Source organism: Diplotaxodon limnothrissa, linkage group LG19, assembly GCF_057381915.1.
Source record: "Diplotaxodon limnothrissa isolate DT_005_m linkage group LG19, D_limnothrissa_male_GT1.1, whole genome shotgun sequence".
Classification (NCBI taxonomy): domain Eukaryota; kingdom Metazoa; phylum Chordata; class Actinopteri; order Cichliformes; family Cichlidae; genus Diplotaxodon; species Diplotaxodon limnothrissa.
In genome coordinates, this window is record NC_140614.1 from 1,424,802 (window position 1) to 1,496,890 (window position 72,089).

The 72,089-nt window shown below is 43.8% G+C and overlaps 1 protein-coding gene across 1 annotated transcript; it reads right to left on the reverse strand.

Moving 5' to 3' along the window:
* Positions 1–24,157: 24,157 nt before the first annotated feature.
* On the reverse strand, positions 24,158–57,191 carry LOC146611516 (B-cell lymphoma/leukemia 11B-like). The gene is made up of 3 exons (XM_085342774.1): positions 57,112–57,191; positions 49,257–49,748; positions 24,158–26,157 (listed from the first exon to the last, which is right to left on the reverse strand). The coding sequence occupies exons 1-3, from the start codon at positions 57,164–57,166 to the stop codon at positions 24,158–24,160; spliced, it is 2,547 nt and encodes an 848-aa protein (XP_085198900.1). The 5' UTR covers positions 57,167–57,191.
* Between the last annotated feature and the right edge of the window lie 14,898 nt (positions 57,192–72,089).

Consider the following 72,089-nt stretch of genomic DNA (forward strand, 5'->3'; position numbering starts at 1 on the left):
TGCTCCCACTTCTCTGTGTTCCCTCTGTCTGTCCATGGTGTTATTGTGTCTACTTATGAGTCTGCTGGTCAAGTTCAGTGTCCTGTCTGGTTCTCTGTCTGTTAGTTTCCTGTTTTATTCTGAAAGTTCATGTCTCATGTCAGTGTGTTCAGTTTTACCTCTCCCCTGTCTCGTTAGCCTAATTGCTCCCAGCTGTGTCTCCCTCCTGTGGCCCATTCCCTGATTACTCCCCGTGTATTTAAGCCCTGTGTTTTCCTGTGCTCTCTGTCGCGTCGTCTGTTTAACGCCGTGTCCGTCTGCATCATTCGGTGTAACCTGGTGTTTAGTCTGCGTCTCTCCGCCATCTTTCATTGTGTATTTTGTTCCTCCCCCTGTGCGTGTTTGGTTTAAGTTGAGTTCTTTAGTTTTCCCCAGTTTAGGTTGGTTTACTCCCCGCTCTGCTCCTCCTGTTTTTGTCACCTTATCACCTCTGCAAATAAATATTCCCTCGCACCCCAGTCAGTGCCTGCATCTTGGATCCTTTTCTCAATTCACCACACGACTGCTGTGCAGCCGTGACAGTACGACGCGACCACAAGATGGATCAAGCGGCCTCGACCGGGGAGAGCGACCTCACACGCGCCCTACGCCTGGTGGACTGGGTAACCCACACCTCCAACGCACGAGCGAAGGTTGTGGGGATAAATGCCATTGAGGCTATTCTGGATGGAAATCCCTATCTCCACCAGGTCAAGGGATTTACGGATTTAATCTCTGAGCTGCATAAAGCCCGGGAGGCGGTGAAAGCTCGGGAAGTGGCGGGTTCTGCCCAGCAACAGTGGACTACGACCGTCCCGAAGCAGCTGTCTCAGCTTCACCCACCGGAGGTTTCACGGCCCGACCCGCCGGAGGTTTTGCCCTGCCCGTCGGAGCCGTCAGCGGTGGGGAAGCAACGTTCGCGCCACCGGCGCTTCACCCCACAGCCGGATTCAGGGACTCCTGTGCGACCATCTGTGGTGAGTTTTAAGGACGCTGGTGCTTCTGGGACTGTGTTTTCTGGGGCTGTTCATAGTGAAAGTAGAGACAGTACACGGCGTTTACCTACCTTCGTGGTAACTGACCTCTCACAAGTTGGCATTTTCAAAACATCCATAACAGTAACTGACTGTGTTTCATCCACTCCACCACCAACTCCAGTCTCACTTCAACCAGTATATCAGCCTTTAGCCAGTTCATTAGCCCAGCCTGCATCTATTCCATTAGCCCGGTCACCCGCTCCCTCCATACTGGAGGCTGTGTCTGTGCCACCCATTTTGAATCCTGTTCCTAGCACCCATTTTAAGCGGACAGACAAACCCATTAAAACCACTCTAGTTTCTCAGAAACTGGCTAATTTAGAGACTGTTACTTGCCCCAGGGCCTCCCCAGAGGCTGAGTTTCTGCCTTCAGCCGACTCTGGACCCCTGGAAGCCAAGGCGCCAGCTAAGAACTGCACCGTGCCAGCGCTGCCTGGGTAAAGCCAGTGCCCTGCGCAGTTTCAGTTACCGGTGTCTCTGCCAGAGGCCCGTGTGCCTGCTGGTCCTGTTCTGTCCCTGCCAGAGGTCCCCGCACCTGCTGGTTCTGTTCTGTGTGTGCCAGGGGCTCCGGTGCCCACTGGTTCTGAGACTGTCTTCGCTGGGAGGCCCGAGGAGCCCGTCCAGCTTCCTGCCTCGTCAGCTGGAGGGCCCGAGGAGCCCGTCCAGCCTCAAGACTCGTCAGCTGGAGGTTCAGGAGAACCTAGCCAGCTTCCTGCCTCGTCAGCTGGAGGGCCCGAGGAGCCCGTCCAGCCCCAAGACTCGTCAGCTGGAGGGCCCAAGGGGCCCGTCCAGCCTCAAAACTCGTCAGCTGGAGGTTCAGGAGAACCTAGCCAGCTTCCTGCCTCGTCAGCTGGAGGGCCCGAGGAGCCCGTCCAGCCCCAAGACTCGTCAGCTGGAGGGCCCAAGGGGCCCGTCCAGCCTCAAAACTCGTCAGCTGGAGGTTCAGGAGAACCTAGCCAGCTTCCTGCCTCGTCAGCTGGAGGGCCCGAGGAGCCCGTCCAGCCCCAAGACTCATCATCCTCGCCAGCTGCAGTCTCATCATCCTCGCCAGCTGCAGTCTCATCATCCTCGCCCGCTGCAGCCTCCTCATCAGCTTCGCCTGGTCCAGCCTCTACTTCAGCTTCACCCACGCCGTCGCCAGCTCCAGCTTCAGCTTCACCCACGCCGTCGCCTGGTCCAGCTTCAGCTTCACCCACGCCGTCGCCAGCTCCAGCTTCAGCATCCTCAGCGTCGCCCAGTCCAACATCTGCTTCAGCTTCATCCGCTTCGCCTGGTTCGGCCTCTGCTTCGGCCTCTGCTTCGGCTTCGCCTCCGGCTGGCCCAGCCTCCGCTTCAGCCTCGCCTGGTCCAGCCTCCTTCTCACCTGGTACTGCGGGGGTCACGCAGCCGTCTGGTCCCCAGCTGCCGCCTCAACATCGTCGGTCATCTGCCAGGCCGCATGTTGGGCATCTTCGCCACCGTGGCCGGCCTCCGGACTTGCATTGTCACCACCGCTGTCGTGAGCACGGTCGGCCCCCAGAACTGCTTTCATGCCGCTGTTGCCGTCCGCACGGTCGGCCCCCAGAATTGTTTCCATGCCACTGCCTACTGTGTGGCCGGCCTCCGGACCTGCCCCACTGCCGCTGCCTTTCACACGGTCGGCCCCCGGAACTGAACTGTTTTGGCCTCCGGCGCTGTCGGCCTCCGGGTCGGCCCACTGAACTTGTCCGTCTGGGCCTTTTTGGACTATGCCCTGTGTTTTCCTGTGCTCTCTGTCGTGTCGTCCGTTTAACTCCATGTCCGTCTGCATCATTCTGTGTAACCCGGTGTTCAGTCTGCGTCTCTCCGCCATCTTTCATTGTGCATTTTGTTCCTCCTCCCGTGCGTGTTTGGTTTAAGTTGAGTTCTTTAGTTTTCCCCAGTTTAGGTTGGTTTACTCCCCGCTCTGCTCCTCCTATTTTTGTCACCTTATCACCTCTGCAAATAAACATTCACTCGCACCCCTGTCAGTGCCTGCATCTTGGATCCTTTTCTCAATTCACCACACGACTGCTGTGCAGCCGTGACAGTTTTCTTTTGATCTTGCAACACATGCATATCACAATAGGCACTAAATCTAAACCCCAGCCCAGAGTTTACATAAAGGTAACCTCTTCTGTCAGTAAAGAAGGCAGAAGACAAATGTACTGCCAGCTTTGTGCAGTCTTTGATGTGATCCAAATTCATAGGCAAATCAGTGATTGCAAGCTCTCTGGTCTTTGTGGCATTATGTAAAATCAAATCATAGCTTTTTAAGGGAAAAAACTAATACAATCTCTGAAGTATGGTAAGAAAAGTAATGTTTTCTTTATCTCCATCAAAAACAAGGCCAACTAGTGAATATCAGGTCCTCAGGCCAAACTCATGAAGTCTAATTGTTTGGTTTGATTTGAGATATTCACACCAGTGGACTGCTGGAGAGCTGTAGGGCTTAGCAGTGCTAATCCCATTCCTCCTTTAACAAAGGAGCAGATACCAGTCATGCTGATGGGTTAAAGACCTTCTGTGGCATGATCCAGCTCTCCTGGATGAATTGCCCATTTCTTGGAGTATCTTCTATGCCGTTGAGACTATGCTGGGAAACCCAGAAACCCTTGCAACCGCTGTAGGGTCCAGATATCACATAATGCAACCAGTAGGGACACTGACCCTAGCCAAATGCAAAAAAAAGTGGTAGATCAGTCAGGAAAGATGAGAATGACAAAATATATGTGGCCTATTAAATCACCTATAAAATAATTTGTTTTGGGCATCGTCTCATTGATGCCAATCTAGTACAAAATTTCAGTTCAAATCAATTTCAGTTTTATTTAAATAGCACCAAAGCAACAACAGTCACCTCAAGGTGCTTTCTTTTATAAGGTCCCTACAATAATACATCAAACTGTTTAACTCCTCTCTGGAGGGGAGAGGGAGGGGAAACAGGAGGACAAAGGAGGGGGGAACAACTAAGCTGTAGTGCCTCTTCACCTCACTGTACAATACCTTGTGCAATACTTTTTGTAAATAGTCAACAGTGCAATAGACTCAATACTTGAAATGTGCAATTCACTTGTATTTTTATTTTTTATTCCTATTTATTCTATTTATCCCCTTTGTATATTTTATTTATATTTGTCTCTGTATTTATATATGTGTGTGTGTGTGTGTGTGTGTGTGTATATATATATATATAACAATTCTGTAACTGTAACTTCGGTCGTTGCTGTGCTTTTTGGAAGTCGAATTTCCCAGAGGAACCCACCCGAGGGATTAATAAAGTTCTATCTTATCTTCTATCTTATCTTATCTTATAATACAACAGCCAATTGAGTCTAATAACAGTTTAAATTCAGTGTTGAGGCTTTCATCTTTAGCATCTACAGGGACTTTTAAAATCACCGAAAATAATTATTTTATCTGTGCTGAGCACTAAATCAGAAAAAAAGTCTGAGAAATCAGAAACTCTGATGATAACAAATAAGACTGGTTTAGAGTCTTAATTGTTGGAGCTTTCCACCTAGGTTTGACGAGGCTAAGCATCAGGCTTTCAAATGAATTAAAAGTCTGTCTGGGTCTTTGGTTGATTGTAGCCACAGCTGCCCTGGGGCAGACTGACAGAAGCGAGGGTGCCATATCGCGCCATCGGCCCCTCTGGCCAACACCAGTAGGCGGTAGGGTAAAGTATCTTGCCCAAGGACACAACAACCAGGACAGAGAGCCCAGGGATCGAACCGGCGACCTTCCGGTTACAGATGCGATTCCCAACCCCCTGAGCCACAGTCGTCCCGAAGGCTGGTGTGAAAGATTGCTGCCACACCGCCCCCTCGGCCTGTGCTTCGAGGTTTCTGGTAGTTAGAATGACTCGGGGGTGTTGATTCATTTAAACTAACATAATCATCCTGCTGCAACCAGGTTTCTGTAAGGCAGAGTAAATTGATTTGTTGATCAATTATTAATTCTTGTGCTAACAGGGACTTGGAAGAGATGAACATATGTTTAAAAATCCACATTTCACTGTTTTACTCTTTGGTTCAGATGTGGATACTATATTGTTCTTTCTTGTGATTTTTTTTTTAATGTTCAACTTGTTTTTGCTGATTTTTGACTTTGTCTGTTTTGGACCCGAGACAGTCTTTAAAGGGATGGGGTTTTGAGGGGATAACAGGAGGAGAGAAGCTGCAGAGAGCCGTGTAAGACATTAAGACCAAAGCTGCTGAAACTGATTAACAACCCCCTCTGCTACTTAACTGACCAGATGAGTATCTTAGAAGTTTAACTGGCCTGATCTTATACTCTGATTACAGTGTTTCTTTAATGTTCTTCGTTTCTTTATTTTCTTTATTTAGAGCTCTGAAACATGGTATCTGCTTTATATAGTGATTTGAGCCACTGCCCTCCTTTTTTTAGTTTCTTAAGGTGAACATAAAACAGATATTGTTGAAGCATTGTTCTTTACTTGTACCACTCAGCAGAGTAAAGCATATCTATATTTTATATATACAATGCTGTGCCTATGTTGTTACAGGGGAGTCCAGTATACTAATATAAATTTATCCAGGCAGGAGGGCAGTCCAGTGTTTCCAGCATAATTTGTAATAGAATTTTTTGAAAAACTCATCTAGACACGGACCACACAACTCCTGAAGTGTCAGGAACCAAGATGTCCACAGTACCACAATTTTGTATCCTTAAACTGAACCACAAACGTAAGGCTTAAAACAAATTGACATAATACAAGAATCTTTTTATACAGTCTGCACATATCATGTTGATTCTATTCTTAGAAATTCAGTATTCATTTTTTAATTTAATTTCTTCTGACTGTCACAGCTTTATATCTATCTAGCTATTCATTTACTACCATTTATCCAACTGGAAGCAACCGACTGCAACTTCTGGGGCATTCCAAAAATGCGGTCAGAAGGTCAGAAGTTGAGCTGCAGCTTTAAAGCGCGCGTGTGTGTGTGTGTGTGTGTGTGTGTGTGTGTGTGTGTGTGTGTGTGTGTGTGTGTGTGTGTGTGTGTGCGCAGACTTGCTGGGTAGACAGGATGATAGAGCAGAGATGGAACATGTTTGGTGCTGCTGTGTTGTTTTGACTGCAGTGGTCTTTGTCACACCTGCAGCAATAGCAGTCATGGAGCTGGATTTTTAATGTTGCTATTCTGTCTTTCCCATAAGACATTACAAATGGAGAGACAGAGAGAATAAAATGCAGTATTTTAATCGAGGACATTTACCAGGCGCATCTGCATTTTCAACAATAAAACTCCCTCTAAACAGTGGCATACACCTTTTATGCTTCTCCCTTCCCACCTGACCTCAATTTGTGGACTTCATAAAAAGGTGGACAGATAGCTGGGCCTGTAGTCCACAAGGTAATTATTAATGTTACCACTCTTCCTTAGGGAGGGAAGATGTGATGCCTCAGCTCGTGCTCCCATTTGGAGTCGGGCCAGTTGTTTCCTGTGGAATCAGGCAGCATTAACCTCCTGGATGCAGATCCATTTGGTTGTAAATTAGTAACTAATTAGAAGGTGCCTGTCATCTTCCAGAAACACTAACATGAAAAACACATCAACAAATTACAGTGAGAACAAATACCCACATTGGTTTGTATTGTTGGCATTAGTAATATCTCTGTATTCAGTTTAACACTTTTCACCAAGAGCTCAGCAAAAGTTAAGTCATCACCTTGGATAATTAACACATTCCTTTTTCCACAGACCACTGAAAATATTTAACATTATTAAAAAGGACAATGCACCAACTGACCACAACATTAAAGGCAACTTACATGGTTCATGGTCTCCAGCTGAATTCCTTTTTTACTTCTAGGTCAAGTCAAGTGGGTTTATTGTCATTTCAACCATGTGCATTGGTACAGTACAGTGAAGCGAGACAACGTTCCTCCAAGACCATGGTGCTACATATAACGGACCATCAACACAGGACCACATAAAGTGCAAGTGGGCAAAAAAGCTCAGTCACAATATCAGATTTTCACCACACTATTATTATATTTAAAATGATATCTTGAACAAATTTGTCCCAGTGTGTTTTGTGGCTAAAGAGTTTTGATATCTGCACAGTATGAACCAGGTGTATGCTGGCTTGTTGTTTTCTCTGTTTGTAGTTTCTGCATTAAACTGTAAGCAGACGATGAATTAGTAGTTAGAGAGGGTCATCTATTAATCTGAAAGTTACTGTTTATTCTCCAGCTTCTCGAGTTATTTGAAGTGTTGCTGGGCAAGATACTGAATCTCAAATGGCACCTATGCATCATAAGAGTGTGTTTGTGAGCGCTCAGAGTAGAAAAGCACTAAAAGCTCCCGTTCGTTTAACAAAGCAAACAAAGTCAGTGCTTAAAGAGATAAGAAACCAAAGCGTTTCTCTCTGAAGACGTCATACATCTTGTAGGTCAGCGCTTCGTGTTTCTTTCCCAACTTCAATAAACATTTCGGTCCTTTAATATAAAGTATAGATTTTTCAGAGCTGGTTAATCAGTGTTAAAAAATGTGGAATACACATAAGAAAAGTTGAATTATTTCTAGGTCATTTTAAAGAATTACATTTTCCCAAATGCGGTAGACACCCTGCAGGCCAATCAGAGCGGGATACATTACCTCTTTAAGTTTCTCCAATTCTTTTGCCATAGCATTTCTGGCCTCTTAAAATTTGAAATTTTGACCTTTAATTAAAAGGCACCTCCTGCCAGGTCAATCAGTGAAATGTGGGAAATAGAGCAAATATACTATCAGTCCTAGTTTTGTCATAATAGAAGCAGCAGCCTGATATCATTTAGGTTAAAATGCTGACATTTAATCAGAGCGCCCTCATTAGGTCTCTCAGTGCAGTTTTGGTTTTTTTGGTTTTTGTTTTGTTAAGTAGCACATTTTGTCTTCTAAGAGTTTCTAAGATTAGACTCATCATTTTTCAAAATCATCTGGAACAAAATCATGAAGACACACCAGCTCTGCCCGACGGTACATTAATTCCAGTTAGTGGTTTCATAATATTGCAAAATAGAATCTGCTCCGAAGTATGACATTACTTGGAAGCTTGGAGGTACATGAGCTGATCATGTAACTTGTGTCTATGGGGAGCTGTGAGGTTGTAACAGACCAGAAGAACGCTGTGCAGTGCTCTTGTTACTCATACATCTGGAACAGGCAGTTACGTATTCTCTCATATCTTTTTTCCAAGGTTGGCCAACAGAAACGGCACCACAGGAGCGTGTGGAGGAGCAAGTATTTGCTTGTCTACCTTCATAGGCTTATTAACATGAGTGACATACCATTGTTAATCCAAAGGGGTAATGTGATGTCTGCCCAACCTGTGTAGTTATAAGAGCTTCATCTCTGGTGGGAAGGCTTTGCTGGAAAGGACCAAGACTGTGAAACAGTCTCCTGTCCCATGTTTAGCTGACTTTGTCGACTTTCTTTTTTTAGAGCAGTTAAAAATATTTCATCTAACAGGGCTTTTTGTTGATATTTTCAATAGATGGTGATCCATCTACCATATGATCCATCTACCATATGCTGAAGTTTATCCACAAATGGTGTAAGTCTAAGCATGGCTGTCAAGAAGCCATTGTTAAGGAAATGAGAAAAGACTGAGGCCTGCCAAATTACATGGGGACTGGACCGAAATCAGAGATCTAGGGATGAATCTAAATTTGAAAACTCTGGTTAAAATTGTCATCAGTATATACGGAGGAGATAAGGAGAAAAATGCAAGAGCAAATGTCCACAGCCATCTGTAAAACACACTGCAAGCCCTGTCACAGTTTGGGGCTCCATTTCACCCACTGGTGTTGGGGATCTTGTCAAAACTGATGGAATTATGAAAAAGTGCCATCTGATTTGAATGTACTGTGCAATACCATCTGGAAAGGATTGGAAATGGCTTCATTTTTCAGTGTGGCAGTGATCTGACTCACACTGTCAGTGTATCAAAGCTTGGATAGCATGTAGATGCATCCTCAATCATCCAGGTAAGAAAACCCTAGAAAGTTGATTCTGTTCATCTGGACGTAGCGTTTTCAGTTGGAGAAACATTTCGTCACTCATGCAAGTTACTTCTTCAGTATCCGCTGACTGCAGGTTTCCCCAGCTTTATAAACATTTGCATAAATAGTACATACACACAACTTGATCAAGCAGAGAAAGACATCTTTACAAAAGAATTGAACTTTACTGTCATGCTGAGATAAATTCTACTAGTGGAACTGATCACAGTCACAGAATCAGCTAAAAGAAAAAGGTTTTGGTCTGTATCAGCAATGCAAAGGCAAGGCAAGTTTATTTGTATAGCACAATTCAACAACAAGGTGATTCAAAGTGCTTTACAGAGACATTAGAAACTAGAACAAATAAAAAGCATGATTTAAAATTGAATAAAACAAGCAAATAAACTAACTAACTAATTAACAAACAAACAAACAACAGTATATAAAATCAAAACAGATAAAATCAGAACAGTAGATAAAATCAGTAGTTAAATGTAAGTTTTGAAATTTAAGCTTAAAGTGTGGATTTGGTGCTTTATTCAAATGCAGCTGAGAACAGGTGAGTCTTCAACCTGGATTTAAATAAACTGAGTGTTTCAGCTGATCTGAGGCTTTCTGGGAGTTTGTTCCAGATATAAGGAGCATAAAAGCTGAATGCAGCTTCTCCGTGTCTGGTTCTGACTCTGGGAACTGATAAAAGACCGGATCCAGATGACCTGAGGGATCTGGAAGGTTCATACTGGGTCAGGAGGTCATTGATGTATTTTGGTCCTAAACCATTCAGAGCTTTATAGGCCAGCATCAGAACTTTAAAGTCTATCCTCTGACGGACAGGCAGCCAGTGTAAGGACCTCAGAGCTGGACTGATGTGGTCCACTTTTTTGGTCTTAGTGAGGACTCGAGCAGCAGAGTTCTGAATGAGCTGTAGTTGTCTGACTGATTTTTTAGGTAGACCTGTAAAGATGCTGTTACAGTAATCAAGCCTACTAAAGATGAATGCATGGACTAGTTTTTCCAGGTCCTGTTGAGACATCAGATCTTTTATCCTTGATATATTCTTGAGGTGATAGTAAGCTGACTTTGTTATTGTCTTAATGTGTTTTTCTAAGTTTAGGTCTGCATCCATCACTACACCCAAATTTCTCGCCTGGTTTGTGGTTTTTAGATGTATAGATTGAAGTTCTCTGGTGACCTGTAATCGTTTTTCTTTGGCGCCAAAGACTATTACCTCAGTTTTGTTTTTGTTTAGCTGGAGAAAATTGTGGCACAACCAGTCATTGATTCCCTCAATGCATTTACCAAGAGCCTGTACAGGGCCTCGGTCTCCTGGTGACATTGTGATATATATTTGTGTGTCATCTGCATAGCTGTGATAGTTTATTTTGTTGTTGTTTATAATCTGTGCCAGTGGGAGCATGTAGATGTTAAACAGAAGGGGTCCCAAGATGGAACCTTGGGGAACTCCACATGTGATACTTGTCTGCTCAGATGTGAAGTTACCTATTGATACAAAGTATTTCCTGTTTTCTACGTATGTTTTGAACCAGTTTAGTACAGTTCCTGAAAGACCTGTCCAGTTCTCCAGTCGTTTGAGTAATATGTTGTGGTCAACTGTATCAAATGCTGCACTGAGATCCAGTAAAACTAGCATCCAACATAACATCGAAAAGGCACTTGTGTAATAAAGACAGTGCCATCATCGTTGCAGCAGATAAGGGTAGGTGCACAGTTTTGTTAAACCATACTGAGTATCATGAGAAACTTTTGCCACTGCGTAGTGACAACAATAGTTGAACCCCTGAAGCAAGACCAGGTGGTGGCTACAAGAAAAGGGTGATACATTGTCTGGAGCAGGTACAGGACAATGCTACTGACCAGAACTCATACCAGATTAAACCCAGGAGGCGCTATGCAAGGTCAATATGATTTACCTAAGATTCATAAACACCTGTGTACCAACTTTGTTAAAATACATACAGTATTTGTGTATTGGTGTTCTTGGTTCTGCAACTGAACACAGTTCACTTTACTTACTTAGCACTATACCATAACAACAGTTGCCTCTATGTGCTTTATATTGTATGGTCTTTACTAGAGATGGACCGATCCAATATTACATATCGGTATAGGTCCGATACTGACCTAAATGACTGGATCGGATATCAGAAAGAAATAAAAAATGTAATCCGATCCATTAAATATCAAAAAAGCACCTCACAAAACTGGCAACACGGCGTAACTCGGCTCATAACCGTAGCACATCGCAGCAGTGTGCTCACGTGATAGAGCGGCTGTGTGTATTTGGAGCCTCGCTACCAAACCAGCATTTCATCTCCGAGGAAGTTATCCCAGAGAGAAGTAAAGCAAGTGTGTAAGTTCATCTCTGAATGTTTGTAAAGCATTCCCACGTTAAGCTTAACAACCGATATATGGAGCGACTGCCTCTCTCTCCCTCTCCTGCTGCTACTTCAATCATGAAACTGATCAATGATCAGCTGATCGTCTCTCTTCTTTGTTTTTGGCCCACTTTGCATCAGAAAGAGGAAACCAGCGGCTGAACAACAGCAGCACGTTTAAGCTTGATCAGCTGTTGTTAGAATGTATTTAATATTACTTTCTACTCGAGGATCTATTTCTACGCAGCTGACGGCTGGTAACTGTGCAGGGGCGGATCTAGCAAAGTTTAGCCAGGGGGGCCGATAGGGCATGAACAGGGAAAAGGGGGCACAAAGACATACTTTTCTTTCTTATTCTCATTTAAAATGTCGAGCTTTTAATAAATAATTATCCGAATCTCACACCCAAAGTTTTAATCTGATGTAAAATGTATAGAAGTCCGTTACTGTATATAGTAACTATTAAGTCTAATATACCCTAGTAAGCTATACTACTTTTTCCTTTGGGAAGATACTATCTGTGCAGTCTGCAGTTCTGTTGAAGAAAGATGTTGAATCTATTTAATTATTCTTGAAAAATAATTTATTTCTCTGCATTTTTTTTTCTCCACTGCATCAAATTAAGGTTGATTACATCGATTAAGCATCATGAGGTGGAGTGTGGGCGGTGGTTCCCTTTTTTTTTTTTTGCTGGGAGTTTGCAACCCTGTTAGTTAGGTTGCTTAATATTTCTGCTAAGTACTCTTTAAAATACCAGAATAGGGAGGATGGAGCAGGTTTAAGTTTATTAGATTGATCAGTTTTGCTGAACTATGAAATATTTTGTTGTATTTATTACATACAGGTATAACAGAATAGCTTTAGTGTTGTTGTTTATTTAAACTTGAGTATGAACTTATACAAAAAGCAGCAAGATATTAAAAAAAACAGTTTTATTGATTAAAAAAACACTACCGTATTTCCCGGACTACAAAGCGCACCTGAATATTAGCCGCACAAGCTAAAATCAGGGGAAAATCCTGTTTTGTACATACATTAGCCGCACCTGACTAAAAGCCGCAGGTGTTTCAATGTTGACTTATCATATGTAAGAGAATATGCACAAAGCGAATTGTCAGGAAAGAGATGGCTGTTTGTACCCATAACTTGAAAAACAAGTTATAGGTACATATTTGCACATGTAGTACATAACAGTAACCTACAGCACACCAGAAAAATAGATTCGGACTACCTTTTAGGCTCAGGTGCAGTGACACGGCTTTAACAAGAAGAAAAGTCAGTCATTCACCACCATCTTTCTCTTCTTCCTGCGCACTAAAACCACCAAAGTCCTCTTCTCCAGTGTCGGATACAAACAGGCTCAGGATGGCTTCGTCATCCACTCTCCGCTTCTCTCCTTCGTTGTCACTTTCAAAACCAAAGAAATCCTCATTGTCAGTGTCAGAGTCCTCCTCTCCATCATGCAGCAGTCCAGCCCTTCAAAATCCGGTGGTGATCGTGGATGTTTTCACACTTTTCCACGCTGTCAGAATCCACCGGTGGAGTTGAGCATAACTTGCTTTTCGCAAGTTTATCGCCGCTCATCATCCACGACTCCCGCTGAACGCGTAGCGCTACTTTGAAGTTTGTTTTTCGCGCTACTTCGTACGGCACTACGTTGCCTGGCGGATGGACATGTGACTAACATACCACTCTTGAACCCCGATCCTTCCGCCAGGCAACGTAGTGCCGTACAACAGCGGAACAAACAAAACAAATCGTCTTACGATATGACAAAAATCATGGACAATCCATAGAAAAGCCGCACCTGACTAAAAGCCGCAGGGTTCAAAGCTTGTGCAAAAAGTAGCGGCTTATAGCCCGACAATTACGGTATATCGGATTCATGTCGGTATTGGCAGATATCAAAATTTATGATATCGGTATCGGTATCGGACATAAAAAATCTCTAGTCTTTACCCTACAAAGAGAAAAGGGAGACCTGAGTAAAAATCCAATCTGAGTGAGTACTACAATTTACAGAATCACACATACGCAGTGGACAAGCATCAAATAAACCACAGAGGATACAAAAGATGACAGGCTAGTTTCTCAGCCTTAGCCTTCTTAGTTTCTTTCTTTAATCTTGCCATCGTTACTGGGGAATATTAATTTCCATGTATTATATGTTGGGGAAACTAAACAACCTCTGGCTAAGGGGATGGCACGACACAGAAGAGCTTCCTCATCAGGCCAGAACTCTGCAGTTTATGTACACCAACAGGCCAGTGGACACTCTTTCAGTGGTGAAGATGTGCAATTCCTGGACAAGGAGGAACGCTGGTTTGAGCGCGGAGTCAAAAAGGCCATTTATGTGGAAAGGGAGTAAACATCTCTGAACTAAAGGTACATCTTTCATCATCTCACAATTTTGTGATTGCAGCCATTCCCCAACTCTCTGTGATTGGTACTCTAGGTTATTGATCAATGGTCGTGACAATTTAGCCCAACAGCAGTAATGAGATGAACTCATGCCACATTGTTAGTTTTGGTCATTATCCAAATGAGATATTCTAACATTGAGGAAACCTGCAGTCAGCCTGCGCTGAAGTCACTCGGATGAGTAACGAAACATTTCTCCTAATGCAAAGAAAATGTGCTTTCTGGCATCACTAAATAGAAAACACACTCAAAGCCTGGACCTCAATATTATTGAATGTGTGTGGGATTATCTTGACAAAGAATGGAACAAAAAACAGCCAACATCAAAGGAGAGTTTTAAAATGTTCTTCAAGAAGCCTGGAGAAGTATACCTGACAACTTCAAAAAATTACAAGAACACTGTCTTGTCTCAGAGAGTTCAGGTTATGTTGAAGAACAAAGGTGGTCATACCAAATACTGACTTTCAAGCTTGTTAGAATTACATACGCATGGGGCGATCGTGGCTCAAGAGTTGGGAGTTTGCCTTGTAATCGGGAGGTTGCCGGTTCGAGCCCCGGCTCCGACAGTCTCGGTCGTTGTGTCCTTGGGCGAGACACTACTTGGTGGTGGTCAGAGGCCTCTGTCAGTGCGCCCCAGGGCAGCTGTGGCTACAATGTAGCTTACCATCACCAGTGTGAATGACTGGATGTGTAAAGCGCTGTACAAATACAGGCCATTTACATAAACTGTGTTCTTGCCTTACATAGCCTGTAGCCTACTGTATTCCCATGTATGTTTACACATTTCAAGAAATTGCTGCACTTGTTTCCAAGTTTCCTAACAAAGTATAAAACCTTTTGCATTGTTCTGTAGTTGTAGTCAAGTCATTTGACATGACCCAACATCGGACACTGATTCTGTCAAGGCCAATAGGCAGGATGAACTCAAGCACAGGACTCTGGAGATCAAAGTTGAGTCCATTTGGATATATATCTAAAATAACAAGGCGCAAAAAGGGAAAATAGTGCTCCAGGCGTCCAAAGAGACTATTTTATTATTCTCTTAACATGCATGAGTGACCTGTTTAGGGTTAGGTGTCTACCTGGAGAAATTTCAGCTCCATAAACTTTATAGTATGTACAGGAAATATAAAGAAGAAATGTGAGGAGGAAGATGCGCAGGAGAGAATGTGAGACAAAAAGACATGATGGAAAAAAAAGTCGAGGTAAGAGTAACATGAAGGGAAGGTGACAAAGGAGAAAATAAAGAGGGGCATGAAAAGACTCAACCGAACAAGAGAAAAGATTCCAGAACATCAGCTCGCCTCCATTCCTCAGCTTCCTCACTCTCTCCGTTATCAGATGAGTCTCGCCTACCCTGTCATGGCTGACTGATCGAGGCAGCCCATCACAATTGCCACCAGCCCGCTTCCATGATGTAAATAACCTCCCTGCTGGTTCAAGGTGGTACGTCACTCCAGCTCCATTAGTGTATTTTATTATCACATGAAAGGGGGATAGAAGTGGGGGTCTGTAAGGAGGACATAGAGTAGAACTGGGGGTGTTGGGGTATGGGTAAGGAGAGAGGATGTCTACCACACTGAGAATGAGGCAGGAAAAATGGAGATGACCAAGAGCGATTAGGAAAGATAGAGGAAGAGTGAGAGAGAAATAATGCCGAATGACAGAGAGAAGCAATCTAAAGGAGACAGATGGGCTTGAAAACAGAAAAGGAGGGACGCGGCTGACATGGGAAGGTGTGTCCATCTGTATGTGTGTGCGTGCTGGCCTTGACTGCGTTGTCACTGTGACAGTGAATAATGGGAAAGCATGGCTTCCTCCAGACGTGATCAAATATTTTTACATCAGTCTTCACTTACCAATAAAATCAGATTTTTTTGGTTAAATCAGCTGCTGAACCACCAGGTATATATTTATGTATCTAAAACATTAAAGGCTTTTACAGCTTCCACTTCCACTAAGATAACCAAACGTGTGGATTTCATATGTTTTGCAGCTGCGTTGTTACATTGCTTGTCTAAATTATAATGTACCTCCTCCACATATATTCTTGTATTTGATATGATAATGATCATTTGTTGTCAGTGTGTATACGGTTCAGAGAACACTGGCTCACCCCCTGCTCGTATTTTTCCTGAAAAGCTTCAACAGGGCCAGTCTGTGAAATAAAGGCAATGAAACAAGGTTGGAGCACAGCGATAATGCAGCTGATAGCGTCACTCATGCTTCACCTCTCTGTCACTGTCTCACTTGCCCCATAATCTGGTCCCCATCCTTCCCCACCACCAGAACCTCCTCTGAATTTCAAAGGGAAAAAAATTGCCTTCAGTGGTCAGATCTATCTGATCCTATCGCTTTTCTCACTGGCTTTAATGTAAGCAGATTCTCAATCAGCCAGGATGAATCCAATCAAGGAGAAGGGGGGAGGCGCAACAATCTAGGCTACTTTTTTCCAGTGACTGCTGCAGGCCAGGAGATTAGAGGACAGAAGGAGCGAGGGGAGGGGGGTTAAAAGACAGAGTTCCTATGTGGAAGAAGAAGGCTTTCATTCAGGGACACAACACTAAATCACACACATTCATCACCTTCACCTCCATTTATCTAACCTCCTTTTGACCCCTTTTTAGATATGGAAATGCTAATTTCCTATTTCTATTTCTACCACATGGACACCAACTAGAATGGGAAGAGGCACAGTCTTCGCCAAATCAACATAACTACTGGTTGATTTATCCTCAAACTTTCCTCCCTCCTTCCCTCCGCCACCGACGCCCGGTGACGGCTCTCCTTCCTCTCATCTCTCATTTCTAAAGCTTAACTTCATTGTCTCAAGCCCCTCTCTGCTTTCATCTTAAGACAAAGATTTATGTAAATCTTTGGGCCAGCGTTAATGCGGAGCGCCGTGTGTGAAATAGCATCCCTAAATCGTGGCATTGTTGTTGAAAATGACAAGGCAGGCCCGTTAATCCTACAATGCGATCATCCAAATGTGTCATAATGCTGTGTGTAGGCAGGCAAATCTGAATATCAAAAAGACACAGTGCACCTCTTATACTGCGCCTTCAGGACTTGCAGCGCTAACTCCCTCTTTTTCCTTCTCTGCCATTTTTTCTTCAAGAAGTCACCCTGCCGATCACTTTCCTAGCATTCAGAACAGAACAAGGACTCAAATATATAAGATGTTACAGAGCATAAATCCTCATCACATTTAGCTGGTTTTCCCACATATGGAGATTTGATTCAGTCAGATAATGACACACTATCTGGGTAATCACCTAAGTGGCTGTGATTGTGAGCTGAAATAAATCGATAGCTTCTCCTTTGTCACTAAGATTTATTTATTTCAGAGACAGCGATGTAAGGCTTTGTGTCGGAACAATGCACAGATACAATAAGAAACAAATGACTGCAGCAACACGCTGAGTCAAGTCACTGCACGTATAAAGCACGTAGCTAACAATTAGCTAACTTCTCTTCCTAGGTTTGCAACGTGAAGATGAGGCAGCGGTGCTTCTTCCTCTTATTTGTGAATCTGGGAAAAGTCTCGAGGGCAGAAACTGACAGTGAAAGTGTGGCACAGATAGCCGTGTTTTTGGAAAGAGCCGTGAAATAGGCACGACAACCGATTGGACAAGGGATGAGGCCGCTGAATGATAATGTTAATAATTAGCAGACACATTGAGAGAATCCTCCTCGATTGGCTATTAAACCTCTGCCATAATTAAGCAGATGGCCCCAGGTTCTCTGCCCCTTTCCTCGCACCTTCTCATCTGACCCTTCTTTTTCAGTCTCCGCCACACCTCTCTACTTCCATGCTTCATTCCTCTGCCATCCAATCAGGGAGGAGCCCTCGGGGGGATTTTGTCAGGGAGAATAGCACCGTTGATCTTAAAGGCTTAAGACCCTACTGTACCTGTCAACAGTGTGGCTTTGGTGCTGACGACCAGCAGCTTAAGTCATTTGAAGTTGCTTTTTTATAACGAGAAGGGAGGAGGCGCTGCGTGTGCTGACAGCCAGTCAGGGTCTTGAAATAATTCCATCCCTCGGAATAACCAGAGGTGTCTGTCTGCCTTAATCCCCCCCCCACTGCTCACACACTTTTAGGTAGTTCTAAAAGCAGGTTAAGGGGTTGATAATAGCAGAGAGGGGAGCAGCCTGGTCTGTAGTTTTGTAGTCCAGCAGAACACTCGTTAACTCAAATTAAAACAATAGTGTATCCCAGTTGTTAGGATTTGTGATAACATAATATCCTCTTAACATTCACCAGACCCATCTAGGGCTAGAGGTAAGGCTTGGTTAAGATCCTCCACATTTATTTATTGTATTTTCATTGTAAATGGAAAAAACTGTCAAATTAGAATAAATGTAACATTTTCTACTTTGTGTTCCTATGTGGCTACATCAAAGCCAAATGTAACCATGCCAATGACCTGCTAGATGTTAAGAGAGCCGATATACTACGATGCAAGGAACAATTGAAAAACAGTAAATATGTGTGTGTGTGTGTGTGTGTGCGTGCGCGCGCGTGTGTGTGTGTGTGTGTGTGTGTGTGTGCGTGCGCGCGCGCGTGTGTGTGTGTGTTAGTCACATTTTGTCAAAAAAGTTTCTGCTTTTCTTTCCGACCAGATGTTCCAGAGACAAACTATTCACATCAAACACAGATATCTCCGTAATCTCCACTCGATCATCTTCGATTAATTTTATGTCAATTAAACCATTAATTAAATCACGATTGTTCAATGTTTGCTTGGGAGGCCTTGGAATTTAGGCATTATTTTGCCTGCAATGCATGCCTGTGTTAAAATGAATGATTAGATTTTTAATCTCTTTCCTCAGCAAGCCTTCACTCCTTCCTTTTCTCCGTTTCTTCCCCTCTTATTGGGTCTCATTACTTTGCTTTCACTGTCTTTCTCTTGGCTGGGATAATCCCCCCTGTAGGGGACTTCAAAGTGCAGGCCGGCCAGGGAAAAGCCTTAATTACCCATTTGCCTTGAAACTCAAGCCAAATCACAACTCGCTTGGGTCTGTCCAACGCCGCATTCCTACCTCCCTCGGTCTAATTGTGGGTCTGGATTTCTTTTTCACCCTCTTCTCTGCTGTGGAATTGGAAAGAAGAAATTAAATCAAAATAAGAGGGAAAATGTAAAAATTTTGAAGCAGGTGATGAGAGAATTAATGACCTCATTTTAGGGACTGATTTTCCCCGTGTGTTGCCTTTCTAAGAAGACGGAGAGGCTGATGCACACATGTATTATCTTAACAGCTATCGTGTAGATTTTTGTATTTTCATTGTAAACGCTGCCACTCACAGTCGCAGGAGTGCAGGGCTTTGAGAGACGGAAACAACAAAACGATCTCCTCTTGTCTGGTTTGAAAAACAACACTTCCTCTGTGTCTTTGAATGCAATTTAATTACTCTGACTTGTCATTTGTTCACTGTCATATCTGAAACATATTGAGCCTCTGTGATTGATTACAGGGTTCAACATTTTAAGAGGTAGCAGTGCCACCTCTTGTGTGGCAGCAAGAGAAAATATGGTTATTGTCAAATTCGATGAATAAACTGGATGTTATATTTTCACTGAAGGTGTACTTGTAGTAATTAAAATGGGGATTGAAGTATGCTCCCACGTTCAGTGATTCTGTTTATATTATCATATTATCAATAAGGTATATGTTTTGTCCACTTTCTTGATAAATAAATGTAGTGCTTAAAATGTTGTATGTATGTATAGTTTATCTGTGAAGGCCTGTGTGTACTGTTTCCACTGTAGTTTTAACTACAGATGCAAAAAATTACACTTGACAACAAAACTAGACAAAATCACAATATACGATTTTTACTTATTGATTATCTTGGTCCAAAAAAATAAATCAGAGCGCCTCTGCTTTCAGTTGGTGTGTGTGTGTGTGTGTGTGTGTGTGTGTGTGTGTGTGTGTGTGTGTGTGTGTGTGTTTTGTCAAATTAAACTGAAAAGAGACTGAAATGAGATGAGAGTCTATAACTGTACAGTTATTTATGATATCATCATTTTTCATTATTTACATAATTTTCAGTTCATTTTTAAATACGTTATTATTCATTTAAAATACTATTTTATATGCTGTGTTCGTCCAGTGTAATCATGTCGACAGAGTAATAAAGTACATTGTTTAACACTTGATTAAATTAGGTAAAATATTAAAGTTATTTATGAGTTGCACTGACATTATTTTTTATCATGTTGTATAATTACATTTTAAATATTCAATAATGACTCCATGTGGAAAATAGCAAACAAACAAACTTTGATGAGTTGACTGGTTTCAGTGGTCTTGATTAAAAAAGCAGAAGCAGACAGAGGAAGTCTGAAAGTCACGTTTACTGTAATCAGCCAATGGCATCCACAGGCCGGACCTCAGCGATGTAACAGCAGCCTTTGAGTTTGTGTATTTAAATAAAGGAACTTTGAAAACAGCATTACAACCCTACTCCAAATAAGCCCCTCCCCTCTGCTTTCAAACATTATTACATACCAACAGTGACAGCGTCTCACTTCATTCTGCGTTGTATTTTCAGAACTATATTTATCAGTGTGTTTCAGCACAAACATGTGGAAAGCTGCCAGTATGGCATTTTTGATTGATTGTGAATACAGGAAATGTGTGCTATCACATCCAAGCGTTTGCTTTAGCGCTGTGCTCGCTGGCTGTGTTCCTGGGATTGTGGTTTCTGTGGTCCACTGCTGCAGTGCTAATTGTGCGTAGTTGTAATTTACACTCAATGTTTTCAGAGCTTTAGTAAATTAGTTAAGAATGCATGAGAGGCTGATGACTTCATTGTGTTGTTCTGTTGGTGTTTTTGTTATTTGTTTGACTTTTTCCTGTGGTCACTTTGTGTTTAACCAGCTCAAAGAACAAACTGAGACAAACAACCAAAGGATAAAGAAACGTAACAGCTTGTATTTGTGCTCTGTTCTCATGCCGAGAAATATCAACGTGGGAGGCGTGTGCCTGAAAACTGACATGGAGGTCACAAAGGTCAAACAGAACAGCCACGTCCACCCTCTTCCCCAAAACACAGGGAATTCACTGCCAGTGCCAGTTAGAAATCACAAAAAGTCAAAGAAAATGAAAAACAGCGTCATCATAAAAAACTATGTACAACCAATGGAGCAGTAAACAAAACATCAGTGTGTGTTTTTGTCGCAAAAAGGCTGCTTAACAACCTTTATTTGATCCCATTCTGTACAACATGATTCATTACAACAGTACAAATTCATCAGGTTCTGTTTGTCCCACACAGCGAGAGGAGAAACAGGCTGTGACAGCCCGTCGTTGGATTGGGATGTGTCATTAAACGAACCGGCCCCTCTGCATCCCCATATAAGATCAACACATCTTGAGGTACTCACAGTACCCTATTCACAAAGGATGCACATAGTCTACAAGGTTTTTTTTTTCAGTTTGTTTTTTTAAAAGACAAGCTCCGTAGGAATGACAGCAAGTGCCTACACATGTATTTCAAACCATCCATGAAGAATACTCCGTTCCAGAAGAAGAAAAATAGATACAAGTCAGGATTCTCAGTGTGTTTTTTCCTGAAAAAAATGGGACCCACCCTCCACCCTCACCACCCTACTGTCAAATCCAAGTGTGTTACAGCTCAGTATTTTTTTAATTCATTTATTTTATAATTTTTTAATTTAATTACACCCAAGGCAGAATAAAAGTTACTAAAATTGAAGACTTTTACAATTACAGTGACAAAAACAGTTTAAGAGACCCACAATTTAAACTGGACTGTAACGTAAAAAGAATAAAAAAAACAACCTTTTTATAGTCTTGTAAAATGCCCAGGCATTCTCCAATATTACAAATACTGGTATACTTTTACAGTAAACAACAAAAATGTAATATATATTCATATATATTTATATACTAAAACCCCATCACCAAAAGAAAAAAGAACACAAGAAAGGAAAAACAATGTACACGTTGCCACTTTGGCATTCAGAGAAAGTTTCAAAGCAAACCTGAAAGAAATGTTTCAAACTCACATACACACACATATTATTTTTACCCTTGTATCAATACTGTAAACTTATTTTAAGACAGAGTGCACTAAATTCTGATCTTCTTAGTTACTGCTTTTCCTGATTTTTGTCCAGTCTCTTCCCTAACTCTTTGTGTGGCTTTTTGTCCTCTTCTTGACTTTTCTGTTGAGGGACAGACTCGTTTCATATAACTCTCTATATAGGTTTGTGCCTTTATATGTACATATGAATACATATATACACACACAGACACATTGATGTTGTGCTGGGTACTCGTCATTGTAAACTCAGCATTGTTACGTTTGTATTAATTTAGATTTTTCTGTTTAACGGTCACATTACACAGTAAAGTTGATACGTTTTAGCTTTCGTTTAATTTGTTACTTCATAACAAATGTTGCATTTGTCAAAGATAATAAATAGGAAGGTCATTGGTCAAGGCACACTCATGTCAATTTGAACGGCAGTACAAAAACTGTCCCAAATAAATTATTATTATTCTTAATTTACAGTGCCAACATTGGGAAAGACAAGCCTAGCAACCTTGGGCACTTTAGTACCAGGTGATCCCAAGCTCCAGGCCCTTTAGTACATTTCTGTACGTGTGCGTCTGTTGTTCAGAGCTGCGAGTTCGTACACTGACAAAAGTGCCATTATGAAGGTGAAAAGGGCTTAAAGAAAACTGATTCATGGTTTTTAAAATAACAACAGGACATGAGGCAAACTGATAAATTAATTTTATTATTTCAGCACTCAACTAACAATCAATAATTTAAATTTCTAGAGAGGTGGCTTCATCAATCAAACTGTACAAGCACTAGAATGCAATAAGTCCAAATTTACTACTAATGCAAGTTCAACAAATTGTCATGTATTTTAGCACAAAATGCATAGGGACCTGGCTATTATTATTATTTTTATTATTTTAGAAATAAAACTTTGAGGTCTTAACATCCACTAGGTTGCCAGTGACCTGTTTAGGCTTCACGTGCACTGTCTCTATGTAATTTTTGCTTATGCAAATCTAAATGTAAATTTCTTAATGACCCTTCCATCACAAGATTGCCATCCATGTGTGCCAAATACATACAGATTCCATACAACGTGGAAGAATTGAACCTAATCATAAGATTAAAGAGGACACTTGTGAGCTGGTGGATGTTAAGGCTAAAACTTTAGCCACGTGAGGGGTAAAACTGTCTCTAACGATTACAACCTATGATGAAATAAATGCTTTGCAAGTTGTTTGCCACGGGGCAACACAGGAGTGAACAGGTAAATAAAGGAAAGTAGTACAGTTTACCCTGAGATGTCCCTGTGTTCTCTCGGTCTCATTGTTCTATTTCTTGCTACGCATACTCGTCATGGCTTCGTGCTCTCTCCTAATAAATAACACAGATCATATGGCTTCATGCAAAAGAGTGCATGGGTGTATGAATGTAGATGAGATGGTGTTAACACAAAACAAAGGGAAAGATGTTGTAGCGTTGTCGGAGCTCGGCACTATGTACCAGTCAGCAGCTGCCTTACCTATCATCAGCTTCTTGCGGCTGGTTAGGGTGTTTTCATGAGGAGACGGGTTTACGAACCTTGGGATCCTCTTTCATTTTACATTTATCGTCAAATATGACACTCGGTGCTATATATCCAATTATATTGACATGTTTTACAGTCAGTTCATGCTACAATGCCAAAGGATTGTTGTTCGCGTATCACATAAAATAGACTAATTCTAGCATTCTCAGTTAACACCACTTTCAAATTGAAGATTGATTCAGCTTTTCAAGAAATTACACATTTAGTTTAATATACAATTTCCTACAAGAAGTGGCCAAAAAAAAAAGAGAGAAAATGGATTTGTGTCCTCTAAGGAACTCTCAGGATATCACGTGGGTTTAAAAAAAACAGTAATGAAAAGAAAACAATAAAAAAAATTCTAATAAAAATGTACCTGCACATGCCAAAATACAAAATCCAATAAATACAGAAATTATTGCACAGTTAAAGGCTCCATATATTTTATAACTCAACTGACGGATTGTTTAAAAACGAATGCCACATAAGGCAGTTTAGACAGCTTCAGTTGATCTCTGTTTTCACGCTTTTTTTTTCTCAGTTGGCAGTTTATTTAATCAAAGACACAATTAAAATTAACCCAAAATTAATATCTTATAAAAAAAGTATCCAGCTACCCCTTTTTGTTATTTTGAAGTCAAAGAGTACGGAAACAGAGAATTAGCTTTAGGCCCTCTCTGTTTGTTCAAGTTTGACCTCACTGGTCATCAAATGTTCTCCATGCCACTTTTTCATATGTTTCTCCAGGGTGCTGTACACGCTGAAGGGCATTTGGCAAATGTCACAGCGATAGACCTCCTTACCAAGCTGGCCATGTGTCTTCATGTGGCGCGTGAGCTTGGAGCTCTGGGCACAGGCATAGTTGCACAGCTCACACTTGTAGGGCCTTTCACCAGTGTGACTACGCCGATGCACCGTCAGGTTGCTACAGTTCTTGAACACCTTACCACAGTACTCGCAGGTGTCGCACCTCCTGCTGTCCTTGGAACTAGGTCGACCTGGACCAGGGCCACCACCTAGATGAGGTGTGCTGCCCCCACTGGCGGTGCCGCTGCGGCCAGACAAACCCCCATCTAGCAAGTCACCTGGAGGGGTTGAGAAGCGCAGGCTGCCATTCTCTGAAGAGTGCTCAGAGGAGGTGGCAAAGGGCGATTGTCTGGAGTCGCTGAAGCCTAGAAAAGGGTCTTTGATGAAGTGGCGTGAGGCAGCATAGCCAACCAACCACTGGGAGTACACATTCTCAGAAGGAATGTGGGGTACAGGGGGAATGTCCAAGTCCTTTTCTATCTTGATCCTCTTATTTGATGAGTTGGACAGGGTTGGGCTGGTAATGGGGGTGGGCTTACGGGGGAACAGACCTGAGAAAGAATCACCGGAGCCACAGTTCCGGCCATTAATGGTTGTCCTCTCCTGTTGGTGGTCATCTATTTCCCCAGCCACTGAATCCTCATCTCCAGTATCCCGTTGGCCATCCAGGGCTCTCTTAGAGAAGGGCATCCGTTTACGATTGTCAACTATCAAATTATTGTACTGCTGTATAGAATTGAGCCCCCCACCTTCCACTATCTTCTCAAGGCCAAGGGACGACTTCTCCTCTGACAGAGGTTTAGAACCATTCTCCCTGTTCCGGTAGAACTCAGACTCCATGCTGAAATTTGATTCTGGTCGACTCTCATTCTCAAGCTCCTCTTCCTCTTCCTCCTCTTCTTCCTCCTCGTTGCCTTCCCCCTGGAAATCAGCATCACGGTTTTTCATGCCCTCACCTGGCACGTCACTGGTGCCTGGTTCTGGGGAGCTCGTGGTGGATAAGCCATCATCTGAACGCCCCGTCAGGGATCCAGCCTTGTGCATGTGGGTCTTCATGTGGCGCTTCAGCTTGCTTGCCTGAGAGCAAGCGTGGTCACACAACTGGCACTTGTATGGTTTTTCTCCAGTATGGCTGCGCCGATGTACCACCAAGTTGCTCTGAAACTTGAAGGTTTTACCACAGAACTCACAGGACTTGATCTTGTTCTGCGTCTGGGGAGGGGTGGTGCTGTTTGGGGGCATTGGTGGCAATGGAGGAGTGCTCAGAAATGGCGATTTTGGCCCAGGCTGGAAGGGATTAGGGTTTAGTAGTCGATGCATAGGGTTAGGCCTGTTGGGTGATAATGGTGGTGTGGTGCTGTTAGTGTTCCCTGCTAACTCTCGTAACCGCCTGGAGAAGTCCATAGACTGGGACTCCATGGCCATAGGTGTTAGCCGCATCACCCTTTCAAAGGCACTGGGGTGCTGGGAGATGAGGCCCATTTCCTCTGCACTAAGGCGTTCCAGGCGATGGGGGTCCAGGTGATGGCGGGGAGGTGGAGTGACAAATGGAGGCGTACTGGGGAGACGATTCTCTACAAAGCCTGGAGGAGGTTCACGGAGCAGGGGTGCTGTCATCCTCAGTAGGTGGAAAGGGTTGGTATCCCCTAGAAAGTTGGTGAGGGGGGACTGTGGGATGGAGTCGTTGCCAATGGGTGGAGGCATAGTGAGGCGTGGGGTGAGGGTTGCGCTGGAGGGGCTGGACTCCAGGTAAATGCGAATGCCGTGGGTGTTCTGGGCATGCTGCAGCAGGAACCAGGCGCTGGGAAAGGGTTGCTTACAGGTGGTACATGTATAGCTTGAGGGCTCATCTCTTCCACCTGCAACAGACACAGAAACAATAAATTAAATATGTGAGCACAGATTCTTTTCTGTGAGATAGGCTACATTAATGTGACCTCATTCATGATTTTAATTGATTTTAACAATAACTTTTTAAAAACGTGTCCGCGTTGTGTAAAATTTTCTTGGCTGGAAGGCAGTGAGGTGCTGGAGTGTTTTATATTCTGCTTCGGACTGCTACTAGCTGCAAAGACTATGGGTACTCAGCTTGTCACATAAATTCTAATACTAATCATGTTTTGACAAGTGCATTTCCACAGTCACATTAGATCAGCACACACTCAATCCATGTACCAAGAGGTGCTCCCTTAGTCCAGGGACTCTCTCACTAACAACTGCTATTACAGTGTACTATATGTGGCTGCTGTGTGTTTGATAGATAAACCGTTATGTGTGTAAGCAGGCTAGATGATTTTCTCCAAGGATGACAGAAATAAATTGGCTAAAGTCATATTAGTTAGGACAAGAATACTCATAGACAGAAAAATAAAATCATGTGTTTATCTGAATAAACTAATCTAAATCCTCAGTGTTTTATAACGTGGAGCAGAAAACACTACGTTGTGATTTCCTGTAACACTGAGCAGTCCAAGATTTGTTAAACCCTATTTAGGGCTGAACCTTATGTATTGACTGTGTAGCTGGGCAACAACCAAGAGGCAGCGATAGCTGATGATAACACTTTTTCTTAAAATAATTTTATAATAATCATAGTTAATAAATGGTAAATTGATAAAGTAGGTGAAGTTGTATAATTCATTACTTATATTTATTATAAGTGTTAGCAGAATGACAAATCTGTCAGTCATGCAGCAGAAATTAAGTGAAAAAAATAATGACAGAAAACCACAAAAAAGAAACACACACGTTAAAATCAGCAGATTTTCAGAAGAAACCTTGTTTTTTAATTTTTTAACAGATTTGAGTTTCAAATATTAAAGAACCACTGATGTGCCATATAACTAAATCCAAACAGCAAACCTTACACACAAGTATAAACACACACAGAGATAATGGTAATTATACGCTTGTTCTTGTATTCAGTGAAGTGTTGACCTAGTACACTCATTTCAGATACTGGGCAAAACATATGCTGCTCTAATTGTTGCCCTGTTAGCCTTATTTGTGTGTGTGTGTGTGTGTGTGTGTGTGTGTGTGTGTGTGTGTGTGTGTGTGTGTGTGTGTGTGTGTGTGTGTGTGTATACATGGCCATGACTCTTTTTGGCAGCCAAAGACACACGCACTAAATCACACAGACGCACACACACATATATATAAATACTGGTTCTAATGTAGATGTGTTTTTATCAGACGTCACAGAGAAGCTAATATTTTTTCATTTCACATTTCTCCAGTATAAATACAGTTTTCTCTATTTGCCTGTTTAAAAATATATATTTTAGGAATGTATGAAATGTATTATTAGTCTACATTTTTAAAATTTCTGTGAAACACACACAATATTTAATCTTTTTTTTTTATAAAAATCTACAGAAAGAAAATAATGCTTTGTTAGAATTCATCAATTTAATCATTAATTTATTCATTTATATTAAAGAAAAATACCATCTCTTGCTTGCAAAAGATTGTGTGTGTGCATGTGTGTGTGTGTGCGTTAAGTGGCTAGAGGTGGAACAGCTGTTTAGCTCCACAGTCCTGTATAGCCTTTTGACTTAATTATAGCAGACCGCACGCACACACACACACAGACACACACACAATAAAAATAACAGCTCCCCGTGTCTCAGCTTTTGTTGGCAAGTTTCTCTCACAGACACACACACATGCACACACACAGACACACACACAAGCTGTTTTAGTGCTGAATCTTAAGTGAATCTTAAGACCCTTAACACTCAAAAAAAAACCACCTCCAACCCCACCGTCTCTGTTAGCTTGACCCCCTTCTCTTCTGCTGACAGAAGTCATTGGAATGTGTGTGTGTCTGTGCGTGTGTGTGTGTGCGTGAGCAAACGAAACAGGGAGCGAGTAATAGAGAACGCGCCATTTCACTCTGGCCGCAGTGGAGGGAGCGGGTCATGGTTTTTGCTTGGGGGAAGTGTGTGTGTGTGTGTGTGTGTGTGTGTGTGTGTGTGTGTGTGTGTGTGTGTGTGTGTGTGTGTGTGCGCGCACCCTCCCAGGGGAAAGGAGTCTAACGCAGATGGCAAATAAAGTATGCAGCCTGAGGCGAGAGCACATTATGCTAATTCTAATGTCAGCTGTACTTTAATATACGACTCTATTTAATCACCCCATTATTTCCTATTTCCATATGAAAAAACAGAACGAGCGAGGGAGAGCGAGGGAGCTGCTCATCACTTTATTTGGTAGAATGCAGAGGGCCGTGCTTTATGGAGGGGATGAGAAAACACACTCCCCTCCTCAGCATCTGCACAGATACACTGTGCCTGTGTGTTTGTGTCGAACGCGCACACGCGGCTTGAGTTACGACCCACTGTACGTCTGTTTACAGTAAGTGTGGGCCGCGTGCTTCAGTAAAGGTTATAGTAGTTCATTTTGAGCACCTAGTTTTGTCCTTTATAGAATAGATTATTTTCCATGACAGATAAACTTTAACTTAGCTGAATTATGTTGCCATGTAAAAAAATAACGTTTGCTTACTTTGCTGTTATTTAACTCGACTTTGCTGGTTTTACGTCTCACTGTTCAGTGTCCATCTGCCAAGACAACACTACCTTAATGTGCTCCTGCTGTTCAAATGCCCTCTTCAGCTGCCAGACAAAAGCAAAAACTGTGTGAAAATCCTCTGACTGCTCTCACCGCAGAGATGCGGGGCAACAGCAGCACTGACACATCACAGGACAAAATAGCATCTTTTGTGGCTTAAATAGACTTCCAGATCGAGAGGGTGTGTTTGCTCTGTGATGTGACGAGAACGAGGGATGTTAGTGTTTCCTGTCTGAACTGGCTTTATTTTAGTGATTTGAAATGATTCATGATGAAATAATTACAGCTGCAGTTTGGTATCCAGGCTCCCAGCCTGTCTCTGCAGATATGCTACAAATAAAATTGGGGAGTGATCCCAAATATCCCCCCTGGAAATGATGCAACTCATCGTTCATCAGATTGGACGAGTGATGGTGCAGTTTGAGTCGCCTGCTGAGCTAACTTGCAGCTTTGCTTTATTTGTGATCAGATGTTTAATCACGCGATGTAGGCCAATGTGCCATTTTCTTTCAAAAATGACCAAATGAGGTCAAAAGCAGGAAAGTGTACTATTACATCAGAGCCACTGTTGGCCATTGGCCTTACTGTGCAGTAGTGGCAGCTGCATCAAATATGTGACTTGTTTGTTGAAATAAATGAACAATAAACCTTAATGTAAGTTTTAAAATCGACAGATAACAATAGCTCATATATATGCTCTGGGATCAGTTCATGTTTCGATCACAGGAAACAGAAATAATTATCTTTAAATGTGTAAACCTCAGAGGTGCTGACAAAACTAAGCAACTTAAACTCTCCATTCAAACCCATCCGTCCATAAACTCTAAGACGAAAGACGCTGTGTGCAGTCTGGCTCTCTGCCTGTGTTTAGTTTGGCTCACACACACACACACCTTCAGTATGTATAATGTCACATTATTAGACACAACCCTACGGACACCAAATATCATCGACCCAGTGTGATGAGCAGTAAGGAAGATGAATTTTAATATGATTTATTTCCTCTCAAACAAATACGCAGCGATCGGGTCGTCTGGACTGGAAGGATTCTCCCAGTTGAAACCAGTGATAATGGTGTCTGGTTTGTGTGTGTCCAGCGGCACATATGCAGCAGCCACGTTTTAAGTAATCTCTCTTCTTCATTTCTCTTCCCGGGTTCACTTTCACACAGTATAAAACTCTCATTACTGTCAGATTCCAATTTTCACTATGATTCAATTTGCCGTAATTACTGTTGCTGCCGCTAATAAAAAAAAGGGAAGAGTGGGAATGTCTAGAAAAGCAAAGGTGCAAAGGTCAACTGGCAGTTAGCAGCATTCATTTTCATCTCAGTGTATTCATCTGGGGCGGCTAATGGCCCAATTTTCTCCTCCTCGGTCCTCAATAAATATCGCTGGAATTACAGGTTAAATAGCCAAATTAAATCACAGCTATTACAGTTGAAGGAGGGAGGAAGAGATGTACAATTAAAGCAGACGCACGGATCAACACAAATGTGTGCGATAAATGCAGTGAGTGTCAGCCGAGGCTGTGAGGATTATTGTGTCCTACAAAGATCCTTTTCCTTTATGGCGACACAGAGTCAGACTCGTCTTTCCAGTGTTTTCTATCCTCTCAAGCTGCAGCTATTCCTTTGCTTTTCTTATATAGAGAAAAATATCAAATGAATTTTACTACAACTGCAGTTAAATGTCAGCAATACCAGCTCCAGTCGCCCCGCAACTTTATAAGATCAAAGTAAAATTCCTGGATCGGAGCAAATTCCCGCTCCACCCACCCCTGCTTCTGCTAAATTATTTTTATCCTCAGTGGGGTTACATTTCTATCCCCACCCTCTGATTTTTACACTGCAGCACAAACAATACTCAAATCAGAAATTGACTTTAAATTGAATTTCAAATTGAATTTCCGAGCTCACGAGGGCAGACTCGGAGATCACGTTCTGACTTTGCACTGTGCCGTCAAGCATCGCTGTTTCAATGTATGTAGAAACGCAAAGGATTCAGAGCCTGACAGAAAAGTCCTGGAAACATTCCTTATGAGTCTAAACTGCGCGTTGGATAATCTACATCACTCACAAAATGAGATCTGTAGCTTCTAACTTCAGCTTATTGAGCTGCAGTTATGCACCGAGGCTTCTGTCTCACAGCTCACAGGTAGAAACGTCGCTGAAGGTTCCTGAAGAAATTTTATACACACAGTTTGTTGACTTTGCAAGTGATTGAGCAGCCACGCTCAGTGTGAAAAGAGTTTCCCCATCCTCGACTTAATTCACTGCACCACTCAAAGTTGGAGCCTGTGGGCCACGATGCTGTAAAACACATTTCAGAGCTCAAAGTCCAAAAGATTCTGTCCACAGATTTGCAGATGAGGGTGAAAGAGATGATGTTCTGCAGCAAAGCAGAAACAATCAATGCACGCTGTTTCTTTATTGTTTTATTGTGAAAGACCAAATCTAGCCTTTGATGTTCTTGCAAACTGCACCCTGCATATATGGCTTTATAAGTATTTACACACACTGAGTGACTGAAATAACCCGCGGCAGGTTTCACAAAGATAGAGTAGACTGGTATGCAGCGTCAGGCCAGTCTTCATTTTGCTCATAGATAAAACTAATGCAAATTAGGCAGCTTTACAAAAATAAAGATAAAGTAATTTTAGGCCTAAAAGTTTCCACTCCACTTCACTTCATGCTAACTCAAACACCTAATGTTATTCGTTGCAATAGCAATTTCTGCAATACTCTAAAAAGAAGAACAAAGAAGGCTGATCTGAGGGGAAAAGCTCCCTTCATAAAGTGTGATTCATCATCTTTAGCTAGTTTACTTAAACCATCATCAGGAAAAAACACCGTTTGTTCCATTATAAAGATATCGTCCTCCCGATGTCTTCTTTGCCATCATGTTTGAACGTTCAACACCTAAACATGGGTTTATTCGAGCCACACGCTGCTCAGCAGCAGAAAATGTGCCATTTCAATAAAGGTCCAGACATTTTGATTTCTCTTAAAAGCTTTCCGTTTACGTGTTAACAGGAACAAAATAACACATCGACCAAATCCAACCACGAACTCTGACCCGACAGTTTAGAACAACCTGGTTGATTTTAACTTCACGAGGTTAAGCAGCCGTTTAACACGTTTGTTTTACCTTTGTGAGGCTTTTCCACACCAAAAAGCACAAAAGCTGTGACGAGTCGGGAGCGCAGGGACTCTGTGTGTACATCTGTGTGTGCATGTTCTCCTCTTGGCCTTTTGTCCCACTTGTAAAAAGTTTCCTGACATTTTTTTGCATACTTAAGCTGCGTTATTATTCTTCCATGGTGCCCCCTGACCTCACACACAGAGCTCTCCTCCTGCACGGCCGATTCACTATCATAGCATGGCAGCAAAGCAAATCAGGCACCGTGTTTGTCCACTCTTACACGTGTGGACACTCTACATACCTCACTGTCACGGTAGAGGACACTTTTTTCTCTAAACAAGTGTTTATTTGGTGTGTGTGTCTCCAGCCAATGGGATCGTTTCAAGTTCATCTGGTGCAGAGTTAAAGTGTTCTGCTAGTTTTCAATGACGTGTGCAGAGTGCAGCTTTTTTACGCCGTCCACCATGTGTCCATAACTACAATCACAACAACACCACAGCAGCAGCTGTAATCAAATCACTTTAGCTAAATGGAAAGTTTAGTGCTTGGTTTGGATTTTGTGCTAATTTCATAATAAGTGATAGCCTTAGTTCATGAACTGGTGATAAAAACGTCATTTTCTTTGGAGACTCTCAGAAACTATTTTCTCAGCTTATTTGTACGAGCTGCTTATAACCAACTGTTTTCAGTAACAACACTTTGGCTACGTCCTCACGTACACGGGTGTTTTTGAAAACTGAGATTTTCCGTTTCCGTTTTTTTTTTAATCCCGTCCACACGTGCAGTTTTGGAAAAATATCTCCGTCCACATGTAAACGCTAAAAACAAAATGTTGGCCAATCAGAAGCCTGGGAGGGAACGGCTAAACAGGGTTTTGTACCCTCACAAAACCTGAAGTACTTCTGAAAAGTTTGTGTTTTTCTGGAAAAGCAGCTAATTTCGTGTTACATTTCAAATGTTAATAACAAAAGACAGTATTTGGCTGTCTCAGGAACTTAGGAATAAATCAAATGCATACAGGGTACATACATTAAATTTTTTAAAAATTTAATTTATTTAAAACCGACGTTGTGAGAACGTCTGTGAAGTTCACTCTGACTCCAGTAACTGTGTGTATATGTGTGTAAAAACTGCCGATAGATTAACAGCAACAATATTTTCTCTTCTTCTATTGTAGAAATGAATCTCATGTAAACAATAACACACCTTTGACGTTACGTGAGTAAATCTCTGTTTTCCTCGTCCACACGTAAACGTAAAAACAGAGTTTTTAAAATCGCAGTTTTCAGTGATCGACAACGCCATGTACGTGTGGACGAAAGGCCCAAACGTAAAAGTGACACGTATGTATATTTGAAGAGGCAAACCATGACTTTTACTGTATCACTGTTTCAAAGACTGTACTCAGCTCTCAATAGCTGGGTTGTTTTTCCCAAATACTACATGAGATTACTGCAGTCACTGCTGTCAGTAGCTGGAGGAGCCGTGTTTTGCTTAAAAAGCAACACCTCAAAAGTCCAACCTGACAGTTGGAACAAAGTTCATCGACATCCAGAATCAACATTATTTAGACACTGCTGCTCTCTGTTCCCTCACTCTGTCTCAGCATGTGCTGAACTTTAGCATTACCCCATCTTCTCTGCACGTTATCCAGCCAACAAAGGATTATGGTTGTGCAAGGTGTGCGCACACAAATGTGTATACAAGCCGTGCACTCATGACAAATCAAGGAGGGGGTGGGAGGGAGGGGGCTTTGACATTCTTGGGATGTTAAAGGAAGGCTTAGCTCATCACAGCCAAATTAGAATGCATTTAGCTCATTAGGGAAGCGGAGCAGCAGTGAGAGAAAGAAGAGGACAAAGACGAGATGCTCCGTCCCTCTCGCCACATGACAAGTGGTCCTGTAGTCAAAATGAGGGGGTGAGATGCAATCCAAAACAAACTGCTGCAGCAAGCTGTGTGTGTGTGTGTCCCTGTCTCTGTGCCCTGTTAACAAATTAGAGGGATTACCAGAGGAGAGTGCCAGAGCATACCAGCTAATCCCACACACTGGCCCGCACCACTGCACCTGGGGAGCGCGCATGAAGCTGTGTGTGTGTGTGTGAGGAAGAAGCTGTCACCAATAGACTCTACACAAGGCTTCATCCTGCCCAAACACAGCCTCTGAAGCCTGTGGGGGGTGCGCCTAATCCTGGACACACTCATATGCACATGGCATGGAGAAGCACCTGATACCTGTCACTCTTTCAGCGTGTGGACTTTGTGTTTACAGTTGAAAGTAAGCCGGGACCTTACAGGAGCAAGGATGATCTGGCAAGTGGGAGGTGCACTTAGATACGTGGTTAACTGATAGAGTACAGATGTGGCACATAAAAGGTAAATCCACCCCAACTCTCCAGGACAACAGCTGATCCGTCCGTGTCTGTGCTGCTTCTGCTAAACGGAGAAACAAGAACAAACATGTTTGCATTACTTAAAAAAATGCCCAGTGCTCAGGATCGTGGAGAGTCTGGGTTTTGTCTGTGGAGGTGAAGTCATCGACATCTTGTCAGGTGAAGACTTGGTTTGGTTTCTGTAGCCACAATAAAGAAACGCTGCCACGAGCTTGATTCCACTAAGACGGCAGTCCAACACATTTTTGGAACCCCTCGCCATCTCCTCTATGTCTCCCTGTCACCTGTCCCGTCCAAATCCCTCCCCACCCATCCTCCACCTCCTCTTGCACACTGCCAAGTGGGAGTCTCCTGGAACACACAACACACACATATGCTTGCAGCTCCGTCCAAGACTATGATGTAGCGGCGCACCTCCTGTTTGAATAAGACATATTACAGCTTTGCCTGACACCAGCAAGAGAAGAATTTCTCTCTCTGTTGTTCTGGTGCCTTTCTCCCTCATTTCATCACAAACCAGGTTCATGACTTTAACACTGTTCCTCGTGATCAGCTTCACCTTTTCACCCACCACAGCGTGGTAATCTTTAGCAGCTATTTAAACGTCTTCTCCCCTAAAACAGACATATTTGACTTGACCAACTTAATCTGTGGACGCAGAAGCAGAAGTACAATAGGGGGTTAATGGTGGAGGAGTGTAGACTGGGCTTTGAATGTTTTGGTCAGACTCCACTTGTTTATACAGAAACAGCAGTGAGAAGTAGGAGCAGGAAGGAAAGTGGGGCAGGTCGAGAGCAGATCCAGACCAGAAGGGGGTTAGGGGAGGACATGGATGGAGGGATGATGAGACAGGTCTGTGCTGGAGGCCCTTATAAGGGCTACATGACTGGAGAGCTCCTGAAAGGCTGCGTTGTTAACGCTCAAGTATATACCTGCAGGCAGGGGGGCCCATTATATAATGTAGCAGAGTCATACTGATTCATAGCATGCAGTGATTTCAATTTCATCCACCAAGTGAGCACAGAGCCTTCCAGGATACACCTGCTGGTGGCATGCTCCGAGTGAAATCTTATAACGGAAAAAAGGCTAAAAGGCCAAAATGCGCGTAAGTGAGCTGAAACATAACAACTTTAGTTTGTGGCTGAGATGCCCCCGAGTGGTGACTGGGTGGATCGTAACAGTTTCACATGTCTGTATTCAAAGCACATGAAAACTAGTTTAACTGCAGCTTAGAAAATCTAACAATCACCACGTGACTTACACAGAACCAGTTACGACAGACAGTAAACTGGTCGGCCATCTGTGAACAGCTGACATGGTGTGACTGGTTGTTACCATCAACACTGGTTAAGTGCTAAAGTACAGCAGCTTGTTAGCTCAAGTGTTTTGTAGGAGGAATGCACGACAGCCAAACATGTATTTTAGTAGTTAGTCTTGTACCAAAGCCAGGCCGCATTTACTTTGTTTTTCGTTGCAGGTTAGCATGAAGAGAAGTTTGAACATCAGCTAACTTACAGAAGGAAAAGGAAACTGAGGAAAACTATCACTCAGTGACAAAGATCATCATTACCTTAGAAACTGAATGATTCCTCCTGCCATTCCCAACGCCCACTGACTTTAGCCCCACGTTAACAAACCTTTCATTCATACTAACTCAGACCCTGTTATTCATCCTTCAGTTGGAAGACGATGTGAATCCTGTAGGTGTATGTCTGCATCTATATGTGAGGTTTGTATCAAAGCCCGAGCAGCTGTTTTCTCTCTTACAGACACTATACAGGACAGAGAATCAGAAAACTGCGTGGTTAGAGTTGGTTGGTGTAAGCCATCCTCATTAGACTGAAGTACGGACCATTTCGTTCAAGGCTGCTGGTTCTGCTCTGCTGCGAGTGTTTTTGTGCATGTGAGGGCTTTATCTTGGTTTTGCTAGCACGATCGCATCAGGACTCACTCGGCACATTTCCCACGCCATTGAAGCTCCTCGTTGCAGCCAGTTTAGGAAGTCCACACAGGTTAAGGCCACCTGTCACACGTTATCCACTGACCACCCACAGCTGAAAAAATCCCTCAGACACTGCAGTTTTCGTCAGTGGGGGTCAAATAGCATTTAGATGCCATAGTAGTGTGCTGTGGGGCAGGGGTAGCAAATGCATGGACAAGCCCTTTGACGATTAGACGGGGTGTGAGGGAACACCTGCCAAATTACAATGATCTCACATGCCTTTAATTTGCCAAACATTAAGTGGAGAAAAAGGGGGAATTTAAGGATCCTGCAGGATCACAAACACAGGAGTGCATATGAAGGTGATCCTAAAATTAACGATCCCAGTAACTCCGTGCACGAGAGAGATTTAAGTAACAAGGTGGGCTTTTATTTTGAAGTGCCAGTGCAGAAGGGCCAGAGAGAAACGCTGAAGAAAAGATCTGCCTGTTTCTCATCAGAGGGCTGCTGCCAGTTATTGGCCTACAGCCAGCATTGTTTACTTGGCCGGCCCCCTCAGCCTCGCTCTAAACACCAAATTATCCCAACAATTGGCAATTTTAGTCGAACCCACAGGTAAGAAAGGCCGCTCCTACAGGGGAGATGCTCACATGTGCTCTTGCTGCCTAAATAACAACAAATATTTATGAATGCATTACTCGCGTTCCTGTGAAACGGGACGCGGGCTGTTTTCTCCGAAGAAAAACTCCACGTTATTGATTTATTTACAGATTTATTTATTTTTTAAGGAGCATGAGAGATGGCAGCAGCCGAGATTCTCTCCTCCAGCCCTCTTTTTGTTATCTGTGATGTTGCTCAGAGAAATCAATAGAACAACTGTAGCTAGCAAGCTTTGTTTATCCTTTCCTCTAAGTGAATAATTCAGGGGTGTCAGCAGGGGTGAGGCAAAGCTTTGATACAAACGAAAGGGTTTGCTGTTTCTGGGAGGGGGAACTCTAACTCTCTCTTTGTCCCCCCAAAAGTCTGGAGGAGATGAGACACTGAGAGCAGCTAAAGGGTCCAAAGACTGCGAGAGACCACCGCTCTGATTCTGCAGCACTAGAACGTCCCTCACACAAAATAAGTGAGTGTGAGCACTGAAGGCTGAAACACTGGACGGTGTAAGAACAACACAACAAAGGAGAACGTGTTACTGTGGCAGAGGAGATGCACTAACTGGTTTTAAGGGTTTTACAGGATTTTAAAAAACACAAAGGGAGAAAAGAAAACGCTCTAAAGCTTCTGTTGTGAACTTTCTTTGGCAGTTTTAAAGGAGTGATGCAAAAGTGATGCTAGAAGCTTGAGCTGGTTTATATTTGGGGAATTTTAGGCATACTGGTCAAACTGGCTGCAGCTGAGGAGGAAGAGCAGTTGGAAGGTTGTTGGTTTGATGCCTGCCCACATGACAAACGTCCTCTGTGGTTCATCCGTCAGTGTGAGTGAGTGAATGAAGCATGTTGTACAAAGGGCCAAACAGCCCGTTTAGCATTTTAGCCTCACAGCTCTTCTGTCTCTGTTTGGAAACACAAGTGCAAATTCATTTAAAGGAGTAGATCCAGGTTTAGGTCACCAGAAGATCTCAGCCTGAACCTCAAGCTGTAGTTGTAGCTTTTAAGAAATACTTCACCTATCCACAAATGCATTTTTCCATATTTCCAAAGTGTAGGTCAGGGTTACCCCCTAACCTCAGAGAGTTACAGGAAAATGCAGCAGCCACACAACAGAACAGCAGCTCTTTAGTTTCTGTCATAAAACACAGGAAAGGTTTAAATTGCTTGGATTATGTGTCCTACCTCCTCATGTAAAGCCAAGGCAGTAAGTATGTGAAACCGGAGAGATTTAAAGCCTTCTAAACAAGGGGATCATCATGTATTTGTCAGGCTATGTCACCCTCAGCTCTGCACACACACACACCTACATGCACACACAATGAGGCAGCAAACATTTCCAGCAAAGTGGCTAAACCTCAGCGTCCCACCTTCGCCACGGATGCACAAAAGTCCTCGCTCCCTTGTAATTGAGGTTTAAATCTTTTGCTAACATCCTTCCATCCCTCACTCTTCACCAAACATGGACTGCACCAACACAGGGCCCCTAATCCTTCCCAGTTTAACCAAGTGAGAAATTAGCTTTTGTTAAGTGGTGATTTGGCCAGTGTTAAATACCGACAGGCTATTGTAGAGAAGAGGGGCGGTCATGAGTCTCCCTCAAACTCAGCAAAACACTTGGATAATCCCATCGTGTCCGTGCGGCTGGACTGGGAATGCTGCTGCCTGCTAGTGAGCAGTGACAGTGCTGGCAAATTATTTTTAGTCGAGAGCTACGCCTCTCCCTGTTTGGTGTAAAAAGGTTTGAAGCATCACTGGGCTGCTGTATATGTTACCTGTCTTTGAGGTGTTGTGTCTGCTTTGCAGCGTGCACATGCTTCCCCGATCCTCCAAAGCCCTCTTGTGCTACCATCCGACTTCACAAAATCAAATCTTGGATGCAGAGTTGCAGCAAAAACCAGCAGTGTCAACTAGAGATGGACCGATCCGATATTACGTATCGGTATCGGTCCGATACTGACCTAAATTACTGGATCGGATATCGGAGAAAAATAAAAAATGTAATCCGATCCATTAAATATCACGAAAGCACCTCACAAAACTTGCAACACGCCGTAACTCACCTCAGCACGTTAGCACGTCGGAGCAGTATGCATCACGTGATAGAGCGGCTCTGGCATGCGGGACCTGTGGTGGTCTGGATAGCATGTGGAGCTTCGCTAGCAACCCGGCATTTCATCTCCGACAAAGTTATCCCCGAGAGAAGTAAAGCAAGTGTGTAAGTCCATCTCTGAATGTTTGTAAAGCATTCCTGCGTTAAGCTTAACAAGCGACTGCCTCTCCTGCTGCTACTTCAATCATGAAACTGCTTAACGATCAGCTGATCGGCTTTTCTGTCGCGAGTCCGTGTCTCTAGTTTGCTTTTGGCCCACTTTGCACCAGAAAGAGGAAACCAGCGGCTGAACAACAGCAGCACGTTTAAGCTTGATCAGCTGTTGTTAGAATGTATTTATTATTACTTTCTACTCCAGGATCTTTTTCTACGTAGCTGACGCTGGTAACTGTGCAGGGGCGGATCTAGCAAAGTTTAGCCAGGGGGGCCGATAGGGCATGAACAGGGAAAAGGGGGCACAAAGACATACTTTTCTTTATTCTCATTTAAAATGTCGAGCTTTTAATAAATAATTATCCGAATCTTACACCCAAAGTTTTAATTTGATGTAAAAGGAATAGAAGTCCATTACTGTATATAGTAACTATTAAGTCTACGGTAATATATATACCCTAGTAAGCTATAGTACTTTTTCCTTTGGGAAGGTACCATCTGTGCAGTCTGCAATTTTGCTGAAGAAAGATGTTGAATCTATTTAATATTTCTTGAAAAATAATTGATTTCTGTGCATTTTTTTTCACACTGCATCAAATTAAGGTTGATTACGTCGATTAAGCATCATGAGGTGGAGCGTGAGGGGTGGTTCCCTATTTTTTATTTATTTATTTTTGTTGTTGCTGGGAGTTGGAACCCTATTAGTTAGGTTGCTTAATATTTACGCTAAGTACTCTTTAAAATACCAGAATAGGGAGGATGGTGTAGGTCTAAGTTTATTAGATTGATCAGTATTGCTGAACTATGAAACATTTTTTTTTTTGCATACAGGTATAACAGAATAGCTTTAGTGTAGTTGTTGTTTTAAACTTGAGTATGAACTTATACAAAATGCAGCAAGATATTTAAAAAACAGTTTTGTTGATTAAAAAACACTATATCGGATTCATATCGGTATCGGCAGATATCCAAATTTATGATATCGGTATCGGTATCGGACGTAAAAAAGTGGTATCGTGCCATCTCTAGTGTCAACGTGACACAGGTGGAGATTCAGATCCTCAAAGCTGGTGAGATAAAGTAGGTTGTTGTGGTGGTGCAGACAAGACAAAGCACGGTGCTGTCTGTGAGACACAGCAGAGACATCCCTTGGTCTCAGTCCGAGCAAAGTTGAGCAGTTAATTCAGAGAAGTCTGGGATTACGGGTGTTATGACAAAGCTGGGAGGCATATCCAAACACCAAATATGAATAATAATAAAGTTCTGTTAAACTAAACTGACGCTGACTAGCTTGCTAGTTTCCTATGACCAGCGTCAGCCCAGATGACTCTGCACGTTTCAGGCAGGCATATGCTTTACAAATGCAAAAATGCGTCTTTGCTTCACCTTTGTTGCTGCAAATTAGATGCAAAAATCCAGTGTCTCATGCTAACGACAAGTTCTTTTATTTATTTCAGCCCAAGTGGAGTTTCCTGTACAAAGTGCGCTTGTGTGGAACACTTTCCAGATACCAGAAATAGAGCTTGACAAATAGGTGAGTGTGGAATTCTAGTGCTATTCTTTCTATTTTTACACTGCAGGGATGCACTTCCTCTCTACAAGTGCATGAATCCCAGCACACTTATCCCACTTTGCTGTATTTAAATTTTAATTACGGCTCCAGCATTGAAGTGATTCTCGTATATTTCAGGCTTGCAAAATTTGAAAGCATTGTCTGCATATTTCGATGTTGCAAAGGCTAAATATATTTTATGGTACTGAACACATAGCATTGAACATGCAAAGAAAACACAAGCATCCACGTGACATTAATATGTTTCACACTGCTGTGAACTCTTTATGAACCTGGCAGTTTTATCTGCGAGCCCTCTGCAGTGCGCCCTCGTGCACTCATGACTAAAGACTGGTCCTTTACCAGCACTGTGACAGTTTCTTAACACAGATCAGTCACAATGTTGGAAAATTACAGATAAATAATTGTGACCGGTGTCACTGAACCTTCCTACACTTCAACTTAACACAAAGTTGATACTGACAGCAAAATTACTGCTGCTGTAATAATACGATAATAATCGGCTGCGTTTGACACGACTACAGAGGTTATGTGTTTATAAAATTGCACACACACACACACACACACACAGACACACACACACACACACACACACACACAGACACACACACACACACACACACACACACACACACACACACACACACACAGACACACACACACACAGACACACACACACACACACACATTGCAACGACAGAGAATGCCACTGTATCCCTTCCTTGAGGGGCTCGGTGCTCAAATGTCATCAGTCAGTGAACGCACACGCACGTATAGCTTTGCGTCCCGTCATTGTCACCTCCACAAAGCCTTCCAGTCCACCTCCTTCTCTTTCTCGTCTCTCTATTCACGTCTCTTCACAGACTACCTGTCTGACAACAGCTCAGGCACACAACAGGAAACAAAATGATACCAAGTGCTTTATCGCCACCCGATCTGATCTGCCATTGTCAAAGAGGCCAACACGCCATAAGAGAGACTCTCCCATTAACTGAGGGCTTATTCACTGAGAAACCAAGACTTTGCACAGACGATCGGTTCTGTGTAAAGTGATCCTCACAGCTCTGACGACACGTGCAGTGACTGGTCAGCATGTCCTCACCTGTTACCTGCCACAGTTTTCACAGTAACCTCCTATATTTAAAAGTGAAGTACTGTTATTATGTGATAATATTATGAGTAACTGTATGGTTGTATGTCATTGTGAACATGGAATGAGAGCCCTCACTGTCCACTATAGGAGCATGACTGTGGCCTTCAGCCTTGTGTGAATTGATCTTGTGTCACTCGCACACTGTCAGAGCTGTGACGCACCAAGAGGACATTTCACATATTTGTGTTTTTCAGAAAGACCACACATGATTTCAGATTTCAGGACTTGTGCGCTCAATAAAAAACCTAAACAGTGTTTGACATGGAGACTCCTAAAAAGTCAAATCATTTTTAGTAAAGCATCCAGCCTGCGGGTCGACACTAACAGGGTCCGGCTTTAATTTGTTGTTGTGTTCGAAGGAATAATGGAAAACATAACGTTTCTCTTCTTGCAGTTTTGCTTGATTTTTGAAGCAGAACATGATGCTTACATTAAAAGCTCAATATGAAAAGCAAAGATGCAAAAAAAATAAATGAATGCCTGAAATGGAGCAGGAAGAAACTGTAACTGTGAGGTTTGTTGAACCTGAGCAGGTCTGTGGGGAATTCAAATAAGCCAAGAAAGCTTCTAAAATCAGCCTTCGTTCACTTATGAAGATGCTGCTTTACACAGCTGCATTTCTGCAGCTATGAAACAAGCCAAAGAAAAGAGCTGACATCACATCTGTGTCGTCGTTACAGCCTCGACAGACCCGGTCACCCAGGAAAGCTGAGGCCGTGCCGTGGCTTTATTACAGGTAGAGTTTTATCACAATTATATTTACAGATAAAATGAGAAACTGCAAATCAAATTACATCACATATAAAAAAGCATCAAGTCCTGATCAAACCCAGCACAGTCTGAGGAGTCTGCTGTTTGAAATGTAGAACCCAGAGTAAACAATAGACTCACAAATGGCTGCCTGCCAGGCTCTGTGTGCGTGTGCGTGTGTGTGTGTGTGTGTGTGTGTGTGTGTGTGTGTGTGTGTGTGTTGTACAGTAGTAGGAGAGGATTTTACTGGAAAGCTCTTTTCACTAAGATTAAAAAAAAGAAAAAAGTTATAAGCGGAAAGAGAAATGGTGGCCGAAAAGCAAACCGCACCAATCTGCCGTCTATTCTGCTTTGATAAAGCCCCAAACACAGCCGAACGCTCCACCTTCATCATCTCCACATCCCTTCAGCCTCACTTACACACAGATACAGAGCGCCTCCTCCACCAATCTCATCACAGGCGCCAGGACATCAATTTTTGCAAGTCGCCCAAAATTACCATGCATGAATGCAAAAAAGGCTGATCAGGAGTAATTAACATGGCTTCATATGCAAATTTTATTAATGCAGAACTACAAAGTCATTATGCAAATGAAGGTTTTGCCGAGCCTCTTGACAAATACTCCAGCCATCTCAGCCGGGATGGATGACAAGTCTGCTCGCTCGGTTTAGACTGCAGGGATGCCTGTGTGTTTAAGTCTAGTTAGCGGATTACCACTGGTTAGTGCTGGTGGCTACCTGTGTGTGTGTGTGTGTGTGTGTGTGTGTGTGTGTGTGTGTGTGTGTGTGTGTATAAACTGTGTGATTAGGGAAGTGGCTAATGGCTAGCAGCAGAGTAATGAACCTGAGATCCAGGGAATGGGGGGTGGGTGGGGGTATGAATATGCATGATGCATACTGGCTTTGATGATTAAAGAAAATTTTAATATTTAAATGAGTGCATGCAAAGTGATTAACAGCAGAGCGAGGCGACATGGCAAAACTCGCAAAAAGGGATTTTGAGCAGGCAGAGACGTACGAGGTGCTCCGTTAACGATAAATATGCTCTTTCTTCCTCCGTCTGCAGGTCTGTCCGTCTCACACAGTGTCCACCAGAGTTTCTTTACAAGAAGTGGATTTGATGCTTCAAAGAGAAACACGAGCAAGCTTAAGGTTCAGCAGGGCCCATGCAGGCTTCAGTTCCTTAAACGCGGTGAGTCCGGCTGCACGCTGCTTCATCTGGATTCTTATTGGTCTGTTGTCCAAAACGGGACAAATTCAGTGAGACTCAGAGCGCCGGCACGACTCGGTCATCGTTGGCTCTTTTAGTGTTTTCACGCTGCTTTCGTGTCCATTACGGCCACTTTGAGGTAGCAGCACTGTTTACACCCAACCAGCTGTCAGTCAAAATAAGGAAAATTTTATGTTTAAAAAGGATTTTAACATCATTCACGATGATACTAACGTTTGAATATGACGAGCATCCCCACACTACAGCATGTTCACTGCACAGCTTTGAATCCCACTGAGACCCATAATGATGTCACTCAGAGCTTGTTGGATAGCATGAATTGTGGGTGTTTGGAGGGTTTTAGCACCGTATGAGTTCCCTGTTAGCATGCAGCATCCAAAGGTCAGTGAGCTATGAGTACGGCTAGCTGCTTGACAGTCGCATTGGTTTGTCTATTAATGTTAAACAGAGTGTGTTGTTTGACGTGTGTGTGCCAGTGTTGATGCTATTTCCAAATTTATGCAGGGACAAAAAAAATATGAAGAAGTTTATCATGAAACTTCCACCCGTCTTGTGTGGATGTTTCAGGGTGGAAGCTTTAAGTGAAACTGACTGTTGTGTGACCCGTCCACAGCGGACCTCCTCACCCACTCACACTCACAGCCCGGCTACAATCTTCTATCATGGAAATGAGTCATAATCAGTGATGGCCGGCACTGTGTGACTCATTAAACGCACTTTCTTTACTTCTTCAGTTGTGTGATTCCACACCTCTCTGAGCCTATTAGAGATGCGTCAGGCCTGTGCGATGTGAAAACAGCCGCATTTACGTACACAAACCCGAACTAGCCAAAGCACACACACACACACACACACACAGTGGGCAGGAGAGGCAGAACGAGAGTGAGGGAGAGAGCGAGCAGCACAAACCAGAGTGATTACCACTTCAAAAAGGCCGTCGCTCCATCCGAGAGGCCTCCCAGCTTTATTGAAACAATGTGAAAAAACAAGAGCAGCAGGGACCGCAATGCCTCTAAAGTACAGGCTGCTATATCAAACACACACACACACACACACACACACACACACACACACACACACACTGCACCGTGGCTCTTTGTTAAGTCTTTGTACAGTTTCATTTGGAAGATAAATAAGCATATGGTAAATATTTTAGGGACATGCCACTGTGCTCAGTCATTATTTATTGAAGATGTGTGTGTGTGTGTGTGTGTGTGTGTGTGTGTGTGTGTGTGTGTGTGTGTGTGTGTGTGTGTGTGTGTGTGTCCACTCCAACTGGACTTGGTTAAATGTCTGAATTAAGCTCGAGCTAACGAGGCTTCCGGCCCGGCGCTGTCGGGTGCTAAACACTCGTCAGTGATAAGTGTACGCAGCATGGCGGCTGAGCGCCTCATAGTAAAAATGACTTCCTTCTCTAATCCAAACTGTCAGTGCAGCACCTCTGTGAAGCCGCCAAGAGACCTCACGCCTGGTCACCTGGGAAAGCCTGGAGGGCTTTGGACGTCAGGGTTGCAAGTTAAAATCCTAAAGCCTCCTGCAAGCCGAGGTATCCTGTCAGCGTGCACCTGCTTACACAGCGCTGACAAAAGGTTGGTTCAGCTGTTCGAATGCATCTCTGCTGACGTACGAAAACTCGGCCCGGTTAGTTATCTAATGCCTTTGTTAGAACGCTGGGCTTATTGTGGTTTGGGGTGTTTGTGCTTGATGTTTTTGAATATTCACTCCTTGTGAGGAAGGTTTAGATGATGCTTCCTCCGAGCTGTGTCTGTTTGTCTGTCTGGAAGGAAGCCGTGTGTGACGAGAGCAGAGAGAGCAAAAAGTACGCTTTCAAATTTCTCTGCATGATGGTTTTACGTCACCATCACAGCACATCCAGTCTTTAACTGCAAGGCATGATGGTGATTCTCCTCATGGTTATAAAATCAGACAGGATGAAGCTTCAGGCTGAAGTAACGTAGAAATCTACATGAACTCAAAAATGAGAGAAGATTTGTGTCATTTAAGCAAAAACAAAAACGATTTTTTTTATTCTTGAAATCGGAGGAACGGCTTTTTTCTAAGTCTGAGTGAGTTTCAGCTACAGACAGAGGAGAGATGGGTGTGACCGGAAAACTCTTATTCATTCACATCGTGGTAAAAACCAACTGCACGTTTTCCTTTTGATCAGCCTTTCCAAACTGAATCAGGAGGTTTTTAAACAGGGCTTCTTGTGGGGAAAAAACAATAGCTGAAACAGAACAACACTGTGTATACAAACTAAAGCCGCTGTTCGTAATCCTTCAGCACAATAGCAGCGACGTGTTTCACAGCCTGAATGGAAAAGCTAGGTGCTCTGTTATTTCTCTGCACGCTGCTACCTGACAGACGGAGAGAGGAAAAGGAAAAACCCAGCAGCTCTCGCACAGCACAAACACTTCTTCTAATTTAGGGGTTAAAAGAAACTTGGCATGATGCTCATACACGTGTGCACACGTGTGCGTGTTCCATTTCACATGGAGGACAAATGAAAGTGTAAAAGCTTAACAATAAACGAGTAGTTTGACCTGCTGGGAGCCAATTACAAAGAAGTGTCGTCCGTCATGTCCCCGATCGCTTTCCCCATCTCTCTCGCCTCCCTCCCTGTGCTTCTGTCCCTCCCTCTTTCACCAGGTAAAAACATACGCTGAAGAAAAAGCCGCCCTGAGTTACAAAGAGAAAATTCCACCTGCCGCATTTCAATCCCCCAGTAATGACGAGAGGGGCTGAGAGCGCGCTCTCCAAATTAAACTCCAGCTTGATTAATAAATTGTTCTGTCTCCTGCTCGTGTTAATAAGGTGCTCGTTGGACATATTTCATGTGGAAACACCGTGGGTAATTTTCAAACATAAAATGTTATTGGAGCAATATAGTTTACAGTTGCTGCAGTGCACGTCCAATTGAGTCGCTAATACGTTTTTGCTTTTAATGTGAAAATTATTGCAGTTTCTGCTATAAAAAATATTGTGCAATTATATTTTCCAGTCTTCCAACGCAGCGCACGTGGGGTTGATTTCATGGGAGGATGGCAGTTCGATACATTGCACACATTTAAACACAGGGTGGATATATATTTATGCACATAAATGTAATAATGCCGAGCCATGGCCAGTGCCACTCAATTAGCAGACATGCCTGAGCACAGCTCTGCACACACTCGGGGACTGCGCTCCAGCTTTTTGCACCCCACAATTCAGACAGTTGCATTAAATGCAAAGCTGGAGCGTCGCTCCACGAGCTTCACGAGTGCAGGCAGCTGTGCTGTCCACAGCAGCAATGCACAGCTGCCCGGCAGAGCTGTAACAGCCTGGTAAAATATTGATGAAGTTCAGGCCCAGACACAGTGTTTACAATGCAGGCGAAACCGCCGTCCCGCTCACTGAGAGGCTCACCTGTGAGCCTCCTCACCTGGCTTTAGGCCAACACATTCATTCATGTTTCCATCCAAATGTCATAACCGTGTTACACATACATGACGTGATGTCAGTGGCGTTATAGCAAACAGCCCAACCCTGTGTGATAGTGACACGTCCTCTGACATCGTTCATGTGCTGATGTCTAATCTACCACTTGATTCGATACAATATGGATGCTGATCACATGTGACGACATTTCTTAATCAAGTTCATTTCAAAATAAAAATAAAATAAAATCATTTCCAAGCTTTCAGAGCTGTTTCAGTCAGGTGAGCCGGCACTAAAACCTCCCTAAACGTTGCATTTGTATTTGTCTTCTGTTTTAGCTCCGTTCATGAAGCGTTTAAGCTGATTCCACTAATCAGCTCGCTTCATATGTAGGTCTACATATAGGTGGTGAGATTATTGAGGAATGTGTAGGTTCACAGGAAATCAGTCTTTCATTATTTATTCATTCTGAATAATGCATGAAGACAGTAGCGATGCTAACCATGCTGCCTGTGCTAACAGACTGTTGGTCTGCAGGCCGAGCCTGCGATCCTCAAACTGACCTCTAGAAGAGCACCACAGGGTTATTGTCACAGGCTTCTTTACGAGTGTCTTGACTGGTTTGAGCGATAACTGCTGGTCCCACACACACACACACACACACAGATGCTAAACTGCCTCTTTACTTCGCTGAATGGGGATGAAACTAGCCTCGTTTTAATCCCTCTTCCTGTCTTTTCCCACTTTTTCTTCTCCTCTCGTGCTGTTTTTTTCTGCCTGTGCTTATTTGAATTTTAATGAGCTTTTCACCTTTTTAAGCAGATGGCTTAGACTGGATTTCTCCATGAAAGTCGGGGTGAGTCTCTCTGTCATGTTTTGCTCAATTTGTTTCAACCGAGTCCTTGAGGGGGTTTAGAGATTTGCCTCCCTAATTTGCCTGTCTCACCCCTCTTCCTCGTCTGTCCCTCTGCTGTCCATGTCCTCTAATAAAATGAACGCCTCTCTTCCTCTGCTGAACGAGAGGACGCCATCACACAAACTAAAACTAAAACAGGGATATATTTAGACTGATGAAAAAACTGCTGGTTTGTTACTACCTAAAGGTTTTTCTTTGGAATTAAATAGTTCAGCATTTCGGGAAAACTAATCATTACCTATAACACATCTGGATAACAATGACAGTTTATTCCAGGTTCTGGCAGGCCACAAACTCAAGCTTATCCCAGCAGCTGATTTCAGTGCCAGACCACATCAGCTGATAAATGAAAAGCTGTTGTCAGAGGGGCCTCGTGTCCATGTGTGTGCATTGTGAACACGAGCTGATTCAGATGAAATGAGCTTGAACTTTCTGAGTCGGAGGGACCAGCCTGGGACGAACCTGCTCACACCTCCAAAGGTCACAGATGCTACATATGCGACAAAGAAGAAGCAAAAGTTGTGGTTGGTTTTTGTGGGAGGATTTGAGCTTTTCCCCTTTCTTAAAGAAACCAAACCTCAACCTGAATCTGGCAACATGCTGACGAGTCTGCACAGCAACGTTGTTCAGCAGAAAGTGAACATACGGTGCTCTCAAAAATGCTCCATTCCTGATGGTTTCTCTTTTTGCACATTAGTTTCACTTAAATTCTGTTTAAATCATCCAAAAATGTTCATGTTAGCCAAAGAAAACCTGAGTTTTTAAACTGTGCTTTCAATTATTCATGAAAATGATCTATTTACACCTACCTGGCCTGCCCTTATGTGAAAAAGCAACAAACGCAGCTGAAGCTGAACTGACTTCATGAATTTAATTACACATAAAAGTGACATTTGTGTATTTGTGCTCAGAAAGAAGAGGCTTTAGTGTGTTTCCCTGCGTACGTCACGTCTACCTGATAGCATGTTTTCCTGCTTCGGGCAAATTCCTTTGGTTGGTGTCTTCTCTCCTCTCTCACCTCGTTCCCCTCTTCCTCCCACCTCTTCCTCCTCTGGTGTCACCTGGATGCCGACCTCTACTGGCTCCAACACCTTTCTTAGCTCCACCCTCTGCGCATAGTGATGAAGGCTCTGCAGAGTTGGACTGTCTCCTTGTCGTCCTCCTCCTCGGTCGTTCATCTTGTCATAACAGCCGTTGGCCAGCAGCGGTGTTTGGCACTGCTTCTTCTTGTGCTCAATGAAGAGGAGTATGTCGCCCAACGGGAAAGTCATCTGGCACTGGCCGCAAGTGAGCAGGTCGTGGTCAGAGTGGAGGCCAGGCGGCAGCGTGTGAGCCAAGCTGGGGTCCAAAGGATGGGGACGTAGGCCAAGTGGATTGGAGGGCAGGGTGAGTGGGTTGGAGGGTAGGGATTCGGAGAGCAAAGCGCCATCTGGATGCTCCACCTCCGCTGCACGAGAAACAAAACAGAGGAGACACGTCAGAGTTAACCTGGGTGTATGTTCGCTCATCGCCTGCTGAAATCTATACATGACGCAAACGTGTAATTAGGTTACCACGTGTCTGAGCGACACACTTAAAGAGCTGCTCGTACAGCGCTGCGGTGACGACAACACAGAACGATCAGAGTCGTGACCAACGACCTGTTAGACCAGGCGGCACTCACTTAACATAAGGCTTAATGTGTGGTGGCTCCGACACAACAGTGCAGCTTCATACGTGTGCAGTCACGCCTCCATCACGCTTCGAAGCTTTTTCAAGACATCTAAAAGTCCAAGAAGGTGAATTTTCAGCCACCATCTCAAACACACCACAAACTATATATTTTAGAATTGTTCAATCTCAAACACAAAGTACACAATATACACCGCATACTGCTGCAGTGCACACACACTTTTATTTAGCCTCGCACCTGTGAGGAAGGAAGGAAAATGGGAATTCAGCAAAATTGTAAGTGAGAAGCTCTACACTAACTAGATCGAACCCCGGGTTGTGTCCACGTCTTTGCATGTATGAGAGTTCAGTTGAAACTCGTCATTTCTGAGAATGTGCTTGTTTAGTATGTGGTTATGACCCAAAGTGGGTCGCCGTACACGTTAGGAGTTATTACATGGTCTCAATTAAGACACACGTATTAGTCGTAAGCAGGGTTTTTTCAGTGTTTGTGAGTGAGCAGATGGGCTTTGGGCAGGGTTCTGAACGTTGCTGTGAAACAGCAGTAGGACAGCACATGTGTGGTGTTTGCAGAGGCCAACAGCTTCACCAGCGAGCGAGCTTTGTAAGTGAGGGCTGTCTCCAAAAGGAGCGAGAAGGTCTGAACGAGGCTGGAGGAACAACTGACCCTCTGAGGTAAAACGGGAATGCTGACGATGACGAAGAGCAAACGCATCACCATCACCTCTCTCTGTCTCTAATACAAGATGATGGATTAGCAGCAGGCTGGCCGTTTGTCTCAGCCTCCACATTAGAAATGCAAACAGATTTGGGATGTCAAACGTGGATGAAGGCTCCAGATGGAACACCCCACCCCTCTACGCCACCGTATACCTGTTTTAGGTCTGCTGTTAAACATTCAAAGACCATATTGTACTTGTATCGCATACAACACAGTACAAACATTCATCTGCACTGCAGTGTATGTGCTGCACTCATTATATGTTAGAGGATATCAGTCTGTGTGTGCGTGTGTGTGTGTGTGTGTGTGTGTGTGTGTGTGTGTGCGTGTGTGTGTCTGTGTGTGTGTGTGCGTGTGTGTGTGTGCGTGTGTGCGCGTGTGTGTGCGTGTGTGTGTGTGTGTGCGTGCGTGTGTGTGTCTGTGTGTGTGTGTGTGTGTGTGTGTGTGTGCGTGTGTGGGTGTGTGTGTGTGTGTGCGTGTGTGTGTGTGCGTGTGTGTGTGTGCGTGTGGCCTGCAGGCTGCAGCCATCTGTCCTGTACAGTGGTAGCATGTTTCCCAGTACTAAACATTAGAGAGAATAAAACCAGTGAGCTGACCTGGAACAAATCCAATCTACATGTACGGTGACCCCCCCCCCCACCACCACCACCAATGCAAATCTCACCTCACATTAGAATTATGACTGATAGGGTTTTTTAAAGAGCTGGTCTAAAGTCTGCATCAGTTTAACGAGGCTTGGGTGAGTCGGGTAAGAGCGATACGTAGATATGACAGGCAGCATATCAATACTATAACATAGCAGAAGGTTTGACCAGAGAGTTTTGTGTTAGCTGTGCGCTGAATAGATGAATTTATTTCATTGTTCTTCTGCTAAATGTCAGCTGTGCGTTAACAAGACCCTAACCTACACAAATCACCAGCGACCCGACGGATCTGAAGAAGGATTTGGGAATTCGGTGTTTGTAGGTTCTCTTAGTTTTGAATTCAGAGCAAATGTTTTCCCTCAGCAGGTGATCATCTCTGGGGTTGGTTCCCTCCGTCTCACCACCTTTCACCACACGTGTGCTGTAAATCCATGGAAATCTCTCACACGTATCCTTCACACAAACGGGAGCACATTGCTGGCCACATGCCCATCAAATATTTGTTTCCGCCTCTCCTCGAGAGCTGTTTTCATGATTTTACTTTTATCTGCCGCCACACTTAGGCTGATGGGAAAAGCACCAAAATTGCTCCCAGAACCAGAAAGATTCTGCCAGTTGAGACCAGTGATAATGGTGTGTGCGCGCGTGCGCGCGCGCGCGGGTCTCGACTTAAATGATCAAAACTCGACTTGGCTTCTGTGTTTTTTACCATTACCGCGTACACACACACACACACTCTCTCTCTCTTAAATCAAGATATAATGTTTGTGGCTGAGACTGCACATCACACTCACACAGAGTAACACACTCCCTCACGGCACGCACTCAAAGCTGACGGCGGCTCGCTTACACGTCGACTGATAAACTGTTTATTTACCCGCACCGTCACTGTGTACTGTTACACACGTGTACACGCTGCTGCACGCACACTTTATTTATCTAAAATTATGAGCTTTTTATTGTTTTGCAAGAACGACTTTTCTTTGCGAAGAGCCGAGGCTGGTCCTGGACGTGACTCGCACACACGGTCGTACGTGACGGACCGTAGATGTCGGAGATAGCAGACGAGTGAAGACTCAAAGTGATGAAAATAATCTGCCACCGCAGAGACTGTCAACATTAAGATGTGCCCTCAGAACACTTTCGTCTAAACAGGAAGTGGCTTTCCGTACAAAGTCAGTGTTGAGATACAGTTTTTAAAACTTCACAGTCGCGTTTGGGACGTATATTTATTGTACGTGGCGACTAAAAGTTGTTTCATTTATTTGTAGATAATCCAGCTTCTTGTTCTTTTTATAAAAAATACATTTTCAACATTTATTGCAACATTTTAAACTCGATACTTCTGCTGTAAACATGTCGCTTTGTTTGCAGGTGTTAAAGGAAGCAACCGGTTTCAATCTTCACTCACTTCCTGTCACCTCTCTTCTTCCACCTATGAGACTGAAAATGCCTCAGAAATGTTTGGCTTTAGTTTCCTTTTAGCTGAAACTTCAAAGAATCATTTTCAGTGTTTAGGCGATTAAAATATGCGAGGACGCAGTTTTACTCACAACCTGTTTTCAAAGTCAGTCGAGTTTGAAATAAACATCAATTTAAGGTAATTCAAAGTAACTCCTGTGTGCTGGGTGAGGTTTGGGTGACCATGTCGAGCCAATCAGGAGCGCGCTGCTGCCAAACGCACAAAGGATTGTAATGGTGTATTTGAGTCCACCGCCACAGCAGCGACAGCGAGTTACAGAGAGATGCGAGCAGAGCCACCTGCCCAGGAGGTGCTGCAGCGGAAAACAAGTGCTACTCACAAACACGCAGAGCAGCTGTGTCACTGGCTCATCTGCCGAAGAGCATAACTGAGTGTGAGGTGGACTTCAACATCCAGCTTTCACCTCTGTCAGGTGAAGACAGTGACTAATGCTTTTTGTTTGTTTGTTTAATTCTTTTTTTTTGCAACATGCAAAAAAGGCTCATTTTCAGAATCAGCACATGCAGTCATTTTAATACTACAATTATTCTTTTACTCATTTAAATTTAAATGTTCCAAATAGACCAAAATACACAGAAATAAAAACAATCAAATAAACTTATATTTGCAGATTTCTAATGAAAAACGAAATATTATGAAATGTGTTTTAAAACAAAGTGCACGTTTGTCTGCAGAGCAAGAACACACAGGACAAAAATACATGCAGAAATATTTACACACAGGAATTTACTACAACTTTAAAATGTGGCTCCAGTCATACGCAATGACACACACACACACACACACACACATGAAATGTGTCAGTCACTCATTGCTGTGAATCGACATGTATGCTCTAAATAAGAAGTGCCACAGAGAGGCAGACAGTCGAGTGTGCAGCTGTTGACAGTTAAGAGAGGTGAATGTGGTCTTTCAGCGCTGATGTCATCTGATTAACACGCACACACACACACACACACACACACACTCAGAGCACATTTCCACTTCTCTCATTGGCAGAGCACTGTGGCTCTGACAGCCTGAGAGCTCCCCCTAGCAGGAAGAGGCGCAGAAACAGAGAGAAGACAGACAGCTTACAAAGGTATGCAGGATATGTTGGAGTGTGTGTGTGTGTGTGTGTGTGTGTGTGTGTGTGTGTGTGTGTGTGTGTGTGTGTGTGTGTGTGTTATGTAGTGGTGTGAAACTGCGTGCACGTTAAATGAGTTCAGGCATGCTTTGGGGCAAACTTGCTGCATTCATCCGCTCACACACTCCACCTTTAAGGTTACATTTATATTTGTTCACATAAATGTTTAAATGTTTTCTAATTTCCAGCAACAATAAAAAGCTCTTAAATCATAATTTACAGGGAAGGAAAATTGTGGGAAATTTAAGGAAACACACATTTTATTTTTAACCACTAAAAAATGTGGTTGATGGTTTAAAACCCGGCAGCTGCGTAAATTACGTCTCTTTAGAAAAAACACACCACATCACCACAGACATTATTTATGTCAGTTTACAGTCGCCGTGGAAATAACATGATGAAATGTTTTTTTTTGTTTGTTGTTGTTGTTTACCCTTTAAGTCGGGAGACGTTTCTGAAAATAATGAGCATTAAACTATTTGGATTTTCATTACGTATCGTTCACAAACGTGACCCTGAATGAGCCACAGTGAAGCAGTGCATTTTCATTTGTGCTATTTGAACCACACCTCACCCAGAGAACGCTTAAAAGAAGGAGATGTTGACTTCTTTCTTCCCCTCTCTCTAACAAAGACATAGCCCCAGCAGGGTGCGTGGCTATTTGACAAGCCGAAAGGAAACATGCATCTCAAGTGGGCAAGTGCAATTTACACACAGCCCTCTGTGTGTGTGTGTGTGTGTGTGTGTGTGTGTGTGTGTGTGTGTGTGTGTGTGTGAGAGAGAGACTACAATGGCAGCTCTCGTCCTGTTTGTGTCTTTTCATGCTTAAATCAGCCTCTCAGAGCAAAGCCAGGCTTATTTGGAGTGAATGAGAAGCAGGAGGCACCTTCAGGTGTAAACTGTCTGCTGCTGCTACAAGAAAAAAAATGCCCCCAAATCTGTGAGACAAACACAACAATATAAAGTCCTACTGATGAAGCTCCTGCCCCTGAGGGAATAGTTGCACCAAATTCCGCTCTGGGTGGCTTCTTGTTTGATTTTACTGTTATAGGGAAGCGCTGGGTTTGGTGCATATTTAGTGTAGATGTAGACGATAAACATGCAAGTGGTTCTTCCGTGTTCAGTGAGGGCAATGATCAGCTCCAAACTGTGATCGCTTGTTGATTTAATCAACTGGAAAAAGGAAAGAATTTTTAAAACTGTGTGAATGATCTGCGATCAGAATCAGGAAGATTTGCAGGAAACTGGGAGCGTCGGAATGCACTTTGTGACGCCAAAGTGCACAAAATCTACCTCGGTGTTCCTGGCTCTTCCTGCATATATACTAAGAAGCAACTCTTCTTCTAAAGTGCACAGCTATTGTGTTGTGGTGTGTGTCGTGTTGCAAAATCCAAATTATAAATCCACGGCACGGAGAGCCAGGTCAGAGGGATTTTATCACCTGACAGCTCCAGAAGAATTCTTTGAAAATTTTGGCACGAGTGGAGGATTCACTCACGTGTGTTCATATGCATATGTGTGTGTGTCTGTTGACGTCTACGCTCACATAAATAAATGCATGTGTGTGTGTAAATCATAAATTACAGGATGTGCAGAAGCATGTTTCGTTGCTCATTTATTAACCTCCACCTTCATATTTCTTGTCTATCCGTCTGCTCTGAGCAGCAAAGGCTGATATCACAATGAGCCCCATTAGAAACTGGGCCTGCACCAGTGCTACCTCTGTCTGCTGCTAATGTGAGGGCACATTTTTAATCTAACTCAGTGACTTCAGGTGTTGGTCTCTGTTTGGGCCGACACCACGATGGCCTCGCAGCAAACAGATGCCTGTGTGGCCTCAAACCCCTGCATGCACTCAGGCTGAGAGCTAAATGTTACACACACTGAGGTGAACACTGATACACTGTAGTGTAAGTTGATCTGATCTGGCAGCCTTCACACAAGAGAAGTCTCCCCAAATAACCTGCAGCCGGAGCACAGAGGTGAGTAAAGTACCAAACATACAGATCGTAAAAAATAAAAAGAAATAAAACCACTGCTTTGATGGAAAAGGAGATCGGCGACAACTGTGAAGATTTACTGTTGGTCTTCGTTTAAGTCCATCAACAAAACTGATCTGAGGCCAGAAAATATTATTTGACGCTGAGAAGTTTAGTGGCAAAGTGATCCTGTCATTGGAAATTAATTTGAGTAATTAAGACGTTAAATGTGTCGCATAAGTTTGTTTAAAAATAAATCAATAATAAGCTAAGAGGTGTTGGAAATTAACCTTCTGTGGAATTATCTCCGAGACGCCGTCACTCACTGTGTTCCGCTTTAACGCGCCGTGAGGGAAACCCTGAAACACTTTTTCTTTCTTTCTTTTTTGCAGATCGATTAAATAATCCAAACCTGGCATTAATATTACAGCCACGGGAGGAATGAGCTTTGCATGCGTGCGGCAGAAAACAGCATGAGAGCGATGGGCCAATTAAACAGACGAACAGGACGGACTGGAAACTAGAACGTGCAAAATTCAGAAGACGGCGATAAAAGAAAAGAGACGTGAAACGGAGCCGCTTTAAAATGTGCGCGAGGAAATAAAATTACGATTTTTTTTTTGACAACCCTGTTTGTTGAAAACGTGTAAAGTTCTCCGACGCTTCAGCGTGAAGGATCCACGCTGTCTTCATGAAAAAGAAATTAGCAGAATTAGCTCGAACGCATTTTTTCTAACATGAGGTGCGTTGTTTGTTTTTTTAACCTTTGTTTAATGTGTTCCGGGGAGCGCGTGAAGCTGAAAAACATTACAAATAAAGTGTAATTATCCGCGCAGTGATCACGCTGCTCGCCCCTCGTTTCAAACAAGAGGTGGAAGAATAAAGTTTGAAAAAAGTACAATTTCTCCACGAGCGATTTTTACAGTAAAAGTCCGACGCGGCTGTGGACGTTTTTTTACTCTAAATTCACTGTAATTATTTATAGAGAGTAAAAATCAAATAAACGCAAAATAAAGCGTTTATCTGATTTTGTCCGTAAACTGGGAGAGAGGCGAGGATGGCCTCGGGGAAGCAAACTTTCTGTTCCAGCTCTGAAAATATTCATTTTATCACCTGGAAAAAGTACTTCAATAAATCAGCTCCTCTGCACAGTCACGCGTGAAAAACTGAACGTGTCAACACTTACGCGTTATTTCTCTCTGGGACAGGTGCTGCGGATTCCCCTGCTTGCGTCGGGACATCGCCCTGGCATTTACACTGGCATCGCCCGGAGAGCGGCGCTGGAAGGGTCGGCTCTCCTTCTCCTCCTCCTCTTCCCGCTCCGGCTCCTATAACCGACCAATCCGCCCACAAACAGCCTGCTTGTCGGCCCCCCGAGCTGACCACTAGACGCTGGGCCGAATCTCGCCCTGGAGGTGATCTCTTCAGCGGGCAGTGGCTCCTGCGTTCCGCGGTGGCCGGCCGTGGCGCAGCGCCGGGCGCTCGTGCGGAGTTTGGTGCCAATGTGTCTGTGCGCCTCCTTTCTTCGATCTGAGGTGAGGGAGGGGGTCGCTGTTCTCTCCGTCGCTTTTACACCATCTGTCAGCGGCGAGCCGAGAGAGGAGCGGAGAGTGAAGGATGGAGAGACGGAAGGGGGCGAGAGGTCACCTCCTGATGGTCAGTGTCTACCTGTGTCCACTATCCGGCCACGCCGGACACTGCCCGCTCCTGCGCGGTGGAGTGCGTAAAAAAGGAATCCAGTTTTCTTCCCGGCACTTCTCGAAATGTGGCCAAGTGGCTGGCACTTCTACTGCACTGACAGCAGCGGCCGGGCGGGTGAGACTTTAACTGTTCGAGTCAAAGCGAAGCCACTGTGTTTGCTCTCTGTGAGTCCCGCATCCCCTGGACTGTGCGTGCGGCTCTGAGCGGCTCTGTGTGGCTCTCTGGCTTCTACGATGGGAGAAAACTCAAGTTCAAGTGCGGACGTGACGTTCAGTCTGCGGTGAGAAGGGAAAGTGGAGACTGAAGAGCACTGGGGGCGACTAGTGGTAGCTTTCACACACACACACACACACACACACACACACACACACACACACACACGTGGGTCTGTGGTGCGCACGGCAGCAGTGGTCAGAGTCGCTCAGGTAATCTCCGCCAATAAAGCCTCACTGCCGCATTTATTTCTGTTAAAGAGTGACCCGAGGGGCTTCCGTGCCGGCTGTCCACATGATGCTGGACTCTTTGCGCTCACATTTAAAATCCACGCACTTCCATAATGTCTCAACGTTACGCTACTTCACTTTGTCGGATCCACTTGTCCTAAATTCACATTTTTATTTGACCAAATTTGGTGACAAGTGCATAAGGTGACTTTTACCGCATCAGAGGCCTTCCTGCTAACTGTACAGCTCTTCTCTCCTTTCAACGTGCACGTGTGCAAAAACAAAAGTACTCCTTAAATATTTTCTGATGCGCACCCTTCCTCAGCAGACCGCCTGAAATGTCATTTCACATTTATTTCACTCCGACTTGGAGTCAGATCAGTGCGTCGCTGTGGCCTAAATTTACCCACAAACGTATCGATCACACGCACATGTTTGACGCGTTTTTCATTCACATCCAAATTAGTTAATAATAACCCGCGTGGGTAGCTTCTAGTTTGTAAATACACGCCTCATTCTGTCGGAACTGTTTGATGGCATTACAGCATTAATCAGTTATGTAAGCGATATGAACGTGGGGATTTAATTCAGGCGCTCAGAACGAGACTTTCAAAAATTGGGCAGGTTTGTGACCTCACGGTGACTTCAGTGCCAAACTGGAGGAAAGAAACAATGATGGTGAGGATTTAAGAGGATTTCAAGTGAACAATAGTTTGATGTCATTTGATAATTTAGAGAAGAATTTATAGAAACTGATTATTATCTTGTTGTTGTTATTTAAAAAAATACAGTTAGATGAAAAGTGTGTGTGTGTGTGTTTTAGTTTCCAGGCTGATGACAGATAAACGGTTTGCTGCAGCACCCACTGTTAAACAGAGAGGTAGGCTGTGATTTCCACACGTCGTCGGTGGGAGAGGATACGAGGATACGAAAAGAGGAACAAGTAAAATTTGGAGAAACCTGGAGGTGAATGTGTGTAAACGGTGTCAGTCTTCCTGAGGAAACACCACCTGACAAAAACTATCAGTGTTATTATTATTGTTGTAGTTTTAAAGCTGAGGCCATTCAGCTGAGAATCCTTCATCCTGCAAACACATCCCCCCAACTTGGGTCTCAGTCTCTCCTAAGCCTCACAGTAGGAATGGTCGTGGCGAAGGCCTCGGGGTTCCTTTTATTCCTCCCTCCTCGCCTGTAGCCTGTAGCTTGTTCCCGGGCCAGGTGTTGTCAGTACCACATATTTCAGCGAGAATGCCTCTCCCCATCTATTTGGACTTTTTCCCTCGTCTGTCCCTCTTCTTCTCTTTCTCAAATATATCTTCACGGGGCTCATCTCGACTGCGGCTCGGGCTGTCTCCCAACCAGCCTCTGCTTATTTCACCAGTATACTGTAGGAGGACATAAACAGATTTCCCATGCTCATTTACGAGAAAAAGAAGAAGATGGCAGGTTTGTCCAAATGTCTTTGTCGCACACACAACAGAACACCCACTTTCATTTGGGAGGGATACGTGCAGCACTTTGTCACAATAACAGGCGACAGAGAGCATTATGTTGAAATGTAAATCATTGTCAGTTTTAAGGCACCACTCGGTGCCAGCGCCTTTTTTTTTTTTTTTAAATGAAGATGTGTGCTTAAAGCTGCTTTAAGCACCTCGTACATGTAGGAGCAGAAAAGAAGAAGACGCCGTCTGCATTGTCGCTCAAATTCAGTCCACACGTGCACACAAACTTCAGAGATGCCTTTGGTTCTCAGGTTTCTGCTCGGAAAAGCCTGCGAGTAATAAATCTGCTCTAATTGCAGGTTTAAGAAGCCGTGTTGACTTTTTAGGCCATTTTTTGTCATCATCAAAAGCAGTGAAATACTCACTGTTTTGGAATCATGAGCACCTTCAGCATGAAGTGACACTCCAGGCCAACATCACGATCTAGATGTGCCTCCTTGTCCTTGCAACCTGATTGGCTCATTAGTCAGATGGGCGACAGGTGCATCGTTCCACTTTCTTATTGGACATTTTTGGAAAGCGATTTCTCACTTAAAGGCCATCAGTGTGAGTTATGGCGAATGGCTCCTGGCATCCTGCTTTTGCCCTTCCTTCATTTGCATATATATATGAGGCTGTTTGTTTTTATGTTAATGCTAAATAAGCCCCCACCCCACCCCCATCCTCTCAACCGCTCCTCCTATCGCCCATCACCTCGGTTGGGTGGTTAAATTTTAATTAGAGGGACATGGAGATGTCCTTTAGTTTTAAGATCACTTTGCCAACAACTGTTCGCTGCTAATATTGATGTTGATCTGTTCAGATGCTGGCTGGCAGATAAAGCAGAGAGAAACAATGTGAGATCGAACATGGAGAGCTCACTGAGAGAAGCCAATCAGAAGCTTCTATACTAAAGCTAGATACGCCCAGTAAATGCTGTTTTTTTTATCATGGAGTTATAAGCACAATAAGCACACACTTTTTTCCATCTGGAAAAGTTCATTCTATGAGATTTGGTAAAAAGCTCCAATGAAGCCTTTAAAAAGAACAATCACACAAAGATTTCACTTCTCGGTGACCTGTTTAGGTGATCGTTAGTTTGGTCTCTTTATATTCCTTTTTTAAATTTAGAAACCTTTTGAATCTCCACGTGGAGAACTGTAAAGTGAAATGTTCATGTCTCTAACATCTTCTAGCTTTTGACGTTGTGCTTGTGCAGCCTAACCCTGAGCCTGAACTACTTCTACATGTTACAAGAGGTTAAATTCTACATTTATTTATTGTTGATTTGAGACAGATCAATGCTAAAGACACACATTAACTGCACTTCATATTTATAACATCCAGTGTATCAAAGAGCAGCTGACCTATCCAGTGTTAACAGCAGCTTTTTCCATTTTTTAAAATCCATTCGTTGGTGATGAAAAGCAGATTAGAAGTGCTGGTGATGAGCTCCGCTCTCGCTCCCTCACAGCTCAGCACGATGACCCTTTGAGCTCAGACCAGCAATGCAACACCACCCTCTATTGGTTATCCACTGCCACATGCAAACCACAAGCCCCTCTGTGGCACTGGGAATGTGTTCCTGTGTGCGTGTGCAGACAGCAGACTCTTTTGTTCTTGCTGTCTGAGCCTGTTTGAAAGTGTTATTGAACATGTGTTCTGTGGCTCTGCCTTCATATATATTGCACTATACCTACTTGGATTCACGCCCTCTTTGGGTGTTGCCTTGGTTTATTCTAACGGTGCTGAGCGAGCCTCGTTATTATTGCTTCAGAATGGAGTGCTAAGTGAATAAAGCTCGACTCTGATCGTCTCTGCATGGGCTGAGGAGCGAGTGTTTGAGGGCTCGCGGAGGAGCGCTAAAGGCCTTAAGCACAATCACCAATATCAAAGTTGAAATTATTCCGTTTAAAGAGAAAATGCTAATGATGGATTTATTTAGAGCAAGTTAGCGCCGCTGAACTCTCATTACGAGTGCGCACGTTTTCACACAAACGTGCGCACTCACACTTCAAGACCTATTTTCTCTCTTTTATTCTTCCCTCCTCTCTTTTCAGAGAGGTTTATTTTCAGAATCATTAATTCCAGCACAATTATGGCAGTGGTTAATGTATATGTTTGTCATTATTCATTCTCATATAATGAGGCAGCAAGAGAGGAAACAAGAAAAAGGATGTGCTCTCAGCCCGACATGTTCTGTCCTAATAGGTTTGCCTTCAATTAGAATCTATTTGAGTGGACCAGCCCACTTAGGCTGTATACACTGAGTCAAACCTGGAGCTATACACACACAATGTTACACTAAACAGATTATTTTGGGGGTGAAACAATGAATTAACCAAATCCAAGTCCTACGCCTAACCATAGATGGCCGGGTGGTGTGCTGATGGATGAGGCTGAACTGGCGAATTTCATCACAGAAACATCTCAGAAAAAGAAACGACTGTCATAACTGTTATTTTAAATATGAGCTCCGAGTTTCATAATTTGCACATATAACTGACAGAAATGTGTTTAATCTGTGTCTTTGTTTCTCCAGTCATCCAAATACTTTGCTCTCTGCATCAGCCTCAAACAGCTTCTAAAACAGCAGTTCAGCCAAATCTCTTCAAGCAGAAGGAAAGTGCATTTTCAGGGACTTTGGTGGTTTTAATAACTTTTTGGGGCAACAGAATGTCAAACGGTAAATTCTCAGAAGTAGGGGTTCAATAAAAGTCTGTTTCTATCTCTACATGAATAATTACTTAACCTTACGATAACTATGTGCACCGCAGCCCAGTCTTTATGGGCCCGAAGCCTTAAAATGACATGTTCTCTGGTCTCTTATAGGTGGATGTAAAGGGTATAAAGTGGAAGGAAGTCATACACACACTATAAAGTCAAAGCACCATCTTGCTCTTGGCTTTTGATGTTAGCAGCAGTGAAGCAACAGCTAACAGTAACACAAGTCTGTCATTTGTGAAGCTCAAATGTGCATGTAAATCGTGGCCGAGCCCTCCGGCGGAGAACACTGTGTTGTATATTGAGGCTAATTGAGATCTAAAGCAGGCTGTCCACCTAGACCACTTCAGGACCTCTGAAACCAAAGCCATTCAGCCGCTTTTCACCAGCCACCATTCACCAGCTGTTGGACCAAACGTGATTGTTTGTCTGCAGAAAAATGGCTAAATCAGGTTTGTTTGGCAGCCAGTTGACAGGCCTACTTCCACAAGAGTCTCTAGAGAAAGATGGGAGACAAAGCAAACAAATGAGTGAGGGAATGCACACACAGACACACACACACACAAACCTTGGCATCTGATAGAGGCTCCCTGCATTGCCAAAGCTTTGTATTCACCACAATTAGCTCCATTCTCAGACGTTTCTCCTATACCCAGCACTGCTGAGCCAAGTCCCTGCTTTTGTGTTGGAGAACCTCTCGTGTCCTTTTCCTTCTCCAGTGCTGACATGACTTTTGCCTGTGTGACCCACACTCTGCCCTGATGTGGACAAAAAAGAACAATGCGTTGAACATTGAAAGCCAAACCACGCAGGTCTTCTTCCATTTTTAAAAAGACAGTGAAAACAGGCCGTCATAGTGTGAGGCTAGCTCAGCATATAAAGATGCAGAATCTGTGACAGACTGAAACAAGGAAAGCAGCACAGGTTTAGCGCTTGCAGCCCAAACACTGCAGGACTTTGGAGTTCAGTTAGAAAACATAATAAGATGTAATGACTCAAGTTTGTCAGGGTGAAAACGTGCAGATATACACAGCAGTCAGTCTTCTTCAGCATCAAGTCAGGGTGTGAGATACTGACGAGTGAAGGATCAATACTGAAGAGAAGCAGTTGTCCAAATGTTAGACAACTCACACACACAAATACACAATGGTAACTGTGTAACTGTGTGAGTCCACGTACATGAAGCCAAAGTTCAGCTCTTATCAGGTTGAACTGTGGCTGACTCCTGTGTCAGCCCGAGCGGAGCCGGTGCATCACGACGATGCGTTAGAGAAAGACAAAGACATCTTCGTTTAGAAGTAACCGAGTCCTGAAGTACTGGCTTTAAAACAAAACCACAAGCTTGCACACAAACAATAAGCTCAGGACAAGATGAAGGTCATGCTGACCATCTCCAACAAAAGACACTGTGAGGAAGAGTTTGCCAGATTAAAGATTTCCACTTTGAAAAACGTTGAAAAGCCATCTAGAAATGTGGATCATTATTTCTAAATGTGGCTGAAAAGTTTAATAATAACAGGATGTGTTAGCTTTTTTAAAACGTGGCCTTACAAAGTGAATTATAATTTGAATACAATCCACAAATTAAAGCATATTCCAGCATGCAGCACATGTACATACATATACAAGCTCCTCACATGCATGCCTGTACACAAACACTCGTGTGATCAACAGTCAAATGGTGAGCGCATACCCAGAAAAAAACAACTGTGTTAAATAAAAGTTTACCACCATAAAGAAGAGTTTCAGAAGATTTATTTGAATGACCCACAAACTCACTACAAACCTGTGGTTGGCCGTAGTTCAGGTCGGAAGCCTGGTTGCTATTTTCTGAAGCACTCAAAGGCAGGGTGCCGAGCACTGAGTGGTGCATGAGTAAAAATGTGAGTTACAGTATGTAGATGGGAAAATGGTCATGAGTGATTTTGCAAAAGAGCATCAACACGATGCATTATTGGGCTGTTCATTTCTCAGGTGTACATTGATAATACAGAGACACATGCGGCTGCTGAGTTTGAAAGCTGAACTGGGGACATTCAAACCTGTCAGAATGCTGAACTGCTCTGTGTAAAATGATCAAAACGGAAACATTTATGGAATGAAGTCCGATTTTTGTGCTTTCCAGATTAGAAGCGGCAACAAGGACCAGAGTTCGTGGAGCCAACACTGCATGGCTTGAGCTGGAAGAAGGAAAAATATCACCTTTAACATCATTTTGGAAAATTGTCATAAGTTACACTTCTGGTGCACACCTCAGATGCAAGGCTCATCTTGGCTGTAGCTACATGGCAGAATCAAACAGAGTCTTTGTACTTTTGTTTTTAACAGCTTTTGGGAAGCATCAGTGTCACACATCTAACTGTTACATGGTTACAGGCTGCACGGCTGTTGCAACGTAGCAACAACAATATCTTTTTGCTTCTGTGTTCGGCAAGCCAGCTTATGAAATGCAACAATGTGATTGTGCCTGGCTGCTATTGTAACACATTAACACACAGACGTCGCCGTCCTGGGTTTGAACCTGTAGTCCGACTACACGTTCCTGCAGCTGTTGGAAATGACATAAAATGATTAGATGTCTGATTTTTAAGATTCACTTCAATAGTGCACTGTAATAACATCCTTACATGTTCTACCTCGAATAAGAAGTAAGACTCAAAGTGTTTGTGTAGTGTTAAAGCATGTACAAATATAAGACTGAAAAAGACAATGTTACGGTGCAGTATTGAAAATTAAGTAAAAAACTACAAACGAAGTATCTTTGTCGGATAAGACGTAAAAACGTCTGCCGTGAGGCTCGCACGAATTAATGTGAGCTTGAAGAGATTCTTAACTTGTCTGATATGAAAATGCTACAAACAGAAAATGTGACCAAAATTGAGAAAATGTGCTTCCTAATATCAAAGTGATCATTCTTTGCCTTCATATGGACCAACCCTACTAATCTCTTAGCGTCTCTGTGTACTGTATCCTGCTGCTGAGCCTCTCTCAGGTCATTCGGCTGGTTTTTCAGTGTATTTTTCTCTTTATTACCTGTTTGCATTTTTTTCTTTGGTTTTGCATGAACCTCGTAAAATCAGAGTGTGGTAAAAAGAGGCCGAGGTGCACAGTGTGCAGAGGTCGACAGTTACTACAGACCTCCAAACTTCATGGCCTTCAGATGAGCTCAACAACAGTGTGCAGAGATAATAGAATGGGTTTCCATGGTCAGCAGCCAAGCGTTGGATGCAGTGGTGTAAAGTACGCCACACGGACTCTAGAGCCGTGGAGACCGGCTCTCTCACGCTTCTCTGTCTGGAAATCTGTCGTACGAGTCTGGGCTTGGAAGTTGCCCGGACAGCGGTGCTTGTCTGACTGCGCTGTGCAGTCAAGTGTAACATTTGACGAAGGGGGAATTATGGTGTGGGGTTGGTTTTCAGGAGTTGGACTCGGCCACATCAAGGTCCATAATGACATGGATGAGCGAATTTGATGTGGAAGAATCTGACTGGCCTGCACAGTGCTGACCTCTAGCCCACAGAGCACCTTACAGAGATTACAAGCCCAACCTTCTCATCAGTGTCTGAGCACACAAACGCTCTCCTGGAATGGTCAGAAATTCCCATAAACACTACAAATCTTTGTAGAAATTTTCCCGGAACAGTTGAATCCACCTCCAAAGGGAGGGTGACAGTATATTAAACCCTTTGGATTAACAAAGAGAAGTCAGTCGAGTTCAAATGCACGTGAAGACAGATGAGCAAATACTTTTACTTTTAGTTCATAAATATTGTACCTTTTTTAAAATTAATTATCATCAACACAATCTGCAGCATTAAAGCAATTTATACAATGATGAATCAATAATTATCGTACAATCACATCAGCTGTGATTCTACATAAGTACATTTTTATTTAATTTATGTGTATTTTGATATAAAAATGCTTTGTTACATAGAAATAGACTCCTGTGTAAAGGGTCTATACATACACACATATAGATATATAGTATTAAGCATTGAAATAATTATATAATGATAGATACACTTACTTCGAGTCTTTCTGTGGCCCAGCTTGTGTGCCACTCGGCTAAATCGGTTTGTTTTTTCTGTAATTGTTGCAGATGTTTTATTAGGATTAAACTCTGACTAAATAGACAATATTGCCCACAGAGCTCTATTGTAACGGTGCATCTGTTAAAGCTTTGCTGAAAAAAGATGCCTGGTGAATATGATGTTTCTTTATGTCCTTGCCGGTCTCTCTGTTGGAGCTCGGCTTGGTTTGCTGTCCTCCACTGCCCTCTCCTGTTCTGTCCTCTCATTGGACGCGTGCCGTCTCCAGGCTCTTCAGCTCGTCTGCTTTTCAGCTTCTGTTTCTTAACCTTCAGGATAAAATGGTCAATTTTGTTTGTTTTGTTTTTTCACCAGTTGTTTGATAAACTCTGGATTAAATGTATGAATACTGAGTTCATTTACCTCCTTTTACTTTCTTGTCCTTACTTCTGTTTTCCTCCCTGTCCCATCCTTCTCTTCTCCTCTTCAGATACTTGGGCAGAAGAGCCCACAGTGCCAAAAACCATCATGTCACACCCCCTCCGTCCACCTGAGCAACCGAGGCCACAGCTGCAGTGATCATTGACGTGGTCAGAGGAAGCACGCATGCACACACACACACACACACACACACACACACACACACACACACACACACACACACAGGCAAAGGGAGCTGGAGTGGCAGGTCTGGAGGATTCTGGGTCAGACCTGGGAGGTCTGATGAAGATAAGGTGGGACACCAATACTGGGCCTCTTCACCGCTCACTGGTCAGCACACTGCTGTGCCTGGCCGTGTGTGCATGTGAGGGGATCAGGTCTGATCTGTGCTGATTTTGTCGACTCTCTGTCCCCTCAGCAGCATCTCCTGACAGGCCGTCACACCATAACCAGGACAAAGATCAGAGAGGGGGAAAGAGCAGAACAAAAGAAGAGAGAAATCACTGCGAGCACCTGTGTGGCCTGCTAATAAACTCATAGCAGAAATACTACATTTTCTTATGCATAGCATCATTTAAAATGTAGTCAGTTATAGTCAATGTAACATTTTCATTCATATTCTAAATTCTGCCTTTAAGGATGCCATTTATATCCTGAAGAAAACTCTATTTTTCCCATTAGTATTTTCTAGACAGTATAGACATATTGGAGTTCTAAACCCTTAATGTCAAAGCTTTGGGATAAAACTGGAGATGGCACGATACCACCTTTTTATGTCCAACAGCATAAATTTGGATATCTGCCAATACCGATATAAATCTGATAGAATCTATTTTTATAATCAATAAAGCTGTTTTTTTAACATCTTGCTGCTTTTTGTAAAAGTTCGTACTCAAATTAAAAAAGACAAAACACCAAAACTATTCTGTTACACTTGTATGCAAAAAATATACAGCACCCAAAATATGTCACAGTTCAGCAATACTGATGTTTTTATTGAAACTTTTAGCAGAACTTTAAATCCAAGTATTTAAAGTAATATTCAAAAGTAATTTAAAATGCAATTTTATGCAGATTTAATTGGTTCTGAAAAAGAAGTGCAATATCAGTGTTGGGGAGATAGCTTGTACTGGAAGGACTGTAAGGTGCTAGTTCAGGTTTGCAGCTACCACTCCCTGGAGTGTCAGCCAGAACACTGCTCAAGGCCCGGATGAATGTTCAGAAGGGAGACAATGAAGACACCGAGGATAGTGCAGACTCTTGTATTGACTTCACACAGTTGAAGGTAACAGGGATTGTCAGAGGAGCAGGTATTGCATACAGGTTTTGGTGCGTGGGCATGGGTGTGTGTGTGTGTGTGTGTGTGTGTGTGTGTGTGTGTGTGTGTGTGTGTGTGTGTGGTCTCTGAAAGGAACAGAAAGAAAATACTACATTACTAAAGTGTTCACAACAATATCTCCAGAGTACATCAACATAAACACAGGCGGGAAATAAACTAACATCCCCTTTAATACCATAGGCCATATATTACCCACGACTCACGCATAGACCCACTGAGAGAGCTAACCAGGTACACAGCCATACCCAACCACACGGCAGGAAAGTTAGCTTAGCTTAGCTTAGCTTAGCTTAGCACCCGCTAGCGGCACAGACAGAAACATAGTCATTTCCCCCCTAACCTTGGTTACAGTCCCAAACACATCTTCTTATCACATCCTCACACATCACCAACTTACGTTGCTCATTAACGCACACTTCTCAAGGAATAACCAATTCTCTGCCGGTAATCTGGAGCAGAAAAGCTCAGGTGCTTTGCCCACGTTTCTCCCTGGACATAGTCTCTCATACAAAGCGGTGGGGTGACCTCTACTGGCCACTCTAAAAACTACAGGTGAACTAACAACTGAACAGAATAAAACCATAACTACGGGGCCTTTTGTACAGCCGCCCCCAAATGTATGAAGTACATTTGCTCACAACAAAAGGCAATTTTACAAACAAAGTCACGGTGATTGTCCTTTGTCTTCGTCCGGGAGGGCAGGCAGCACCACCAGCCTCGCCACAGGTCGGGTGAAGGTCCGGTCCTTCACCTTGATGTCAGCAGACCTGATGTGCCCGTCGGGACTGGGGTGGACTTTGGAGATGCAGCCCACGAGCCAGGAAGCACGAGGCAGCTGAGGATCTACGGTCATCACCACCAAACCTTCTGTGACATCTGCGGGGGATGACCGCCATTTCTGCTGAAGCTGCAGGCTTGGAAGGTACAGCCGGACGAATCGAGACCAGAAGTGGTCAGCCAGCACCTGGGAGTGCTTCCACCTCCGGCGACTCAGGAGCTCTTCTCTGGGATAAGCCGCTTGAGGAAGTGCTCCGTCAGGCCGCCCCATCAGAAAGCAGTTGGGGGTCACTGGATCAGGATCACTGATGTCAGACAGGACATAACCTAGTGGTTTGGAGTTCAAGATGCCCTCCACCTCCACAAGGACCGTGTGGAGGACCTCTTCTTGAAGGGGTTGGGATCCTACTGTAGTGTAGAGTGCCGTCTTGACAGACCTAATCTCCCGCTCCCACACTCCCCCGAAATGAGGAGCCGCTGGTGGATTGAAGTGGAAGACGATCTTATGGGGAGCCAGGAGCTTCTGCAGGTCAGAGGTCATGGCTGCAAAAGCTGCTTGGAGTTCCCTTTCTCCCCCACGGAAGTTGGTCCCTTGGTCTGAGTACAGCTCAGCTGGAGTTCCTCTCCTGGCAATGAAACGTCGAAGTGCCATTAGGAAGGCATCTGTATCGATGGAGGTTAGGACATCAAGGTGGACCGCTCTGATAGTTAGACACTTAAAGATGATGCCCCACCTCTTCTCCACACGGCGCCCGATTTTGACCACAAAGGGTCCAAAACAGTCCACGCCTGTCGAATAAAAGGCAGGTTTGTAAAGGCGGAGGCGCGCAACTGGCAGGTCCGCCATCTTGGGAACAGTTGGTCGGGCTCTCCATCTGCGGAACTCAAAACAGGTCCTTTGAAAACGCCTAATTGCTTCCCGGCCTCTCAGGATCCAATGAGTGCGCCGAATCTCCGCGAAGACCCTCTCTGGCCCTGGATGGCGCAGGCGACTGTCGACGTCCTGGATGAACAGGCGGGTGACTGGATGTGTCGGATCCAAAACTAAAGGATGGGAGCTGGTAAATGCGAGATCTTCAGAGCGGCGAAGACGTCCACCTACACGGATGACCTCATTCTCGTGGTCGAACTCAGGGGATAGTGCGAGGAGACGACTGCTGCGACTGATGGATTTCCCCTGCTTAAGAAGTCGATACTCCTCAGGGAAGCTCTCCTGTTGAGCTTCTCTCAGGACGTTCATCTCTGCTCGAACATAGTCATAAGCCGATGAAGTTCCACCGCCTTTGGCCGCCCCATGCAACTGCGTAATAGCAGCTTCCAGCAGCTGTGTCCAGGTGTCATATTTGCTGAAGTTCGAGGTGGCGGGGTCGAAGGTGGTAGAAAATCCACAAAAGGTCTCTTTACGGAGCTCAGATGGGCCTGGAGGCTCAGCCAGGGTGCCACTTGGCTCTGGAGGCCACTGTTCTGGACCTAGGAGCAGGAAAGGAGGCCCTTGACTCCATCTATTGGGTCTGGTCAGCTCAGGAAGGGACTTCCCACGGGTTATATCATCTGCGGGGTTCTGGGCTGAATCCACATAGCGCCAGGTGTGCGAGTGAGTTAATTCCTGGATCTCAGCCACGCGGGTGCCGACGAAGACCTTGAAGTGGCATGACTGGGACCTCAACCAGGTGAGTACAGTTGTGGAGTCAGACCACAGCACTATCCTCTTTATGTCCAGAGTGAGCTCATTTCTAAGGAGACGGGAAAGATGAGCTCCGGAGAGGGCACCACACAGCTCAAGTCTAGGCATGGAGAGAATGCGTTTAGGGGCAACACGGGAGCGAGCCATCAGGAAGGCTAGATGTGAGCTGCCATCACCTGTCACTGTTCTCATGTAGGCCACTGCGCCATAAGCCTGCTCTGACGCATCACAGAATATGTGAATCTCTCTCTCACTAACTGACTCCGTGATGTGCTTTGGGAGATACGGGCGAGGAAGCAGGACTTGTGCAAGGAACGGCAATTCCTCTTCCCAGGTTTTCCACTGCTGGAGTAGTTCTGGCGGAAGCTGCGGGTCATCCCATCCCCTCTGTTGATCCCAAAGGCGCCTCACCAGCATCTTGGCTCGGGTGGTGTACGGTAGGATAAAGCCAAGTGGGTCGTATTGGCTTGCGAGAACCTTATAAATATTCCGCATAGTGGGGGCGCCATAACTGATTTTGCGGTGTCTGTAACCCAAGGTGTCCATGGGGAAGTGCCAGCTAAGGCCCAGAGTTGGCTCAGAGGTGTCTGATTTGTCTTGAGTGAGCCAAAGTTCTGCACTTGTGGATCTGAGGTCTTCAGGTAGGTGGCCAATGGTGCTGGGTTCATTACTGGCCCACTGGCGAAGGACAAATCCAGCAGAAGACAGGAGGGCTCTTAGCCTGTCCACTAGGTCCCGGGCTTCTTCAGGGGTCGGCACGCTCTGGAGAAGGTTATCAACATAGAAGCACTGTCCCACAGAGTGACGTAGCGGATCATCTCCTTCTGTGTGGTCCCTGGCGTGGCGCTGCAGAGCAAAGGTTGCACAGCATGGGCTGCAGGTTGTACCGAAGGGGAGGACCTGCCATTCATAAATGGCCACCGGTTCCTCGGGGTGCAGATCCCGCCACACAAACCGCAGGAGGGAACGATCCTCGGGAAGAAGGCAAATCTGGTGGAACATACCTTTAATGTCACCACTAATGGCTACGGCATGCTCTCGAAAGCGAAGGAGGACACCAAGGAGCGATGCGCTCAGGGTAGGCCCAGGTAGAAGATGTTCGTTGAGGGCTTGGCCTTGGAACTGGAACGAACAGTTAAACACAAGGCGATCTTTGCCATTGTGGCTAACAAGGTGGTGAGGGATGTACCATGACTCATCTGCTTGAGCAACCTCAGAGGGGGACACCTTAACCACCGAACCGGCCTGGACCAACTTCTCTATCTCCGCCCGGTAGATCTTAGCTCGTTCTGGATCTTTCTGGAGCCTTCTCTCCACACTTCTCAAACTGGGAACGACAGCGTTAGGGCTAGCTTTAAGGTGTGGCATGTTCTCGCGGCGAAGGAGGGGGGTGGCATAGCGTTGGATGCCCTCGACATCTACACGAACTGTCTTCTGCTCTAGCAGGCTAACTGCATAGTTATCTTCTCTTGAACGGGTAACCACCTTGCCTTCTGGCACCGGGACAACATCTACCTGCCATAACTTCTCTACATGTTTGAGT

Coding starts and splice junctions, on each gene's coding strand:
- LOC146611516 (XM_085342774.1), bottom strand. CDS start 57,166: ATGTCCCGACGCAAGCAGGGGAATCCGCAGCACCTGTCCCAGAGAGAA. Junction 49,749..57,111: donor GTCCCAGAGAGAAATAACGC/GTAAGTGTTGAC, acceptor TTTCTCGTGCAG/CGGAGGTGGAGCATCCAGAT. Junction 26,158..49,256: donor GCAGGAAAACATGCTATCAG/GTAGACGTGACG, acceptor TGTCTGTTGCAG/GTGGAAGAGATGAGCCCTCA.